General features: G+C 34.3%; 5 protein-coding genes across 5 annotated transcripts; 1 reads left to right on the top strand and 4 right to left on the bottom strand.

Moving 5' to 3' along the window:
• Positions 1-356: 356 nt before the first annotated feature.
• LOC123549479 (cilia- and flagella-associated protein 77-like) lies at positions 357-22,837 on the bottom strand. The gene is made up of 8 exons (XM_053524141.1): positions 22,709-22,837; positions 19,665-19,761; positions 18,644-18,751; positions 16,240-16,243; positions 15,457-15,559; positions 13,991-14,032; positions 5,544-5,654; positions 357-3,588 (listed from the first exon to the last, which is right to left on the bottom strand). Exons 1-8 carry the CDS (start codon positions 22,811-22,813, stop codon positions 3,460-3,462), a joined length of 699 nt encoding a protein of 232 aa, XP_053380116.1. The 5' UTR covers positions 22,814-22,837; the 3' UTR covers positions 357-3,459.
• Positions 22,838-22,897: 60 nt separating this feature from the next.
• LOC128548984 (uncharacterized) lies at positions 22,898-26,451 on the bottom strand. Its single transcript, XM_053524850.1, has 2 exons — positions 25,813-26,451; positions 22,898-23,105 (listed from the first exon to the last, which is right to left on the bottom strand). The coding sequence occupies exons 1-2, from the start codon at positions 26,118-26,120 to the stop codon at positions 23,027-23,029; spliced, it is 387 nt and encodes a 128-aa protein (XP_053380825.1). The 5' UTR covers positions 26,121-26,451; the 3' UTR covers positions 22,898-23,026.
• Positions 26,452-30,725: 4,274 nt separating this feature from the next.
• Positions 30,726-34,863, bottom strand: LOC123551023 (senecionine N-oxygenase-like). Its single transcript, XM_045339672.2, has 5 exons — positions 34,713-34,863; positions 33,825-33,989; positions 32,588-33,290; positions 31,913-32,120; positions 30,726-30,779 (listed from the first exon to the last, which is right to left on the bottom strand). The coding sequence occupies exons 1-5, from the start codon at positions 34,861-34,863 to the stop codon at positions 30,726-30,728; spliced, it is 1,281 nt and encodes a 426-aa protein (XP_045195607.2).
• A 4,909-nt stretch (positions 34,864-39,772) lies between these two features.
• Positions 39,773-42,159, bottom strand: LOC128548743 (prostatic spermine-binding protein-like). The gene is made up of 2 exons (XM_053524143.1): positions 42,013-42,159; positions 39,773-40,162 (listed from the first exon to the last, which is right to left on the bottom strand). The coding sequence occupies exons 1-2, from the start codon at positions 42,157-42,159 to the stop codon at positions 39,773-39,775; spliced, it is 537 nt and encodes a 178-aa protein (XP_053380118.1).
• Positions 42,160-45,319: 3,160 nt separating this feature from the next.
• Positions 45,320-49,859, top strand: LOC123560667 (senecionine N-oxygenase-like). Its single transcript, XM_045352836.2, has 4 exons — positions 45,320-45,571; positions 46,549-46,716; positions 46,996-47,698; positions 48,207-49,859. Exons 1-4 carry the CDS (start codon positions 45,418-45,420, stop codon positions 48,460-48,462), a joined length of 1,281 nt encoding a protein of 426 aa, XP_045208771.2. The 5' UTR covers positions 45,320-45,417; the 3' UTR covers positions 48,463-49,859.
• Positions 49,860-70,532: the final 20,673 nt, after the last annotated feature.

The following is a 70,532-nucleotide window of genomic DNA, read 5'->3' on the forward strand; positions in this document are numbered from 1 at the left end:
TGGTCGCAAAGCCACTATGTTGGTTTTCTCATGGCACGGCTCAGCTCATGATCATACTGCATATTCAAAAGTAAAATTTGAAGTATCGCTTCAATGCATGCAAAACTACATTATGTGCTTCTTTATTTATATACAGTTATAACAAGTTTTGCACTGAGGGGAGAATTCGGAATACAGGTTATTAAGTATTTTTGATTACAGGTTACATGTGAGTACCAAGTTCTATATTCCGTAATTCATATGTACACAGTGAGAAATGGTATAATAATACTAAGTAAACAGAGAATATTTTAGAAGCAAGTAGGTGATGACAAACACAACACACTTCAGGGAAAAAGGAAGTTACAAACAGTTAGTATTCAACAATATTTTATTTTGTTTCAACGCAATGAAACTGAATGTATCACAAAGTTGCAGTTTTATACAGAATATCACAGTCCCAAATATGCCACTATTCTACCTACGTTTTGTACATCCAGTGATATAAATCTAGCATTAACTTTACAAAAAAGGCAACAAGCAAAGAGTAACAACAGATTTGGTGTTATTAGCCAAAATTTCTGCGAGCAACGAAATTAAGTCCTATGAAATTCAATGTTAATCACATTGTTGTATTCACTAATACAAAGTCAAAAATGGGTAAAATCCAGACTACATTCTTTAAATTTTTTTATTCATTTCCATAACCTAATGGTTATTTCTGACTATCTTCTGAATTTTTATAAGGTTATTTCTTCAGTTCTCCATTTGTTTCTCTTTCTTGATTGCTGTAGTCTTTTATTTGTTAAGTACATGTGCACTTTTCTTTTCAGCTATGCTAAACCTTTTGTATTTACAACTATTATCAACATATTAAACAGGCTATAGATTCTGGTCTATCAAACTGATAAACAATTTCTACAATCTGAGTAAACATTTCATTTTTTTTCCCCGAAAGTTCATTGATACATGTATCAAAAGCGTGCATTTCAACATCAAATTCAATCATGACAGTTGTTAAGATAACAATGTAGAAAACATTTAAGACAAATGAAATATTTAGAGGTAGACAACTCATATGAAACTTTATGTATTTGTTCTTTATGGAATGTTCTTTCTCTAATCATTACCTCTTGACTACCTAGATATACAACAGACTAGAATGAAACTTCTAGAAACTAGAGCACTTAATAATACTTTCAACCTCGCGCTTTATATGATTAATTTTGTCATCAAGTATATTAAATAGTATCATTTTAACATAAAAATCTTAAAACCCCCAAACATTTAGACCTAAAATCAGCAGTTGCCAGGTGCAAGCAAACTGTACTATTATGTAGAACATATAAAAGTTTGTAAACAGTTTAATAAAATAAACTCATTCAACGTTTTCAGACATATTTAGACTATTACAATACTTATGTCACTTTCAAGGAAGCAATGTTCTAAAGACAACAAAATTAACCTGCCTATATATTATATAGTAAATAAATTAAATGAAACAAAAATTAATAAACTTATAATAAATATTGATTTAAAAAAAAAAGTTTTTTTTATAAATATTGGTTAAAACGGATCACAGTTAAAATGGGAAGGAAATATACATGTGTAAACATGTATGTTGAATGTGAAAAGACATAATATTGCTTAACACAGTAATGAAAACACACTACAATACACACACAGAGTGATGCGGATAATGTACATATATGGCAATTGTCCAGAACAGTGAAATATGAAATAATGTTGCTAGGTAACATTAACACAAGGTGAGCCACAAAAGCTCTAATCAGTATTTCCTGTAAAATGACAGCAGCAGTTTACAAAATGGTATATTAATCTCCTCTCAACAGCAGTACTTAACATTACTTATATTTCTAATATGCTTGTTTCTGTTAAAACACGCTTACGCTAAAATGACCTCACATTAACATGCAATGATGTCAATGTTTTGTTGCGACCAAGAAAGAGCGCTATTATATTTTATCTACTGTTTTAGATTAAGGGCATATTAGAATCGAAATAATGTATAGCAAAATCGTGTTTTACCTAAATATATTACACTCAAAATCGGTTATATGTCGCCAGAATAATTCACTCGGGCTATGCCCTTGTGAAATTATTCCGCTGATGAATATCCTCTTTCCGTGTATTGATAATGTTAAAACACGTTTTTTCTATACATTATTTCTTAAAGGAAATCACTAGTAAAAATATATAAATAAATGTACCTTATGGACAAAACTTTTTGTTAATAACCAAGATAACACCCAATATTTTAAGCTGTACTTTTGGGCACCACATTAAATCAGCTGTTTCTGATATAATTAAAATTTGTCATCTTGAACAGAAATGAAGCTGCTATCATATTAAAATATGAGCCGCGCCATGAGAAAACATAGTGGCTTTGCTACCAGCATGGATCCAGACCAGCCCGCGCATCTGCGCAGTCTGGTCAGGATCCATGCTGTTCGCTAGTGGTTTCTCTATAGGCTTTGAAAGCGAACAGCATGGGTCCTGACCAGACTACGCAGATGCGCAGGCTAGTCTGGATTCATGCTGGTCGCAAAGCCACTATGTTGGTTTTCTCATAGCATGGCTCATATGTTAAACATTTAATACTGACAAATCAATGCCTTATGGTAATACCTGAATTTGAACCGAGGAAAGTTTTCAGATTTTTTTTTAGAAATATTTAATGAAGAAATCTTACCCTACACACTATCTAAACATGCATTGTTAGTAACACTTCTTTTTTCTGGAATAGTAAATGGGGTAAATTCCTAGTGTAATACTGAGTTTGTAATTCTGGGCTGTAAAGTCAGTTACAATACTGACAATATGTGAAACGCGTTTCATAACAAATAAGTTCAAATGAGACGTTTAAATATATGTCACTGAGGACAGTGTAAAAACAATACTGTATAATTAGAAAATGTCCTTGTTTAAAGATCAGTACTGAAGCAGTTGAGGGCTTTCACAGAAGTTACATTTCTTTCTTCTAGAAGTGTAAAGAGCGAGTTCCTAGTTGTAATTTTCACATCTTGAAATGAGAGCAATACCACCAATTCTGCCCTAAACAGTGAACAATCAATGAATGACTATCACATTGCAAGTCAAGTTTAAATAATCCAACATGTGTCAATACTGTCTCAATAAATATGCATATGTATTAGATAGGCATGAATTTATTATCTCATAAATTAATCTTACAAAATTCACCTTCTAGATAACCATTTATATGGAAAAACAATAACGGATGCCACAGTTAAGAAATACAACCCATGGATATCGCTTGTCTGTAATTATTTGATGTAGGGAGACCTACCACTTATACAGTAATGTATTCTTCTGAAGTAAAAGAATTATGTTTTTACACAAAATGTTCACTACACTGAATAATAAAATCAATGTAAAGGACTGATTTAATAATATTTATATCACAATTTTGATTTACACTAAAAATTTCTAATCATAATGTTAATTCTTTGCTGATTCATATGTTCCGTGTCCGAAATTGCCTTTTCTTGAGATTTTGTCAGAGTCAAAGTTGTCATAAGCTGATCTTCTTGCTTGAGCTGATCTGAATGTCTGGAGAGATGGTTTTGCCTGAAATACACAAGTTGAACAAGTATTCAATTATTGTATGAAACACTGACATTTATTTAAGATTATTGGTCAGTAAATAAAATTAATGTATTTGGGGCCATATACTATATCTCAAATATGGAGACTTTTTTCATTGTTAATTGGGATGAATTCATGCCCACAATGAATTTCATCTATGCAGCCTGATCAAGATCTGTACTGTTTGCCATTTAGTCAGCACCTTTTTGGTAAGCACCCCTTTAAACAGTTCATGGTATACTGTCCAAATTGAAAGATGGACAAGTTCATTATAGAAATTTAGCAGGGTATGGGTTAATACTCAGACATTTTTCTGTTTTATCAATAAATAAGAATGTGTGCTCATAAAGACACCAACATAACTGATGCAATAACTTAAAATTCTCAAGTTTGACAAAAAAGTGACATAAACTTGATGGCAAAACTTACAAAAGTTACAGTAAATATCTATTTAGTTTGAAGAAAAACAGGGGTGACAATCTTGACTAACATCAGTGATAGGGTTTTAAAGTTAAACTCTTTGACAGGATTGTTTCAATTAAGCCTGTCTATACATATTTGAAGTAAAATTTCTGTTTCTGGACATCGGTTTAAACAAAATTTTATTCATATATATTTACAACATGAAATGTTACATAATTACAGCATGAAGGATTGAGCAGAATGCCAAGCTTATTTGAAACTCTCTCGCTTTTGGACATTAGGGGACTTCCTTTTGAGAAAACACTGTATTTAACTGTAAGAAAGGTAATATTACCATTTTACATTTCAGGCAGAAAAGCCAGACACTTTAATTTCAAGAGACTGAATTTGATTTGGTCTCATTAAAAAGGAATCAAAATATTCAAATCTTTCCTTTCATAGCATACATATCAAAGTGGTTTGACATAAATAAATGAATATATCCAACAATGAAAACTTTCAAAAGTAAATAAGATCAGCATGTGGTATTGAGAACTTGAAATGTAATACAACCCCAGTTATGTTTAATAATTTATGCCCTTTTTTTGTAACATAAACAGATTTAATTCCCTATTAAAAAAGAAGTTTGAATACATCATTTGCAAAATTCTGATTTTATGCTCCTTTATAACACTGAAAAGATTTTTTTTCAGTGATAAATTCACCATTAATACCCATTCACACTTTACAGTTTAACCAAGTTCATTTGGAATTTATATTCATACTTATTCATAAGTAGAAAAGAACATTTAGCATTTCAATCTCAAATCAATATATAATATCAGATTTCATGTTCAGTATAATACACAAACTCTATTGATTGACCAATCATTTCTAGTCCACATGTATGTTGTTTTATTATTCATGAATGAAAGTTTTTCAATGAAATGAATTAAAAGAGTTCTGGTTGGTGTATAAATTATGAAATTCATTTGATTTAATCATTATCAATATCATGTAAATGTTACTGTAATATGTACAGCTTTTGTTTTATAAAACAGCAGATGAGATAAGGGAGGACAAACAGTCTCATAGATGTAAGAGTTCAACAGAATGGTAATATTTTATCATACACTTAATGACTCCTGAGCTATTGGATATAATAGGGTTATATTAAAAATAGTAGCTCGATCTGGGATGCTGTACTACTATTCGGCTTGAGTGGATTTTGCCAGATCGGATCTTAGGTGGCGCACAAGATTTAGGTGGTGTTGAACAGTCCTGTTTACAGACTTTATACTACATGACAAAGCCTAAACCAACAAATATGGGAAAGTAGAAGTCTTGACCAATAGCAATGTGCCTACAGTAAATAATAATAAAACATAACATGCTACAAAACATTTCAATTCTTTTGGCAACACCATTGTTACAAAATATTTCTGAACTCCACGCAGTCTTTCATATTGCATGCTGTTAAAATATTTCATTATGTTTGGTCTTCAAATGTTTGCAAAAAAAAAAGCACAACATACCTCTTTAGTAAATCTTGGCATTTGCCAGAGTGGGTCAGCATCAACTGGGTTTTGGTAAGTCCTCAACAATGACGCTCTGGTTTCATACACCTGACCAGGAGATCTTTTTTGCTGAAAAATGAAAAAAAAATACGTCTAAATAAAACTATAGACTTTAAGTTGACATTCAGCATAGCAAACTTTAATCAACTGGATAATAATAGATAATACTGGTATGTAATAATATTTTAATTTCTGCTATTACATTAAAAACATTTTTTCAAAAGAATTAAAGAACTAGCAATATATACTAGCAAATAACATTTCATTTTTAATTCATATAGCATTGCCAAGGCCTTCCTGTCATTTATTTCTGTTTTACCATGGATCAGAACTCATGTGCAAAGGATTGAAATACTAAGACATTAACCAGTGTGGTTAAATACCCAAGCATCTGAAGGAGGAACTATGGTAAATCAGAAGATAAACAACAAAAAGACATTGTTTATTTTTATTCTAACATGCTCACTGCTGATTTTCACTCATCTGTGTTAATGAGTCAGAGGTAAAGTGACTATTTGATGTCATAATTGACATCATAATGTTCTATCATCAGTCAACCATTATTTATTGAAGAATATACAATGCTTCACTTCCTTTGGAAAATTCAAGCCATGTTAGAATAGTAATCATTCTTTACAGCATTACAATACTATACTATGTAAAACAATATTTAAACACGGAAAAGTTCAATAAAATGGAGAACACACTTATTTAATGGCTTTCTGGCAAATAGTTTTGACTAATGACTGGCAAGCCATTCAACAAGTGTAGTATATTACATGAGCTCAGGAACAACTTTTAACAAATTTTACTGCCAACCAATTATACTCAGCCCCATCATAATTAGCATGAATTATTACGTAGCTTCTTAACATACTAGTATCAATTATTACTGATCCATAGTTTTAACCACTGACAGGTCTATTTTGAAGTTCAGCCCAATATAACTCTAATGAAGTCATGTAACAAGTTGAATTATTTGCATGTCATAAAAGGTTTAAATTGGGACAAAAACAATATTTTAAGTCTGAAAACTATAATACTGAATAGGAAACATTAGAACATTACGAAATGCATTTATTAATGACTGCATGGTATCACATTTTTAAGTATTGCCAGAATTTTCTACAATATCTAATTTTAAGTTACTTTCTTTAATGTAAAATTACTCATGCAAGGGAAGACAGTATACAATGGTTTTACATTCTACTATAATAAATTACTAACAAACATGATATATTTTGCTACAAATATTGTCGATGTTTAACCTCATTCAAGCTATCATTTAAGCATGTTTTGTATTACAAAAGATCACAGAAAAAACTAAGTTTAACAAGAGATCACAGAGTGATCTTGGCGCCCACCAATGTGCCATTTTGGAGTGTTCCAAATTTCAAGACTTACTGACTAGCTCAAGGTCAAATTTCATTTCCGTACACAACACTGTGCATGTGGTCCAAATTTGAAAGCTGTAGCTTGAGAAATGTGAAAGTAGGTCACTAGATCAATCTTAAGGTCAAAGTTTAATTTGGTACACAAAACTATGCAAGTGGTCCAAATTTGAAGGCTTAGCTTGAGAAATGTGTAAGTAGGTCACTAGGTCAAAATCAAGGGTCAAATTTCACTTCAGAACACAAATCTATGCATGTGGTCCAAATCTGAAGCCTGTACCTTCAAAAATGTGAAAGTAGGTCACTAGGTCAATGTCAAGGTCAAAGTTTGTTTCGGTACACAATCCTATGCATGTGGTCTAAATTTGAAGCCTGTAGCTACAGAAATGTGAAAGTAGGTCACTAGGTCAATCTTAAGGTCAAAGTTCATTTCGGTACACAAAACTATGCATGTGGTCCGAATTTGAAGGCTGTAGGTTGAGAAATGTGAAAGTAGGTCACTAGGTCAAAATCAAGGTCAAATTTTATTTCAGAATACGGAACTATGCATGTGGTCCAAATTTGAAGCTTGTACCTTCAAAAATGTGAAATAGGTCACTAGGTCAATGTAAAGGTCAAAGTTTGTTTCGGTACATAAAACCATGTATGTGGTCCAAATTTGAAGGCTGTAGCTTGAGAAATGAGAAAGTAGGTCACTGGGTCAAATCAAGGTCAAATTTCATTTCGGAACACAAAACTATGCATGTGGTCCAAATTTGAAGACTGTACCTTCAAAAATGTGAAAGTAGGTCACTAGGTCAAAATCAATGTCAAATTTCATTTTGAAACACGGAACTATGCATATGGTCCAAATTTGATACCTGTACCTTCAAAAATGTGGAAGTAGGTCACTAGGTCAAATCAAGGTCAAAGTTTTTTCAAGTGCACAAAACTATGCATGTGGTCCAAATTTGAAGGCTGTAGCTACAGAAATGTGAAAGTAGGTCACTAGGTCAAAATCAAGGTCAACTCATGTCAAGGTTCATCTTGCCACTCAAAAATATTCATGTCCAAATTTGAATGTTGTAGTTATTGACAAGAAGATTTTAAAAGCTTTTCCCTATATAAGTCTATATGAACCATGTGACCCCGGGGCGGGGCCATATTTGACCCTAGGGGGATAATTCGAACAAACTTGGTAGAGAACCACTAGATGATGCTACATTACAAGTATCAAAGCCCTAGGCTTTGTGGTTTGACAAGAAGATTTTCAAAGTTTTTCCCTATATAAGTCTATGTAAACCATATGACCCCCAGGGTGGGGCCATATTTGACCCTAGGGGTATAATTTGAATAATCTTAGTTGAAGACCACTAGATGATGTCACATACAAAATATCAAAGCCCTAGGCCCTGTAGTTTTGGACAAGAGGTTTTTCAAAGTTTTTCCCTATACAAGTCTATATAAACCATGTGACCCCCAGGGCGGGGCCATATTTGACCCCAGAGAAATAATTTGAATCATCTTGGTAGAGGACCACTAGATAATGCTTCATACCAAATATCAAAGCCCTAGGCTCTGTGGTTTTGGACAAGGAGGTTTTCAAAGTTTTTTCCTATATAAATCTATGTAAATTATAGAAATAAACAAAGGGCCATAACTCACTCATGAATTGTTGAACCAGTCTGATTTTCAGGGGGACACAACTAGGGTACCAATACATCATTCTGACAAAGTTTGGTCAAAATCCCCCCAGTAGTTTCTGAGGAGATGCGATAACGAGAAATTGTTAACGGACGGACGGACGGACGGACGGACGGACGGAATGACGGACGGACGGACCACGGACGCAGAGTGATTTTAATAGCCCACCATCTGATGATGGTGGGCTAAAAATCAAATATTACATGCAAGGATTGAGTAATGCTAATTGCTATATTTGAACCATAATTTCTTCTATATGCAGTATAACGTTACCGATACTACAGTTTTACAGTCATAGATCAAAATGTTTTATAATTTAATATTGCATTCCTAAATATAATTTAAGGACATGGTATTGAAAACTGTGACATTATGACAGTATGCATATTAAGACATTATTATTATGCATATGCAATAGATCAGTTCTGATAGATTGCAGTTTTTAATTGCTTAAAATTTTGGATGTGTCTATTAATTAATTACTTACAGTTCAAGGGCCTAATAGCGGCTTTGGTTACAATGTGGCTGCCATTATCTTTTTGTTATGAAGAAAAAATACACAAATTTCTTATTTCCAATTTTTGGTAGATGTTATTTCAGATTTTTGTTAAAATTTGGAAGTTAGATTAATGTAGAAAAATGTATTATTATCCCTTTAAGCTCTAGACAGAATAAGTTTAATATTGCACAATCCTAAAAGTAGTGCTTTTCTGACCATGTCAATATGCATACATGTATTCTCAATTCAGACTGCTGCTTCACCTGTTGTTAACATAAACTTAGAAGCACTATGGGACTTTAAATATGTCACTATTTTCAATGTAGGCCCTAAATTATTTTTCGGAAGATATAATAAATAAGTACAGAGAATGCAAGAGTTTTATTATACTCTTAAAGGCTTTGCAAGAATTAAAAAATTTTAAACTTTATAGAGCATGCAACATTTACCCGCAGTTCAAGAAGTTTTTTTCTTTGCTGAAAATATTATTGGTATGTTAATATTACATGAAAACATGCAGTGTTCATTCCAGGATTTTTTTAAGTGGGGTCAAAGGGCCCCATGATGGCAAAAAATTGGGGACATTTGAAAAAAATAGGGGCCATGAAAGAAAAACTGATTTACATGAAAGGAAAGGCTGTATTTTTAACACTTTTCTTACATGGAGTTCAAGGTATTATTTTCGCGGTTCGTGAAACATAATTACAAAGAGAAAAGTGGACACTTCACAGGTCGCTCAACACGACAAAAACGAAACAAGTCATAATATTTTGACCGTTACCGAAACTTAACCACGGAAAGTCCGACAGCTATGAATGCGGATTTACTACGGAATTAATGTTTGTCGCCTGATTTTGGCTAAGCGGTTACGCTATTGAGTGGTCTAGCGGTCTCGAACATGTCATCTTTCTTTGGAAATTTGTTCTCCATCGTCTGCTTTTTTTCAACGGTTAGAGAAAAACGTAAAATTGGATTTCTTTTTTCTCCGAATCGCGACTGTTTTTTTTTTTGTCCGCCATTGCATAGCAACATTGAAAGCTTTATGTTGTTAGGCGACCGGAGACTGGCTACTATTTTAACATCGACCAATGAAAATGCGCGTTACGTCATCGGAAGAGTCGTATTCGATTCACAACTTCTGGAAGTCGGCTCATTGTAAACGGACTGTTTTCTGAAAAAGTGTGCGCCCGACGGGCGCTATAGGGCAAACTTTTATGCGCCAATACGGTAAAATACGCGCCTATGGCCCCATGGCGCGGCCTGGAATGAACACTGAACATGATATAAATAGGATTAATACTTAGTAAAACAAAAACAAACAAAAAAGAAAAGAAAAGAAAGAAACGACAAAAAACATCACCAAAAAGCATTGGTTTCTTAAATTAAGTGCCGACGTTTTTGTCTCTCAGAAATTTTTTGACTGGTTTCCTTTTTGGCATGTGAATAAGAAGAAATGCACAAAACCCAAAACATTAAGAAATCAGTTTTATTAACCTTCTGAAACACAAGAATGCTACTGTTATTATAAATAACTTTAATATTAGCAAATCGCAAAGAAATAAAATCTGGGGCAGCTGGTTAACTTAAATTTAAAAGCATATTTAACACAAAGAAAGAAAGTTTTTCATTGATAGTCAATAATACAACAGTCTAAAAGTGCCGTCATGTTCCTTTAATGTAAAAGGGCTAATTTGGTTAAGAATTTTGTTCAATCAGGATATCGAAATAAATTTGAAGTTTAAGTGGAAAATTGTAAAATATCCATATTTCCCTATTTTTCACAAAAATTATTTTAGAGTTTTAATGCCAATAATAAAGACATATAACTCAATACAAATATTTAGTGCACTGACATGTGTTCTTCACAAGGAATGGTGTTCCTCCATAAACTGTACATTTGAGTTATAACCCTTTTCAATTTTAAAATGTAAATTTAAACCTTTTCACATAGACTATTTATGTTTAACACTTTTCCTAAGTGACCAAAGAGAGACCTTAAAACTTTATTACCTTATGTTTACATAGTTTACAACTTTATAAAGATCTTTAAAATATTGATAATGGAGAACAAATATTACCGAGAGTCTTTGTATAGCTCTTTACAGCAAAAGTTGTATATAGACAAGATGTGAAATCATGAAAACTGGTATACAAACAAGACTCTAAATGACTCTGAAGAGCACTTAGATATCTGCTTAAACATGCTTTATCTGTTCTCAAATTTATATGAGCCGCGCCATAAGAAAACCAACATAGTGGCTTTGCGACCAGCATAGATCCAGACCAGCCTGCGCATCCGCGCAGTCTGGTCAGGATCCATGCTGTTTGCTAACAGTTTCTCTAATTGTAATAGACTTTGACAGCGAACAGGATGGATCCTGACCAGACTGCGCAGATGTGCCGCAAAGCCACTATGCTGGTTTTCTCATGGCACAGCTCATACCCATTTGAGCAGACTAAGAGAGAAAGAAAGAAATTCAAAATAAAATAGAAGAAAACAGTCATGTTCTTACTGTACTCTGTGAATAAGTAAAATATGTGTTAAAATATGTCTTATCTGTATTATGCAGTGAGGGGACAACAAAATCTGGCTGCTTAAGACAAGTTGAAATTAGAACTAAAGTTCAACTTTGGAAGTTAGTTGACTGGCTGCTTAACTCAGGTGGCTGGTTAATACAGGTGGCTGCTAAAGAAGGTTAACCAGTATGACTTTATCCTTTAAACAAATTTTAGGATCCAATATGAAAGTCGAACATCTGTTTCCTGCTAAAGGAGCTTTATAATTCAACCTCCACAGAGGAACAACCTCTATACAGCAAGCAAATTTAAATCTCCAGTTAAGGTTAAACTATGTCCTTTCCTTAAAGTTGATTTTTAATAAACAAAGTAAAAAAACACGCAGACTACATATAACTATATTCCATCTCCATTTTCTAAAATGAAAAAAAAGCTTAAATAAAACAAAAGGAACCAGAATACCCACAGAATTCTCACTACATACATTTTAGGATACTACAAAAATGAAAACAAATATGAGTCTGGAAAAAAAAACAATAAAGCGAGTCACTAACCTGATCCTGCTAATAACCAGAACATGCATAGAAAACATTAAACTGTGAAATTAGCATGCCATTAAGACAAAAAGTATATGACAAAAATGTTAAATTGCAAAATCATAAATTTTAATCATGAAAAAAAGTGCAAAATCGTATATATATAGCATATGAAAATAACAAACTAATTAAAAACTGGTGATACCATATTCATTTTAATAAACACCCATTTCTGTCCAGGTTTAATATCGAAAGACTCTTTTTTACATAACACACTGTCTTCAGTGGCAAGACAATAACAAAATGAATATTAAATTTATTGTCTGCAGAAGCACCAAATATGTAGGTCTTTAATTTCAATATATTCAAAGAAATATGGCATATATTCCAGTCATATAACCAGAGTTTATGATATCATAATTTATGATATTATATTCAAACCTGAATTAAAGTCACAAAACATAATTTCAAAGCCTCACCATCTGGTAAAATGGGAACAAAATGGTGTGTTCCCCTCAGAAGAAAACAAAAAAAAATTGAACATCTAATAACTTTAAATTCACTCTGTTTATGCAAGCCAATTTTAGCAACAACATCTTGGCAAATTAGCAAGCAAATCTGCTAGAAAGCCTAAACTTATTTACCAACAAAATTTATGCAATACATTTAAAATGCCTCTCTGCCTATTTTAGGTAAAAAGTTTTCAAAATCAGCCAACAAAAAAAAAAAATGCAAAGATCTAAATGACCTAGGACTCTATGTTTCTTATTTATACTTATGTGTACTAGATAATATTCAGTGTTTTATGTTGTGTGTGGCATATACTAATCATACATGTGGATAATACTATTTTGAAGTGCAGCTGGTGTCTCTACATGTTATTTTCACTGAAAGACTAAAGGGAATTTTATGTCTATCTACTTTTCCAAGTTATAATAATGTGCCCAAATCCACCAACCCCTCCTGCACCCCAAAGAAAAGCACAAACTCTAGAAACTCCAATATTTCTTAACTCTCATGTTGTTGTAAGAATTCAAAGCAGTAAAATTATTCTCTTCAATTCCTGATTGTTTTTTTTTTTTTCAAATTTTGTGCCAAGTTTGGTAACTTATCAATATTTGCATCTGTATTCTAAATTTGAGGGTCCAGATTATAACAGGCCATATATCTCACATAATGCCTGATTTCAAATAAAAAGAGAAAACTGTTATATTGCAATAAAATGTTTAAACATTTCAAAAATAAATCCCATATCTTTCACAGGAAAAAAATCAAACAAAATAATTTGTCATAAAAAAACAAGCGTTCAGAACACCCTTTCCTTTAATCATATTGTAAAAGCAACAGCAATATAACAAATAAGAAAGACTGGACTTTCCTCTGGAGGCCAAGACTAGCAATTTTCTTTTGTAGAAATCTCTTCAACTAAAGAAAAGGGAGACTAACTTTAGATACATGTATGTAGTCTTCGATCCCTCTCTTTTGCACCATGAGAAACTGTGATCAATTTAAAAGTATGGAGAATTAAAATATGTTTGGCACTCAATATTCCTTTTACATGATATACGTATCAAGAACATGATTCTAATCGTGAATAAAACATAATATGTATATTCAGTTTCAGACAAGTCTAGTTATTTCTGCTGTTTAAGCTCAATATCAGTTATTTATATTCTCCATACTTCCAAACCATAGACAAGCAAACATCACCACAAAGTACCACAGATTTCACTACAGTGTTCGGTTTTGTTAAAGTAATATATCCACAGTGTAACTCACTAGGGAACCGAGTATTCCTGCCGAGTGTGTACTTCTACCCATCTAAATATCAAACAAGTGTGCAAACATGATATAATACACTGTCTAAGACATAATGTGCTCATTATGCAATGTTTCACTGTAAACACACATAAACGGAAGTACATTATTCCAGTTCTGTATGAACAGAGATACATGAAAAAAATCACTATGAAATGTTATACGGCATTCATGTTAACAGTGAAATATTGCTTAAAATGCAAATTCTCTATATCATATCTGTCTATTTTATTATTGAAGTACTGCAGATTGGATATTTTTTCGTGTCTTTTAAAAGCGGCACTATTTCTTGTTGCTGAAAATGTGGTTTGTTAATGGCTACCCCTGTATAATTGTTATCATGGACACTATGCTTTTCATGCCTGCATAAAATTCATGGGTCATACTATTTAAGAATATTAACAAAAATAAGGCCATTACAATTCTACCCAATCTACAGTTATTATAAAGTTAAGTTCAAATTTCATTTCAGTGTGGGGAACCAGCTTGCTTTTCCGTGAAATAAGAAATTTTCTTTAAAGTGCAATACCTAAAACAAGTGAATAAAACTTCAAAAAATAAAAAAATAATTCTTGAAACTTTCTTAATTAAAGTCTGTTGGTGTATAGTTCATCACTTGTGAAAACTTACTTCTCTATTTGAAAAAAAAATACATCAGGTATTCATTTAATAGACATGTTTTTGGGCCAATTAAAAGATACATATTCAAGGTGAAGCAATTCTGCCTCCATTTCAAAGGTCATTTGACACTTGGCTGCTTCAGATAGTGCACTGTGAAAAACCTAGGGACATTTGACATCAGGCAGCTTTGGTTAGTGCATGTGGAGAAACCAAAGGGCATTTGACACTGGGCAGCTTTGGTTAGTGCATGGGGAAACCAAAGGCATGTTATTGAGCCATAGGTTAATTTGGTAAGTTCATCAAAATTTAGTAAAGAAACGCACAATATCAAGAAAGTTTCGAGACATTAAAATACATTGCAATGCAGCATTCAGTTATCTTGCTTAAAATGACGTAAAACATGTGATTTGTAACAACAGGAGGCTATGGCATATATTAAACCAAAAAATAAATTCCAGTATAGCATGCTCTTCTATACGTTTGCATGATCCTAAATAATAAAATCATCTCATCAGATTTGAAAATCATTGGTTTAACTCATAAGTAATAACTCCATATAGGTCCATTTGTTTTTTTTTCTTTTGGGGTCAATTTTTATTTATTCTTTTAAAATTTTAATGCCAGAAAAATAAATTGAACATTTTAGGATGAATATAAGCTGTTGCTTACACACATCATTTTGTTTTATAGATTATCTAATATATACCAAAGCCATTTTAAAAAAAACAGTGCATGCATTTATGTAAAAAAGTCAACATTCAGAATGCATTTAAAATGCAACAAGAAAACCTTTGCTTTTTAATTACCTTGCTCTCTTCCTGTCTCTTTGCCAGTTCCAGTTTTCGTCTTTCTTGTAGCCATTTATCCTGGTATTTGTGTTCTAAGAGGTCAAAGATTGGAGTAGATGGTCTAAAAAACATAACTTGCATATTAACCTAGTCCTACTGTACAAATATTAAAGTAGTTCCACTTTAAACATTTTCTCAAATCTAGCAATATTTTTTTTAGAATTATTCTTGTCACCATATATTTACATGGCTTTTGAATTTCTTGACATTATAGTACACACTCCATAAAGGGTGCTGTGATAACAGAATTTGTCTTTGTTTTGTGAAGAGGCTGTTGCTCTAGTGAAGTTCATTTACAAAGAATTCTACAAAACGAGGAAGGAACGGATCTTTTTTTTTTGTAAAAGTTGTTTGCTCCTTGAAGGTGACATTAAAAAAGGATATAAAACATTGATATAGTGGGTAGTATAAAAGTGTACAATATACTAAAATGACAAAACTGTACACATGTAAAGAGTTTCTTAAGACATAGTTGCCCTTACTCAAAATACTGAAATTGTTTTAATTTGGCATTCTTTTCCTGTCAAAAAGCTGACAACTGTACCAATGCTTTATCTCACTGTCACAGGATAAACATTCTTCAGACCAAGAAACAGAATCACTTAACCCTTACCCTGCTAAATTTATACAATGAAACTGTCCATCTTTCAATTTAGACAGTACCATTAATTAACAATTTAACAGTTAAAAGGGATGCTTACCAAAAATAAATCTGTTGTGATGCATCATTGTGCAGATTACTTGTCTATGCAAAAAAATACATCATGATCATTAAATTAACAGGTTTTGGGCATAAAATCTATAAGGAACAATTTCTCATTTAAAGCATTATGACCTTGTGCTTAGATAGCATTTAAAATACTGAGGACATTTCTAGCAGTTCGTTTCATGTGGAACCAATCTTCACTGCGCTGGTTTCTGGAACCAAATCATGTTTTGGCCAATATTATGGTAGTCATAACATTAGTAGAACGCAATAATCAAAAGTAACATTTAAAACTACTTTGCAAGCACATATTTCTTGTTGAACTGCAAACAGTATTTAAACAACAGAGTTTGCATAAACAAGCCAAGCGATATTCATAATATGTCACAATAGCGAATTGATACCAAATTAAATCATATCAATTAAAATATGTTTAATTAAAACATATCCATAGTATGTGTATTTTCTTGGGGCATTTTAATATTTTTATTAACCGAAAAAAACATTTAAGTATATAACTTTGCAATACACATTAGTTTTGGGTATAAATTGCATTAAACTTTAACCAAAATTTTCTAAAAAAAGTGTGCATATTTGTAAAAAAGTCAACATTATGAATGCTTAAATGAAAGGAAACTTGCTCTGAAAATTACATAGTTTCCAATCTCTTATGCCAGTTAGTATTGTTTTCTTGTAGCCAATTTACCGTAATTTTCTAAGATCAAAATGGGGATAATTGGTCAAAAATACAATGCCATATTACTAGTACTGTACCATGATAGGAAAATAGTCTTAAAAAAAATAATTTCAAATCTACAATATTTTTTTAGAATTATTACTTGCACCAAAATTTAACACAGAATTTTCTTATAGTCCCAAAAGGGGCATAAAATTTGTCTTAAATACATGCCAGAAGTTCATGTACATTACCAGGAGGATTTTTGTAAATTGTTCTCTGAAGAATAAAAAAGGATTTCAAACTTATATGTTTAGTAATAGTGTATTACAAAATGACACAAAACTGTAACCAGAAATTTTTCATAGTCCCAAAAACGAATGTTAATTTGGCCATTCTTACTGGTCAAAGTGTAATGGACCAGTGCTTATCCACTCAGTTTTAAACCGAAAGAACACACTTTGCAATTTAATCAATATACTGCATCTGTTTTTGAGACAGTACCATTCATTAAACTTTAACCAGTTTAAAGGGGTCCCAAAAAAAGTGGGCAAATGCTCTATAAGCACAAATGTTAGAGTTAGGGATCTACAGTGAGGGTAAATTAGACCTAAATAGAATACTAACTTGTTATCAAACTATTATGCATTTAAATTGATGAGCTTCATTACTTGTGCTAAAACTTAACACAGTGTGAGCTCAACTCGATACGTGCAAGGGTGACTAAGAATATAAAAGTACTATTTACTTACTCAAATTGTAACTGCCGAGTTTCATAAAAAACTTATTCTTTCCTAAATTCTGAAAACTGAGCAAATATGTCCAAAATGTTAGAAGAAGAGTCTCTTCCCCATTTCAAGAAAATACATGAGCTTTGTTTTAGAAATTTACAAGAACATTTACTCAATACTAATTGGATAGACCATTTTCATGCTGATGTGTTTTTTTTTTTACTGTAGGTTACATTGAAACTTAAGATTTGAAATATGTTTCCATAGTTACCTTATAAGGCATAAAAAAAAAATTGTTTGTTTCCAATATCCCAACCTACCCAAAATTTTTGGCACGACCCTAAATGTTTTTACGGCCATGGAGAATAATTTTTTCAACTTTTTAACAAGAAGTTGCAAAACTTCACTTTTTATGCTTTAAACATGGTCAGTGATCTTAGAAATCAACTTACTGATGCTCTAAAGGCATAACGGGGCCCTTATTTGTATTCATTTTTTGACATTAAAATAGTTTCTGAAAAGTCTCACATAATAAAAAAAAAAAATCCAAAAAAATTTGTTTTCCAACCTAGCTACCCTAAATTATTTTTAACATGTTACCGGAAACAAAGAATTTTTTTTGGCCTATTTTAAATAAAATTCTGATTATTATTTACATTAAATTATTGTTATTATTACCATTATTTTTATTATAATTATTATTATTAATATTGTTATTATCATGTTGAGCACTAAACTGAACTTCGATTACTTTAATGTTACACTTTCTCAATGCTCTTGCACAAGGTGGTGCATATTTGCCAAAATAAGTTAATTGTCAAACAGTTCAACTGCCTAGACTGCAACATGTAAACTTGATATAATCAATGGATGAATATAATAATGATAACAATTGTGCTTATTAAAATTCTGAAATAAACATGGCCGATGTGTGCAAACTTTATTCCATTAAAAATTAATTCATTGTTGTATGCAGAATAATAGAGTTCTTAATGTTAAACAACCTATATATATTTGTAAATCAAAACTTACCAGCTGAAACAGCAGCCCTGTTTAAGGCCATAAAATCTCTCTGTGCTGTTTTTTCTTTCTGTTTAAATGGCAAAGTTGTAGAGGAAAGGGTGGGCCAACCATGAAGTGCTAAAATAAACAGAATAAAATGTATAAACGGCGGCATTAAGTGATTTTGCCTTTGTGACCGGAGTTCAGACCAAGATCAGCCTGCGCATCAGTAATTTTTCAGTGATTATTGTCATCCCTTCAAATAATTAGTGATACTGCCCAAACTGAATGATGGACCAGTCCATTTTTGAAATTTAGCAGGGTAAGGGTTAAACAAACTGCAAGGGTGGCATTTAAGAATGTAAAAATGTTTAAATGTTCATAAACGTTTTCCTTCATATGTCATCAACAGTTAACATAGTTTAATCTGACGACTATACAATAAATGACAAAGAAAATTCTGATTTACCAGTAACAACGAGTCTACCACTTTGTTCTGTAAGTAACACAGACACAGTAAGATTTGTGACATTATCATTGTAAAATAAATAATTTTATATTTCAACACTCGTTCTTCTCGAGGACTGTTGTATCATATGGATCTAAGACTCCTGGAAACTGTCATAAATCTGGAAAGTCTGGATAATTTTAAAACAGCTGTGGTTGGGCAGGAGGATCTAGTAACATTGTATGGTGCAAATACATGTTGGATTATTTTATGATTGCATTGTGTAGAGACTTTTAATGGAGCATCTGATGACGTACAAGCACAGTACCACCCACTACCAGGCCTAATCACTGTGTCTGTCTGGCACATTTTTTGGACGAGTATGGAAAGTAGAGGAAGAAAACAACTATAATCCAAAAATACTGGCAGCTGCATGAATAATGATTGTCAAGTTATGATTACATTTGCGTCTACACATTTGATTTAATAGGCTACTTCCCACATGACCCTTTTCCAGACATGCAGAGTTAAAGCAATACTTGTCACACTACCAACCAAATCAGAAAACACCATGATGTAATTTTGCCAAAAGAGAATGACTACCTTCTGTGGATCCACCATCTCTGAGTGCATTTGGGCGACCATAGGTTAGTCCTGCTGGTACAATTACTCCTCTTCTTTTTGGTTTTCCAAGCTCAGTCTAAAAAATTGGATGTTTTCATTTAAAAAAGGCACTTTATTTCATGCATTAATTCTTACAGTTAATTTTATGATTTAAAAAACTAGATGTCCAGTAAGGTAGACAACATTGATCAATGCAGATATTATTGCAGTAACAAAAGTGATAATGATATCAAATGAATTCTTAGTGGAACAGAAAGAAACAAAATAAAAAAGTTTAAGGAAATATTATTCCTGACAGCATTATTTGCATATTTAAAAATAGGAAATGTCTACAGATATGGATCCGTACCTCTAGAATCTGATTCTAAATGTACTCCGGATCTGTTCCTCTCGAAGAATTTAGTGGATTGTCAAAGTGTATGCACCTGATTTTACTAGTCAAACAACTTTTGCTTGATTGCAATTATAAAAGATCAGATCATAAAATAAGACAGAGAATGAGTTAAACCACATATTATTGGTTATATAACTTTCTTTCAAATATCAATATTCATCTAAAACTTGGTCCACCCTTTCAGCCAGGGTTGGCAAGTATTTCCCGGGGGTGGGAATTACCACAGGTATTTCCCGGTAATTCCCGTCCCGAAAAATGATCCAAATTTCACAAAAGTGGGAAATAGTGGGAAATACTCAATATTTGAAAATTTTTGGCATGAAAATTTACTTTTTAATATAAATTAATTAAATAAATTTGCAAACTTAGAAATCAGCAGAGCTGAAGCTAGATTAAGCATTGTATTACCAGTCAGACAAATACAGCTTCAGGCTAATTTAATAGATTACCTATACATTGTACAGGTAACTGATTATGACAATTGAGGGGCCAACATGTAGTGTGAAAAGAGTATTAGTCCCAGTTATTGCGAAAAGGTGTTAATAATGTATAATTAGGCATCACAATGTGATGCTCTGATTCTCTATAGTAATAGGCATTTTTAGTAAAAAAAAAAAAAAGAAAAAAAAAAACAATTGAAATAAAAATTTAGGACTTGATTTTAGTACATTTAGTGCTTAAAAAGAATATTTATATTATTTGTTTTTAATTGAGAGAAATATTTCATGTTAACTGAATAACATTTGTTTAAGTCTCTGCTCATACAATGAGATGTTGACTTTTCCCCACTATTTCCCACTTTTTTCCCGGGAAATACCTGTATTTCCCACTATTTTCCTGTATTTCCCGCTGTCCTGGTAAAAACTAGTATTTCCCGCTTTTAAGCCAACCCTGCTTTCAGCATTATGGCCAGTTACTATCGATTCATGCCTTAACATCAAGTTCGTGCCCAAACAAACGGAAGGAATGATGCCTCGCATGACCGCAACAGTCAAAATGCACAAGAAACAGGTTGTTTATTTATGTTTACTTGGGTTTGACAGCGCACCAACACAGTATAGGTTATATGGCGCCAAACAGGACTAACAAGAAACAGGTAAAAATACTACTATTACAACAATATCCTCATACCTCAACCCTTTAATCTGTTTAATTCTATAAAAGCTCATATTAAAATCTTTAATTTTGCGTAATTTACATTCTTCTGCATTCTAACAACATGGAAACACTTGACACACTCAAGTCACCTGATACAGATTGTGGAAAATTACCAGTATTTCATACTTTACCGAAAAGTTGGGCTACACATTATCATGCAAGATGCCAATTAAAATCCAATTATGGAAATTGTACATTTGGTCTTTTGCATTAATTTACAGTTGTTAGAAGCATAGTGTGTTCTTATGTCAAACTACATCAAGTATCAAAATTGTAAAATATATTTACAAAAGGCAGTGGCTAGAGAACCGGAATCAGTTCCTTAGACAGCGGACTTATTCGTCCGGAACCGGTTCTCTAGCCAAAGTACCGTGCAAAGGCTAGGGAACCGGAATTTTATTTCTATGCATAAAACTATCGAAATTCACTTTGTTTCTTTTGGTATTAAAAGTATCATGTGCATGTTCTTATCTTAATAAGTTAATTAATTTTACTATTTCAGCAAGCTATGCCCTTTTATCTGTGTTTACTGTGTCTCCAGAAGTGTACTCGCCACATACTGTCCGCCATATTGGAATGATAAAATAAACTAGTACGAATGAATGCGAAATCGTCGGCACTGGAGCCGAAATAAACTTGAAATTTAAACATAAAAGGTGTAAGACAATAATTAAAGAAACGATTAAAACAAATTAAGTAATTTCTGTTAATTAAGTATTGATTAAATATCTCTGAACATGAAATGCCGCGGTGTTACAAACCAGTATTAAAAGTGATCAAAGAATCTGTATGACGTTTTAAGGGCAATTAAATTAATTTGTTCGTCTATAAACATAAATACAAACCAATATTAATATTATTATCGTATATTTAAATAATTTAAACATAGTACAAGTTTAAAGCAAAATCTAATAACATTTAAAAACTGCAAAGTAGTTTTCACGCATTCATGAATTCGTACCAGTTTATATCATTCCAATACGGCAGACACGGTCTATATATGGCGAGTACATTTCTGGAAACAGTAAAGGCAGATAAATGCAAGGGCATGGTAAAGTTAATTAATATAATAATACGCATGACACTTACCAAGAAACAATGTGGATTTCAGCAGCACTATGCATAGAAATAAAATTCCGGTTCCCTAGCCTATGCACGGTATTTTGCTTAGAGAACCGGTTCCGGACAAATAAGTTCGCAGTCTAGGGAACCGATTCCGGTTCTCTAGCCACTGCCTTTACAAAAAAGTAAGAAACAAATAAAAATAGAGATCTACTAGAAGTTTTTTTTTCAATTCAAACTGTACTGTAGATGATTAAGGAACACCAAATTGACCAATTGGGCAAAATCCAACAGATAGAGGTTTGGACACACTTACTTTTTTAAACATAAGAAATGTAGGCTTAAAACCTATAAATCACAATCTTGTCATTGAACTATAGTCGCGAAATATGATGACGAATTTACTCACCCTAAGAAGAAGTTCATTTTGCAGCATGGTTTCCCGATTTATGCCTAATTCACCCGCTGCTGTGAAAGCATAAGGATTTTGGTAATTCATCGCGTCAGTCGCCATTTTGGTAAGGTCTGATTTACAAATTAAAAGCTATTGTTTATCCTAGCGATCAATAAACATAATCGGAAAAATCGAGTCCTATCTCCTTGGCGACAGTAATCAATATCTCACGTGATACAAGACTGGTATCCTATAGTGTTTATTTAAGCCGAGCTCTAGCACAATTATACTGGATACAGTCAAATTGTCAGGGGAAGCTACCGCGTGTATGTCTTACATCGTTATTTCGCAGTTATTTACCTTCTTATCTATGTACTTGTGTTCCAAAAGGGCAAAGACTGGTGTCCACGGTCTGAAATACAGAGCAATTAGTAAATATTGTGAATGCTGCGGTAGTAATTTTAAACCTATTACTATATATATACCTCATGTTTGTATCATGTATGATGCACTGAGTGAATAAATTTGATTTGATTTGATTTGATTTAATTTTACACGAGCATGCAAGATCTAACAAAAAGAGAGTTCATTCATTCATTTTAATTGCCTAGAGCTGCTGCGTAAATTTCGAGCATTTCTTCTTTAGTTTGTAACATTTAGATCAGCTAAGTGCATTTTTAAAGAATATCCTTTCAAAAATGACTTTGACGATTAATTAATAAATATTTGATATATCTTAAACAAAACAAAATCCAAATAACATTTAAGCTAGACTATGTGATCTCTGATTGCACGAATCATTTGCGCAGAAATGTAGGCCTATATATCATAGGCATTATTATAATGTTTCCCATTCGAGCACTCGAACATATGTTAAAAAGAGAGAATAAAAGCAACTGTTAAAAAGGAAAAAGGAAAAAAAAAATCACCAGCATTTAGAAATTTACAGGGAAACTACAATCTCATTTAACTGGACTGTACCACGAAGAAGTTAGTATAATGTCCTCGATTCTTTAATTTCAACAAATAGGCCTATTAATGCAGAAGTTCGAATAATAAAGATGAAGATAATTTGTGTTGTTTAAAACATTTTTTTCGGGAAAAGAGCGCAAATTATGCGAACTCAGTATTTCAGTCATAGAGAGGCACCATCAATGCCGAGTGATATTTTAACCTGTTACTTAATTTCAGCCATTAAGATCATTAAAAAGATGGAATGTATGTAATATAGTTTCCCGGTCAGTTAAATATAGGCCTATTCTTGACTACTCTTTTTATTACTTGTACTTCATTGATAAATATTTTTTTTTTTTGTATCAAGTTTTCCCAAAACCGTACAATATTAATCAAGAATGGGAAGGATATGTGCATTATAGTATCAAGTACAATACTGGCGGAAAATTATAATTTCCAGAAGTGCAAATTTTGCATTCATTTTCACTACACTACCTCCATGATGTCACTCACAAAAAAAAAAACTATAAAATATTTTACAGGAATGGTCTAGTTCCAGTGAGTTCCACAGAAGCCTTAAGAGTGTTGCGGGTTAGGCCATATCAATCGGACAGTAACGATATTTATTCATCAAAAAAAAAAATGGTTTCATTTTCCCGCCTTGTAGGTATGTTTCGAAAAATAATGGAGACGCTAAACATAGGCTCAGTATGGTAAGACCATGCAAACTACATTTTGAGAATATATGGCAAAAAAACTTGAGGTAGGATTTTTAAGTTTAAACCCGAAATCAAACCACCAGTCATTAATGCTACACATTAGAGTTTATCTGGATTGTTGGGTATGCACTAAGTCACCACCTAGCTTCAGTCAGCCAGTCTGCTACGATAAATGCAAGTTTGCAGCGCTATCGGCCAGTTTTAAATACACTTAAATGCATAAAACAGTTTTGGGCCGGTAAATGTCGCATTTGGCTTTTTTGCATCGCTGTCTACCAGTGGCGCTATCGTCAAGTAATTGAACTCTAAATTAAGACCTAGCCTATAAATAAAGGCCTTTTTTATCCAGAGAATTTGCGAGGTAATTTTGTGTATTTGATCCGCAGACTGGTCAAAAATGACTGCATATATGCAATTATTTTCTATTATGAAATGTGAAAAATATCAGATAATTACAAAACAAGGTGAGACACTTTCTGCCTTACTAATTTGTTGAAATAATATATATTTACAACTGCAGCCTATTTCTCCAAAATCCAAAGAAAAAGCACAAATAGCAAACAGTGATGACATTCAACCATAAAAAGATGACTCGATATCAATTTTATGTAAGTGACTGTGTAAGAGTTAGGAAAGTCATAGTGACTGAAAACAGTAAGTTTGCGATTATGGAAGTATGTAGCCTAATAAGACATAGCTATAGACCGGAAGTTGAGAGATTTTCTCTACATATTAAGAAGGATTAGCTAATACAAAACAGTCTTAACAATATGCAGATATACGTGTTCATGAATATAGCTTAAAGGTTGGAGATAAAAGCATATTGATTAAAATGGATTGAAAACGACATCGATGCTGCCGATATATATATTCAAACTATGGGCAGAAAGAGGTATGATGCAAATACAGATAGCAACATGTAAGATAATCAATATTAATTACCTAGGTATTTAATAAGCTGAATATCTTTATGATAAAAATATAGGGCTAAATTCGTTTTGAGACGAGCCTACTTTAAAAGACACCTCCATGTTTCATTGAAAGCAAAACCAAGTTTTAAAGCGAAAATATTTCATAACATAAGCATGCGTTGTAATCTATTCACTCCCTTCAAATTTAGTCTTTCTCAGATCTCTATGATTGTGTGGTGTAGTTCGCTGACTTCAAATTACTTGCCTTTCTGCGGTTCGAACCTAAATGGGTATATCAGCCGGAACCCACCAAGCTTGCTTATTGACGGTCGGTAGTACTACCCGGGTACCAATCTGTGCCGGAAACAATGTACAGAGAGGCATCTGGGGTCTTTCTCCGCCACTAAAAGCCGGAAAGTCGCTAATTGACCTGAACTGTGTCGTTCTATTTTAATATACACAAATAAAAAGAAGCAAACAAACACTCCCCAGATCTCTATTGTTTTTCATGAATGACCGTCGCCACGTTTCATACCTTGTAATCTCACCATAAACCTTTGTTGGATGTTGCATTCTTGGCCGCCCTCTACTTCTGTCAACTTTCTCAGAGAAGCCATAGTCGGTGAATTCATCATTTTCATCATAATGACCACTGCACCTGTTATTTTCTTTAAAATCATTGTCAATTTTCAGTATGTCAAACTTTCGCTTTCTAGCCTCATTAGTTATATCATAATCCATGTTGTCATCCATTCTAACTTTTATGTCTGCTACTTTCTCAGTAAAATATTTTTTATTGAATTCATTAAGTCCATGTTCCGAAACAACACACGCGTTGCTCATTGTTTTGATGTAAGTTTCCGCTGAATTACTGATTAGAAAACCGCGTTATCAATACTTTTAATTTGTTTCAATTAAACTCGGTCTGCATAAACTGAACTCCATCCACACGCACATTTCTAAATGTCAGTGGGAACGAATAATTAAGCGGAATCCATATTAGTTAGTAATTGAATCAATTTTATCTTTCGCTCATTTAAGATACTTGTATGGTTTTACATTCAGAATGATACCCTTCTAAATCTACTATAAAACATAATAAACATCCAAAATGCACACGATTTTAATTGCATGTAAAAAGGGAGACTTTTGTAATTATATCTCTCAAAGAAAGAAAGAGGAGAAAAGAACTCGCTTTCGAAACGCAGGTTTATTATTTATGTATTGATTAGGCCAAAAGTATTTTTAATATTTTTGTCACAGGATATTTTTCCCCACTTTATATATTATACTTAACATGATGTAAAACAGCCATTGACCCTGAATATGTGATATATCGGTCCGAATCAAAATCTTTCTGTCCGCGTTGACCAAATCAACACATCTATAATTTTCAGTCCGGTTTAGAATTATTTCAATCAAATTGATAGTGTTTCTGTGATCTGGATGCTTCAAAGAATTGCACAATTGCATTGATTTTCGATTACTTCAGTTGACAGCAAAACATAAACTTGACCAGTGGCCAGAGTGTTGATAAATAAGAAGCATTTATAAACTTGATCAGTAGCTCAAGTGTTAATAGAAAAACGCATCAAGTTCTCGTGGCCGACATATATGAAAAAGTAGTAAGTAAAGCAAAAGAGAATCAAAAGAGATCATGAAATCATATCGTATTTTGTATCTTTTTTTAAATGGACACCGATATTGTTAATCAACATGACTCTTATGATAATTATATAGTGTCTTTTATTTTCACAAATCAGAGTACTCTCACCAAACCGAGGCCTAAGAAACTAATATTTTTTTTTAGTAGCCTTATATTCGATTATAATCAATAGTTTGGAGAAATTGAACAAGAAAAGCGTAATATTACATGAAAAGACGTTTTGTTTGTTATTTAAATCTGTCAAATATTTCTCATTTTACATTTAAGATGAAATACAAAACTTAATTGTTTGCTGATCAAAGGGCTTATTGTCCAGGCTGATGACAAGGAGCGCATAAATAATTTATTAAATGGACCAAACAGTGATCGAACTTAATACCCGTTAAAATAATAAATAATGCTTTTGTTTTATATCAGATGTGATTTATTGAATAGAGCTAGTACAAAATAGTTTGAAATTAAGCAAATGGGAAGTATAGATTTAATTTTTGATATATAGATTATCAAATTATGAACTTATTTCCAAATGAACTACCCTGGATGACTTGCTGAAACGTACACTTGTCACCACTCTGCTTGGTTTCTTTTGCCAGGGACTGAGGGGTCTCAATTGTTTAGAATATCTTTAGAAATGCTTTAGATGCATAGAACGCAACCAAGGAAATTAATAACAGAACTGAGTCAGTTCATGAAAGGTTATGTGAGGCACAACACCCAAATGCCCCCTCTCCTCACCCACTTGCCCTAGCTTAATCGGAACGGTGTCAAGGTAAAAAGGATTCAGTGATCTAAAAGGACCAGAATAATTAGCAACATTGAGTCCGGGTAGATATGTTAAAGCCGCCACACGGAACTTCACTACTGCTGTTGTGATAATTGATTAAATATATAAAAAAGACACTTTGGAAGTTGGAAAGGCAATCAAGCAGATTTGGTTTGATTGAATCTGTCATGAGAGGTGATGAAATGTGCAGCACACCTCTCACGCCCTCTAGTACCGGCTTAATCAGAGCGCTGTCACAATAAAATTTAATGGGTCCATGATTCCAAAGGATCAGATAATAAATAAACCCTGAATCCATTAATTCTATCTAACTTTCAAAGCACTTATAGGCTTCCTGTATAGCTAATTCCTGGGTTTGTGGCTTATAAGCTATCAGTTGCTCGAATGGTCGACTATCAAACATTGTTTATTTATTTTTTGTTTTGAACGCGCGGTCCATGAACTTGCGTTTTGGTGGACCATCTGTCACCGGTTATAGTAGATCTGCGTTTTTGGGGGTATTGCAAGATAAAAAGATGCTCCAATTTTAGAAGCTTTCCGGCTTAGGTTGTTTAATGTGCAAGATGTAAAACACCCTACAATTTAAGTACCATACGAAAGACTATTGATATTTTGCCTTGGTGGAGTTTGAACTCATGAGAATTCTCGACAATAATAAACGGTATCTGTACACTGACTCTAATGACAGATATCTAATAACCGCTCTGCCGGGGATTTAGTCTCGAGAGTTTTCAATCTTACAAGAAGATCCTTTGGAAGTACAGAACGCAACAAAAAACATGATAGAAGACTTGTCTGATTGAGTCCCTGATCATGACAGGTAATGAAATGTGCGACATCTTACGCGCCAACTAATAGGGACTTTAAGCTGAATTGTATAAGAGTGCAATGAATGTACTCCATGATCCCAAAGAACAAGAAAATATATCAACACTAAGTCCAAGCTTTTTAAGTCACTGTTTATTGCCTATATTTTCATAGATATTCTTCGAAACAATTGATAATGATAAAAAAGAAGTGACTTTCCTACAGCGAAGTCGGTTGAATACCCTACAGATATTCAATATATTGTCCATAGCATTTAAAACTGTTTTAAAAACCTTCTTCAGTTAAGAGACCCACACTCATATTACACGTTAAGTAGTTGATGCCTACAAGGGTGTGAGAGTTTCCCCTTTTTAGGAACATACCATATGAACATATTACTATAAGTCTTAATCAGGCCGGCCAGTTTGATAATTACTTTGTATTTAAATGTATGACCAGAATCGCCAGCTACAGCTAACATATAACTGGTGGAGACCCTTTCTGTATGTATCATCACTCAGTCTTACAACTAATAGTGAATACAACGTCTTCGATTTAGTACCTTAGTTTCTCGCTAATAGTTAATACATGGAGGGGAGTGAGCCCTCGTCCTTTGTCGTGTTTGAACAATAACTTGCCTTGCTGAAACGTTATATCATATTAGGTATAACGGTATAATTACAAAATTCATAACTAGGACCCTTAGTCATCAGCGTTCTTTAATATGGATTTACTCTACTTAAAATACAAAACATTTTGCAAAAAAGGCTTATATTTCAATGAGGAATATTATTTTATGTATCAGAAAGTCAGTAATGAAATTGTAAGAAATCGAGGTAGCAAATACAAAACTGATGACAACGTGACCCATATTTTCTTGGAGTTGTAGTTACTTAGATCTGCAGCAATACCGGCGACAATTGTGTGGAACCAAACCCAAGAACTGAGCAAAATTTGCAGGCTATTATGTTATCAAACCTATCAGAAGATACTTTGGAATAAATGAATGAAACAAGCCAAATAATAGCAGAAACTGTTCATGGCAGGTATATCAAACGTGCAACAGCTCTCAAGTCCCTCACACCAGGGCCAAGTTGTTCGAAACTTTAACCAGCTGTTAAACTACTGTAAACCTAGAAATGTTCGCGGATACTATGTTTCGCGTTTTTCAGAACGTGGACATTTTCGCGGATAGAAATATTCGCGGAATCATATCCATCGCGAATCACGCGAAAGTGAAGTCGCAAATGAACGTATTTAGTATGCTAAGGTAATAGTTGCATACTTGCATTTATAATATTCTCGAAAACGTTCAGTATTTTGTACCCTTTAATTATAAATGTACCCCAATCCTTTTTATCCACATCAATGGTTATTCACACACCCGATTATTGACAGTCAGTAAATTGCTGTTATAACACTATAATTTGTTTGCCATTTATAGCAGTATCTTTTGTTAGTGAATTTAACAACACTTAGCAGAAATAGACACGATATTTTACTTACAAATAATACATGTGTATATTGCATTGGCTGTTGACTACAAATTGCATTATATGTCGTTCGATAGATGCATATTTTTATCCCCTGTTTGTCTGACAGATCGATATTGAAAAGGCTGTTACATCATAGAGAAATAACTTGTCAATCAATTGAGTTAATGTGGATTTGTGCACTCATTTTATACAATTATGGTACTAGAATTTGAGCTATTAATATCCATGTATATGCAAGTACAGAACCATTTTATAGCGATCTATTTAAACTGAAGCTAGAATCTTTCGCGTTTTTGTTAGATCAGAGTTTTTCGCGGCTATTTAATTTCACGGAAACATACTACCCGCGAAAGGCGCTAATTTAAAAAGCGCGAAAACATTTCTAGGTTTACAGTAACCGAGCTGGAGGACGAATGATTTCAGACACAACGTCTTTTATCAAATCGTCACGGAGAACATACGCTCCGCCCGGGGATCGAAATTACGACCCCGCGATTCGTAGACCAACGCTCTCCCTACTGAGCTAAGCAGGCGGGCTTCTAGTTATATATATGAATATATATAAATATATATGAAAATATAAAACTACAGAAAGTGGCGTACCATCTTATATTCAACATTTTTTTTCAGAATGAAATCTAGGACCGTAGATTAGTTGTACATACTTAAATATCGCGTTTATGAAAAAATATTTGCTATACCAGGGCTAAATATGGAATATATCTGAAAAGAATATCCGTTGTATGAATCTAAAATAAAAATACAGAATAGGAAAAATAGCTGTTAAGATCTGAGTAAGCTGCAAAATGACATTTCCTTTCAGATTTTTGTCAAGATAGAATGTTGTATTTGAATGTACATTACGTAAATTGATCTTCTTTCCTGTTTTCATTGTCAATGGATCAGCATATTTTACCCATTTTTGTGTTGATGCATTTCGTTTTATTCTTTTTTTTCCCACAGAGATATATATCCACGTTGAAACGTAAGATTTGTAATGTTTCAGAACTGTTACATGTTTTTATGTGTTACCTCCTTTCTTATAAATTATTATTACCTTAAGCAACGGACACGTGCAATTTGCTTTCCACATTGAAGATAGTAATTCTTTACTTTTGTGTCGTCATTTCAATACAGAAAAAAACTGACTTTACTATCATATATCCTAGAGTAATCTAGCTAATAAGGATCTACTCTGGAATGAAAAATGCAAAATAATTGAGTCTGTTGATGAGAGGTGATAAATGTGCCACAGCTATTCAGTCTCAATATAATATCATATTTTAAATAACACTGATATGACCAAGTCAAAGTACCAGGCGAATTTAAACGACAAATTCGCCCCAAAAGGTGTTTGTTGACAAGGCTTATCAGATCTACTAGATACAGTGTATACAATAAAGAGAACACAAACAAATGACGTTACAGAGCGAGTTCCGCAGAGATAAAAAAACGTTATATGAGCATACAAAAATACAATATGAAACAATCTCGTATTAAACTATAAGGTAAACGACATGTTTGTATGCAAATGAAGACATTGTAACTTCTCGACATTCTGTGGGATGCTTAGAAATATAGAGATAGAGATAGAGATAGCGTTAGATGTATAAGTTTTATATGTTCATGTTCACAATCCCGGTAAGGAATGTAGAAAATGTTTCTAAGAAGAATGTCTACTAAAGTCCAATTCATACTGTGAAAATTCTAAAAGTATTTGTATTCTTTTGTCTCGAATAGTTTATTTACATTTCAGATAGGCTTCAACGCTTTCGTCGTAGTTTTGCATAAACGGTGTTTGTTTGGGTGAGACCAAGCCTGTATACATGCTTTTGTAACAATTATTTCTGTAATTTGCAAGCCCCAAGCTTTCCTTTCTCACCCTGATCCATTCCATCATTCCTTCCTTGTTCTTTGCGACCGTTCTGTTATATCCACCAAGTACTGCTAGATGGTCAATCAAATCTGTCTGAAACAGAACTACATCCGTTTCCGAAGCGCATGCGCTGGCACGTTTATGCCATTCATTCGAATCCGCCTCCATCTGCTTTTGTTCTTTCGGTTCATCATCTAGCTCGCCAACGATAAACCTAGAAGATCAAGATATGTAAGTACACTAAACAAAATAAAAACCGTCTTTTGTTATCATGCCAATGTCGTAAATACTGCTGTAAGAACATTTTCGACATTTAGCACACGTTGAGAAACATATGTTGTTAATAATGTTTAAAAATATCAAGACAATCAAATCAAGCCACCATGCAAAGTCATTTTACGACCTAAACTAATTTTTTAAAAGCCACAAAAAATACTACTAAGAACATTTCAAGAATTTAACCATTTAGCCATTTTCCATTAAACATCAGAATTTATACCACTGTACCCTTATAAACAGTATTCACTCGTTTTCTAAATGCACTGCTTCTTATATGCCAACTTAGGTTTTACGCTCTAAAATTGTAATATTCCGGTTTTGTTGTTGCCAATGCCTTTCCTTACTTTGTCAGTATAATTATATAGATCTCAAAATTAAAAGCTTGTGAGACAGAAGGCTTACTTGCAAGTCCAGTTTGCAATCACTTCAAAGTAATTGAACGTGTTGAACTGTATTTGAACACCTACATAGAAAAGTCGGTTGTTTCCTGCTTGGTAAAACAAGGAAGCCTTGTACAAACCCTCTGGATAGACATGTGATTCTTCCGGTATCCTAAATCTGTCTTCAAGAAAGGGGAAATAATTCCTGTAGCCTGTAGCTAAAATTACTGCGTCAATTTCTGCAGATGACTTATCTTCGAAGTAGGCTTTATCAAAATCAAAGCGCTCAACCATTGGTCTCTCTTCTATACCGTTAGGCATTATGCATGTAACTCCTTTAGGTCTCGACCTGTAGGCGAGAATCACGTTTTTCGCGCCAAATTTAAGAAGCTGCAATACAAGATCTTCGCCGGAATAACCAGCGCCAATAATCAATACCCTTTGTCCAGTAAAGTCCCTAGCGTCGCGAAAGTCGTGCGAATGCAGAATGCGACCTTTGAACTCGTTCATACCAGGGAACTCTGGGAGATTTGGTGTGTTGAAAATACCATTTGCTACAATAACGTGTGAAAACGTTTCTTCTCGTGTCTGTCCGGTGTTATAATCATTAACTGTAACTGTAAATTCATCATTTTCGTGCAGGTACTTCACATATCGGACGGCTGTATTGAAATGTATATAGTCTTTAAAGTTTCGACCACGAGGTGCTCCTCTCGTATAACGGCCTGAAATAATAGACATTAGATAAAAATAATAATGTCATACTACCCCGCATGTTTTTGAATGGTATGCTTCTCAAACGAAAGAAAAAAATGTTCAACAGATCTACATCTGAATGTAATATCGTACAGGGCCTGTATTATATGATTATATAAATTTGAAGAAAATATATGGCTTACTGTATCTGAAGTCAAACCTGAAAGAGCTTACATGAATAAATCATTCTTAAAATTCCACTTAGACGTTGAACTGTTCATTAACGATTTTAAAAAAACGGGTTGTACCCGTTACCGGTACAATGTAAAAAGTAGTAATATTTTAGATAAATAAAATTTGAGCCGCACCATGAGAAAACCAACATAGTGGCTTTGCGACCAGCATGGATCGAGACCAGCCTGCGCATGCTGGTCTAGAGCCATGCTGGTCGCAAAGCCACTATGTTGGTTTTCTCATGATGCGGCTCATTTATTTGCTGGACCAGTAGAACACAGCGCTTACATACATACAGAGAAATCATTTTTGCAGTATATTATAACTACCTTCGAGATAATCTCTCATTACAATGCGTGAAGGGAAAGACGGAGTGGCCTGACCGAAGTGTTTCTCAAAAGTGTAGTCTGGATACTCGTATGTCTCTTTTGGTCCATTACACCACATATGCTTGTACATGCTGGAGTGAACTGGCTCCCCGTTTTCATCTAATCCTGTAGAAAAGCATTACTTACAGTGATGTTATGTTGTTTTGTATTTTGGGACTTTGGAGTATATTTAATGTAATTTTTAGAACAGAATTCCGCTAAAGCCGGTGGTGGGGGAGGTCGGTCGGACGGTAGCATGGTCCTATTACTGCATGGCAAAGGGTTCTAACCGGGTTGAAAGCAATTCAGACACAATAAATAGACATTTGTTTTCTACTACGAACACTGACCAGTTACCAGCTATGTCCTTGCCGGGATACCCTAAGTACCTATCTTGGCCATATACTATACTCTACGTCCAGATACCGAGGATTTTGCAGTACGAAATTCGGAGTAAAGTTAGTCAAATTCGGAGACAACACGTCGACATTGTTCAGGAAATGTACACGGCCTAACCCCTCCCCCCTACCCCAAAAAAAAAACAAAAAAAAAAAAACAAAAAAAAAACACGTGCAACTTTGTTTAGTTTCGCTATTATTTTTGCTTTTGTTTTTCTTTCTTTTTTGCAGATTTAAAAAATAAAAAAAAATAAAATCACATGTCGCCTTCATGCCACCGTATAGGCCTCACGCAAGAACTTTAAAATATCGCTTTTATCTAAAACGAAAAAGAAAAAACAACAACAACAACAAAAAACTGAATAAAATATAACAAACGATCAGTAGATATATCAATAGATATATTTGAGAACGTTTCATGACAATAAAATAAGCAATTTAAAATAGTTACCAGTTTTCCACGAGACATTCCATTGGCCTCCCCAGGTGCTCTGTTTCTCGTAACAAACAACTTCTGGCATTTGCTCCATTCTAGCAAAGTGATACAGTGTCGACATGCCTGAAGGTCCGGCACCGATGATGCAGATTTTTAGACGCGACATTGTTAATGAATCGTTTTATTTCCAAACTTTTAACTCATTCAACAACTATTGTTTTACTCCTCGTTTAAATGCGTCAACAATGTTGTTGTACTTATAAAATAAACTGACCCGGTTTATAGGTTGACCAGGACTACGGATATGCGATATGTCTAGTGTATTTTGTAATTATTTTATTTTGTCATTATTTTTTAGCATGGATCCCCTTTAGTTTGGAACCGTCCATATTTACAAACACGTTTGTTTATTTTATGAAGTGTAATATTCAGCTCTCCTTGCATGAGTAAATATTTAGAACAGCAAGCTTCTATATCTATAAGGTTAAATAAGGTCACGCAGTATGACTGATGATACCGATATACCAAAGTAAAATGACACAAAAGTACATTTCTGTCGCTGTCATATCTTTAATATTTTCTATGATATTCATATAAATTCGTTGGGTGCTGATAAACAAGGCAAACTGCTTTTGAAAACAATATCCAGTCAATACAATGATTACAAACCTTGCCCCAGTATCACGAAAAAATCTTAAGTAATTGCTTAGCTTAGTCTGTTATTTCAAAGGCATATTCTGCCCTTTATGTTGATTTTTTTATCTATATCAGAATCGTACATAACTATTTTATAGATTAAAACATAACAATTCTGATTTTTACAAAAAACAAAGTATAAAATAAGAAATATACTTAAGCAAATACTTAAGTTCGTTATATTGTGTTTAAATTGAAATATCATTTGCGCGACTGAAATAAGTACTGCAGACAAATACTACTAATCTTAGTATAATTTAGATATAAATACATTTTTTATTGAAAAAAAAATCAACGTCAAATAACAATAACTTAAACAATAGCATGATTTTGAAATAACATACTTAACTAATTAATTACTCAAGCTTTTTTTTCATGAAATTGGAGCCAGGACTTTAATTACCCTAATTAAGATAGACAGCTTAATGTAGTACATATACTCATAATTATTTCACAAATCAGCGGAGATGTAGCGTCTCCTGAGTATTTATTTAGCAAGACAAAGGGCTTCTTTTAGTTTCTCCTCAGTATGGATTCAGCAAGAGAAGTGTGCATTGAAGGCGTTGTTGAGACAGAAAGTTGTTGTAACATTAACTGTAACTTGTAGTTCCACTCCAGTAAACATGGACATAGACATAAAGTTGTCGTAACGGTAATTGTATTTTAAAGCTTCTCTCTGGTATCGATTTTCAAGAAAATTTAAAGGGGACATTAAAAGCGTTGTTGAGACAGAATGTTGGCGTAACAGTAACTGTACTTTGTATCTTACCTAGTATCGATTTATCAAAAAAAGAAAATTGTATCAGTAACTGTATTTTGTATCTTTTCCCTAGTATGGATTCTTCAAATAAAGGACATCGTTACAATAACTGTATTTTGTATCTTTTCCCCGGTATCGATTTATCAAATAAAGGACATCGTAACAATAACTGTATTTTGTATCTTTTCCCCAGTATCGATTTATCAAATAAAGGACATCGTTACAGTAACTGTATTTTGTTTAGTATGGATTCTTCAAATAAAGGACATCGTTACAATAACTGTATTTTGTATCTTTTCCCCAGTATCGATTTATCAAATAAAGGACATCGTTACAGTAACTGTATTTTGTATCTTTTCCCCAGTATCGATTTATCCAGAAAAAGAGACATTTAAAGGATTAGCCATGTGGGTTGCACCAAGTTAAATGTGAATTGGATTGTCTTTCATTAGTGAACCTGTAATCTCTAACCATGCTGGACACGATTGATTCTGCCTTTGCGACCAGTGTAGATCATGATCAGCCTGCACATCTGCACTGGTCGCTATTCAGTCACAGTATATTTTTGGTAAGCACCCCTTTATAATAGTTAATGGTACTGTCCAAACTGTTAATGGTACTGTCCAAAATGGAAGATGGAACAATTCATTATAGAAATTTAGCATGGTAAGGGTTAATGACCTATGGACTCGTGTATGTTTAGCATGTAATACATATGACATTGAATAATAATCAAAATAGTAGATAGCGGTATTATATAGCAGATGCATCTTATTTAAAATGTTTCGTTCATAACTTCTCAAGCATCTAAAACGTACGCTTAATTATACACTATCTTAATATGTTTATGACAATATGTTTATTTAGACAGGACATCGGTATTACCCCGAGTGACGTTAAAGTCAAAGGTAAACCAGATCAAATTTCTTTTGACACATTTTTCGGCGACGCCGTCTAAATCGTTTTCGTTACCTATGCCACGTGACTTCAGTTTGCAAATCAAACTGCTTGATAACGCATTATAAATAATTTATCAAAATGGAAGATTTATGCAACACTCTGCCTGATTGGACGAGAGTGTCAATTTTTTTCACTCTGTTGATTGTGCTACGCTGAGTGAAATGTAGACAAAGCGTTTATCCTAAACGACGCTGTTCACAGTTTTAAAGCTAACTTTGGCTCAGTATATTTAGCAAGAATATTGATATATCTCAAAATGATAAGTAAGTTTAATAAATATGATAAAAACCTGTTCAAATACCAACATATATCAAATTAAAGAAAGAGCTGAATACGGTCTGCGTATCACATAAATAAGGGTGTGATAAGAGTCTTTTATGTAGAGAAGTGTTTTTTAAAAGATTTTCTTTGTTACAATTGTCGTCTGTATATGAAAAGGTTTCTTGCTTTTGTGACTTATTCAGATTGCATATTAAAATGAGTACTTGTTTGCTTTGATATATTTGACTGTTATAAATTATTTAACTGATTTATTATATATGAATACTTTTCTTTAGTATGGTATGCAAATATTGAACTCAGTTGAAATCTGTTTCATTATATATATGCTATATAATGACTGAATCTCACTACACTGAAATGAAGGTACGCTGCATACAGTTTATCTATGTGATATGACTACGATCAAACTTTGCTTATGAAACAGAAATATTGAAATAATTACAACTGTATGTTTTGCTTGACCTTCACTTTTTTATAGGTGTGACGTCATTGTCCAAAGATTCATGAATAGCGAATATGCATTTGTTAAAGCGGGATCAGTTGGCCTATTTTAGAAATAAATAAAAATAAATAAAAAAATCCTTTAATTGATTTTTTCTCATGTATTCTAATCAAACTTGATTTGTAGCATCTTTATTAGGCCCGCCGCCAACTTTGTTCAGCTGGGACATTTGACCCATTTTAGGGGCTGCTAGAGCTAAAACTAGAAATGCCTTTGACTTCATCTCAGTGTTGTAATATTTTCTGGTTCTTCGGGATCATTGATTTCAATTCATTTAGATTTTAAGATTGAATACCGCTTAAGCCGGTGCTAGGGGGCGTGGGCAGTGTTGCATTTTCCATTACTGCTTATGAACAGACTCAATCAAACCGAGTCTGCAATTTCCACTGTTTGCCTTGTTTTCGGTGCTTCCGAGTGATCTACTTTCCAGATTTTATTTATACAGCGTCTCATGAACAGCTTGGTGAATCTTTGTCATTCTTGGTCTGGAGCATCATTATAAGGTCCTCTTCCAAATTTGTTTATATAGGAACTTGGGCCCTATTAGGGACCACTATAGCTAAAAGTAGATATGCCTTTCTTCGCATTAACCTCTAAAATGTAATGGATTTTTATCAAACTCGATGTGTAACAATATCGTAAGGCCTCCTGCTATTTTGTTACAAATGGGGATAGGGACCAATTTAGCTAAAAATATAAACACGTTTAATGACCTCTTCTCATGAACCGCTTCATGAATCTTCATCAAACTACTGCTATAATTATTCGTCTAAGGATAAACGAAACAAAATTGCAACCCTACGAAACCTTTGCGAAAAAATAAAAGAGAACCATTTAAATTGTTAAAGTGCGGTGTTTAGTTTTGCAATTTGAAAAATGTTAGATGAAAGATGAATGTTAGATGAAAAATTCATAAACTTCTTTCCTTATTACAATTCGCCGACTATCATTTTTAAAGATATTTCTTGTTTGTAAAGTGCACTGACCTCTTTTGATTCATTTTTAAGTATGGTAGCTACTTTCAGCCATTTTCATACCCACGTAGGTAAATTTGAATCCATTAGTAAAGTCTTATTAACACGTCTCACACCGCTGATTTTTTCTTATATTTGTTTCACATCTTAATATAAAAACATATTGCTGATGTAAGGACAAATTTTGTTACACAGGTAAAATACTTGTTTATACAACGTCTGTTGAGGTTATGAACTTTGAGTTAATTTATTACGCTTGTGATAAAATAAGTTTGCTGGCTTGTGCACCAAGGAAAATATGAGCCGTGCCATGGGAAAACCAACATAGTGGCCATGCGACCAGCATGGATCCATGTTGTTCGCTAACGGTTTCTCTAATTGCATCTTTGATCCTGACCAGACTGCGCGGATGCAGTATACTAAATAAGCATTAACTGTGTTAAGGTGGAATGCGCCTAATTTGAAGTTATTGGGTTTCGTTTCGAAATTTGATTAATATAAAATTCAGCATATTTCTCACAGACTGTGTATTTTACTTTTTTTTTTTTTTCTGAACATTTTTTTTTCTCTGCAAACCTTCAAAAACGACAATTGACGTCCATTTTTGATGAACCGCGTTTTCACGTCCATCAGACGATTTTTATAAATCGATCAATACAAGCCCTGCCATCATTTCTCTGCATCATACTGGGGTGCCTTTATTTTTTCTATCTAATTACCATGTCTTCTGATCAGTAAAAATTCTTGAACAATTAATAAAATTTGCTTTTGCTGTGGAAAGACGTTTTACCATAAGAAGGCTGTAATGTCAATTGTCATTTCTAACGTGTTTATACATTGTTACACCTGCAATTTGTTTCTTTAGTATGCACCTGATAATTTGCATACACTGTGTACTCCTTTATACTTCGTCATTATCATCATAAACACAGCTATCGCCACAACCATAAAACATATCATAATCTTCTTCAACTTCATCACTGCCACCACCACCACCACCATCATCACCATCGTTATCATTACCAATACCATAATCACCAGCAGCAGCATCATCGTCTACATCATCATCATCATCACCACAAACACTGTCATCAACAGCACAGACACCATCACAACATTTATCATCGTCATCACCAGCACCACCTTCGTCACGAAAATCAATATTACCACCTTCATCAACATCTAGATTACTTTCAACGCAATCATTATCATTATCATCACCACCAACATCGACACCACAATCATCATAGTTATCACTACCATCATAATCGTTATTAACAGTATCAAGATCCTCATCGTCATCACATACATTTTGCCATCATATTCATCTGTCATCGCATTATCATCGATATTTTTACTCATGTATCTGCTGATAACAAAGATTATAAACCTTGTTAAGTTAAAAGATAACGGTCTGCTGTGGTAATTATTGTTGATGATGGCTAATGAAGTTGCTTGCATTGCTGTTAATGATGATGATGATGATGATGATGATGACTGAAATTTAGACGATTTAGTTGTTTAAAAGTTTTGGTCTAATAAATATCATGATAAATTTGTTTTCAGGACAGCAATGGCGACGACAATGATGACGATAATATAGTTGCTGATATACATGTTCATTCTGAAAGACACAAACAGCAATTTTAAATTATTGTTGTTTATAAAGCAGATCATCGTTATTCCGATAAAAATTAGTATAATTACCAGCATTCTCCTTACTCCATTTTTATTATTGTTTTGCAACAGCAACATCAATAATCAATCATTATTATTCCGAAAAAGCTGCAAGGGTCGGTGTCGTTATTAAGGTATAGACTACAGGAATTCAAAGATTAATTCAGGAGACCAGGACAAACACATCTTTACCTAGAGGGATTGTACAATGCTACATTATTTCATAAGGAAGGAGACAATTGGTTGTTTATATGGACATTTAAAGCAGATACTAAAAGATCACGGCAAATTTGATTTAAATGTAGGTTATTCTTTATCACGCTTCCTTTTTAAACGTTTGATTTTAGCATATTGCCCAATTTCAACAGTAATTTCTTTCTTATATATTAACGTCACTTTCAGTAAGGTCTTCCTACAAAATGTCATTTAAATGAGCTACATCTTCTGTATCTATATCTAATGAACTGCTCTCATTTTAGATTGTTTACCGGTACTTGTACCGATGATACTTAGAGCACACTTTTTGGAACTGCTAATTTTGACCAAGTTCATGTTGATTACATGTGTTTTAACTATGACCGTGCACTATATCCTATACCTGCCCAGGAAACCTGATGGGCCGAGGGCCAGTTCGACGTATCCTTATCTGTCACTTTACTGAAATTTCTCAAACGCTGATGTACAAGTATCTACATCGACATAGTGTATGTATATGTGAGGAAATTGAACAAAAATGACTCAGATAACTCGTAAATTAAGCTTAGCTCATGTTGACATGGAGGTCCATAGAAAGTCATTTGCAAAAAGTTATATTCTTGTAAACAAACTTGAGCGAGCAAACATTCTTCGAAACAATCTCACACGCTATATTAAATAAAGATCTGTCAAACACCAGTCTATCATATCTGGCTTCTATTAATACGCAATCCATTCAGCAGCCTCGTTATGCACCAGTCTCAAATGAGGAACTGGCAATGGACGGCGAGTACTTGTGGGACAATATGGGCAAAATCGTCCGGCGGCAGGTGAAATAGAACGATGGAAGGTTAGTTTTGGCTCACCAGACGGCGCTCGGAAAGGTTTAGTGGAAAGTTTAAACTTAGCGGCGACCGGACAATTTTGTTTTGGCCTTCGGAGAATCCCGAAACACATCGCCAGAGCATTGTCCGACTGTCAGAAAGGAACCGGACGGCCATTGTTGAAGTACGATTTCTCTTCAAAATCACTCGGCGACCGCACTGGCATCGTCCGGGCATCTCAGCAAGAGCTCTTACAGACACCATCCTATGCACAATAATCGTCCTGATATCAGATGATGTCCACTAGAGCGCCTGGCGGCGTAGAACTTAGCTGCGAGGGATTAACTCTTTCCGGGCGGCGGCTGGACGGCACCCTTTAGTAACCGATGCACTAAATAGTTACCTCTTGCTTCATTCCGCATCAGATCAACAGAAAAGAAAGCACCTGTTCCACCGGAACATCTGAGCTGCGAGACTTAAATGATGTCCATCCGGTTTCTATATATTCATCACGGGTGCAGCCCGGTTTCTGTCCGCTTCCTGACAGATTTGAAAACCGCCCGCCAGGCATACCTTGCAGGAAAACCGTCATATGCCCGCCTGTTTTGTGGCTGCGTGAACAAAACGCTTCAGTTTCGTGTGGCGCTTGCAAGACTCTCCAAACCTTTAAATTGGGGCCGCAAGTTAAACAAAATTGGGCGGCGCTTGTTTTATTTGTGACTGAAGCATTTCATTTCGATAAAATTGTGTATTGACTGTAAAAATTTTGCGTGTAAACAATAATAACAGATATTATCCGCACCGCACTTTTTTTAAGTATAATCATAAAATAAAGCACCTATTGTATGATGGCATCGGTGGATATCCATGTCTATGTACCTGACCAAGGTGATATTCACCTCATCATCATAAACAAAATTGTCGTACATCACAGCCGGAACAGAGTAGACTCATTATGAGGTGCAATATATAACTCTACTAGGTTTCGGCAACGTTCTTCTATTTAAATGACTTAAACTACGATCAGCGCATACACTGTGTTATGTAATAGCTAAGTACAGTTGTAGGCAATGGAACTAAAATACAAACTTCAAGTAAGCACTAGCTGTTTCAAATATAATGTGTAGCTAACTGCATCAAAGTACAAAGTCGGAAAAATATCTAAAATATCATTCTCTGAAAATTATCCTTGGTAAAATATTTGAAAAAACTAGAAATGTGTCCATGGGACACAGATGCCCCCAATACATGACAAAGGACACCTGCACATGCTGACCAACATTCCTGTAAACTTTGGTGACTATATGTCAAATACTTTTGGAGTTACGCGCGACACAACATTAAAATGACCAATTTTTTACTAAGTCAGGGGCCATAACTCCTACACGACTGAATGAATCCGGACGCGAAACCCCAGGTGCACAACTACACATGCTGACCAATATTCCTGTAAAGTTTTGTGACTCTATGTCAAGTACTTTTGGAGCTAGGCGCGACACAACACTAAAATGACCAATTTTTACAAAGTCAGGGGCCATAACTTCTACACGACTGAATGAATCCGGACGACAAATCACCAATGGTCAGCTTAGCAATAAATGCAATAAGTAAACTAGTTCAGCAAACAAGACTTGATTATACCTGTGTTACAATCAAAAGAGAGCTCACATATTATGCTGTACAATTTCAGTCCGTCACTTTAATGTAAATGCTTGCTGAGAGACTGTCTTGAAGATACAGAAGATAATATTTTGTACAGCAAACGATCTACGCTATTAATTTATTCAAGACTAAATAAATGTGAATTTGACAGCCCCGCAGACCTAGGTTATGTATACTCTCGTTCAAAAATAAACAAAAATATTTGCTGATAACAATCCTGCTTTCGATTGAATCATATGTCAACATTTTAAAATCTTAGGTCATGAATAAATTAGATATGTTTTCTGTAAAGTATATGATCTAGTTAGAAGCTAACTGGGTTGGCTCATTATTTCATTATGTACATCGTATTACAACTGAAAGAATTTACAATAGTAAATTTTAGTTTAAAATACTAAAGATGACCTTACCAATATTTTCTATCATGCAGTCCTCCAATATAAGCATGAACCCATATGGAAACATCGAAAAACTATCAGTGAAATAAAACGTTTTGGATCTGCAGTTTGACTGATGGACTATTATATACGGGATCTATAGTATAATGCTGCTATCTGAAGCACATGTCCTCTAGTTGCATGTACGTTGCTCAAGTAATAACGAGTAAGTGACAATTATTTACTGACAATGGCTAACTGACAATGATTAACTGACATTCTAACACGACCAGCAAATAACCTACATACATGTAGAGCAAAAACTATCTCGGGTTATTCTGCAATAAACCACTCGCGTGCAATGACGTCATCCGATCGAAGTGCGTAGCACGGTCGTAAAAAGTAGTTACCATTTTTTCTAACACTGTTGATACTAGTATGTCGTGTTAGAATCGAAATTATCGTAGAATAACCCACGACTGGGAACTTATTATTTCTTAATTGAATTAGTGACAATGATTTAGTTTTTAGCTGATATGTTTCTCATTCATACTATCTCGCCTATGTACCTTCTTAGATAAAACCACCAGATAATACACCAAAAGCATAAGGGCTATATTTATGCCAGTGAAACGTTAAACCTAACAGAAAAAATGAAGAAAAGAAGGAGAAGACCTTTATAAGCTTAGCTTTCGGATTTAATCCTTTTTCAGCATGTATGATATCAATATTGTAAATCGTAGTATGCACATATGTTTGAAATAGAATATGTTTAAATTAAGAAAAAAGCACTTAAAAAGCCACCTCCACAATTAGTACTTCACAGCTATGTACGATTGCACACACCAAAAGACACACAATCAAAACAGACAAAACCAAACCAAAACAAAGCAAACCCAAAACAACCAGAAAGATCACAAGGATCCAAGGACTGAAGGAACACAATGAGACACCATCATCAGCAAAATACCACAAAGCAGCTAAGCTGAAAGTGGTTCATGGCGCACCCAACCTCATTCTGAATTCCCAGCATGAAGTTTTTTGACTGTATATCTTGTAGTTTACATAGAAATACGTTATGCGATGAAGCTATGTCCAGCTCATCACAATTTTAAAAAATGCTCGTTAGACAATTTGTTAAATGTTTTATTATCAATATCTAATTTAAATGCATGGCACTAGACTGTGTGTTCTGGGTCAAAGTCATTTCTATATCCACCCTGAATTCGAAGAGAAATAATCAAAATTAAGGACAATATTGTCATATTTGGAGGTTTCTGCTGATTTTTCATTTTTATTTTAAGCATGTACTTTAAAAAAAAACATTCTTTTACACATTTTAACAAAGGTGACTTAACACGCATTAGTCAATCACATTTCAGACATTAACTATCCGCTGTAGGATTTCTGCAAAAGATAATTAGCTTGTAGAGGTTGAGGATACAAGAGAGGAAATAATATATGTCAAGAATTATGTTAAGTAACGATTTTATTTATAGGACTTATACATAGATGAAGAATTAATATGACCTTCAAGCGAATTACTATTATAACTACCTGACCGGTAGTGTTTATGTCATATCCTACAGGCGTATCATTATAAGTAACATGTGGGTGACCTGAAATAAACTTTTGACCGGTTTGTACTTGTATCAGTGTTCCCAGCGAATGTAAAATAGGACGCTGACATACTTACTCTGACCGAGGGAGAATTAGTAATATAAACAAGCTATTTGACTTACTATCACATTTTCAATTCATTTGTTTTGAAGTTCCGTTATTGTATAACGAGGTAACTCATCAGGTGAAGCATGTCGCGGCCGCCAAGAATATGCATCATTGGTGCCGGACCATCCGGATTGTCGACACTGTATCACTTTGCTAAAATGGAGCAGATGCCGGAAATTGTTTGTTACGAGAAACAAAGCACGTGGTTAGGTCTCTGGAACGTTTCGTGGAAAACAGGTTAGTTCTTTATATACTGTTGATTTTACACAAGGCATTAAGGTATATGCCATTAGATGAATAGTCAAAATGATAAATCGTGTAAGTAAAGTAATATAGGATGGGAAAACTCAGTTACATTTTTGTTTAGTACCATGTGTAATACAGGCTGTATACATACAAAACAATTTTTTTCATAATAAACAGAACTTACTATTAGTAGCACTCATTCACTAACGTATACATGTAGTTATCAGGGTCTGGGCACTTTGCACCTTCAGGAGTGAGCTTAATAATACAACGTACCTTCCACTGTTTAAGGTGTACTGTTTATGAGATGTTATATTTGTTTAGAAATGGTATCTTTAGATACATGTAAGAGTAGCACATGTCAGTATTCTAAACAGTGTACGATTTTAACACAATAAGCCTAAGAAAAACCCAGTATAATTTGTTAGACAACTTTCGGCTGATGGGAAGACGGCTTTTCTGCACCTAGTCATAGAGTAACACGTTAAATTTGCCATTTTCCCAGTCTTTCTGATACGTCCTTTGTTTACATTTTAGCCGATGTGAGTACAAGAACTTGTATAAGAGTTCTCATTTATATATTTTAATTAAGCATATTAGACTTTCTGACTTTAAACTGTTCTGTTTTCTTTCTTCATTGCGTGTGAAGAATGATTTACACGTTAGTGTTTTAAAACAATATTTTAAATGTTCAGTACACTCTTTGATAACAAGATGAGCCGCGCCATGGGAAAACCAACATAGTGGCTTTGCGACCAGCATGGATCCAGACCAGCCTGCGCATCCGCTCAGTCTGGTCAGGATCCATGCTGTTCGCTAACAGTTTCTCTGATTGCAATAGGCTTTGAAAGCGAACAGCATGGATCCTGACCAGACTGCGCGGATGCGCAGGCTGGTCTGGATCCATGCTGGTCGCAAAGCCACTATGTTGGTTTTCTCATGGCATGGCTCAAATGTCTTTTCTGTAGGATTAGACGAAAACGGAGAACCTGTTCATACAAGTATGTACAAGCATATGTGGTGCAATGGACCATATCAAGCACATGAGTATTACGACTACACCGTAGAACAACACTTTGGTGGCCAGATAACTCCATCATTTCCTTCTCGTATTGTAATGAGAGATTATCTCGAAGGTATTAGAGTTATTCTGTTCTAATCTACAAAACCACATATAAACAGGTGGGAGGTGCCAGCGAAAGTAGTTTTCAGTTAAGGATAGCGCTTGAGACTGTATCGTTGTTATTTACCCATCGATATAAATATATATTAACAAAGACATTATATATCCTTTTAAGAACTGCGAAAACTGTCTTTATGATACATGTTTAAGTCGTTTGATAGAAAATACGTTATGTACTTTTGTTCACGTTTTTCCGAATGTTTAAAGTATAAAAGTCTAATACTCACTTCAGGCCGATTTACGAAAGGAGCACCTCGTGGACGCAATCTGAAAGACTTTATACATTTCAACACCGCTGTTCGGTATGTGAAATACCTGGACGAGAAAGATGAATTCACGGTTACAATTAATGATTATAACACCGGACAGACACGGGAGGAAACGTTTTCACACGTTATTGTAGCAGCTGGCATATTCAGCTTTCCAAATCTCCCAGAATTCCCTGGCATGAATGAATTCAAAGGCCGAATACTGCATTCGCACGACTTTCGCGACGCTAGGAATTTTACTGGACAAAGGGTATTGGTCGTTGGTGCGGGTTTTACTGGTGAAGATCTTGTATTGCAACTTCTCAAATTTGGCGCCAAACACACAATTCTCGCCTACAGAACAAGACCAAAAGGAGATACATGCATAATGCCAGACGGTGTTGAAGAGAGACCAATGGTGGAACGTTTTGACTATAATAAGGCTCACTTCAAAGATGGGTCATCTGCAGAAATCGACGCCGTTATTTTGACTACAGGCTACAGGAACTATTTCCCCTTCCTAGAAGACAGATTTAGGATTCCAGAGGAAACGCATCCTTACCCAGAAGGATTGTACAAGGCGTGTTTGTTTTACAAGGCAGGAAACAACCGACTGTTTTATATAGGGGTTCTAGAACAATTTAATTCCTTTTTGTATTTCGAAGTCATGGCAAACTGGACTTGCAAGTAAGTTCTTCCAAATCACTATTCAGAACTCAAGTTTCAATGTTAGAATATATCGCATTTTGTCATTTATCAGCTTTATCAATCTAGCTGGTTTACAGAAGAATGGTGTTTCTACCCAGATGCCCGCCTGTACCTGTACTAATGTAACGAGACGCATCTGGTGTATTCCCTTTTCAACAAAGCCTAGTTGGCCTAAAACCGTGTTGGCGCGACGTTAAACTCAACAAACAAATGAATAAATCTCGGTAAGCAAGTGATAATGCCCCCGTTTCGGATGCAGCTGGGATGGGTTTCGTTCCCTTGCCGCGTCATACAAACAAAAATTATACCCGTATTTTCCTCCCTTGGCGCTCACAATCAACTCTGGTGACGTTACTTTAAAGGTTAAAATCTCAAGGAATCGTTTCGATTGAGTCCGGTTGTTTGAAGACATGAAAAGTGCAACGAACAAGGGAAGTTCTCAAAAGATAGATAAAACACCATTTATAACATAGTTTTCTATTTACAGATACATTATGGGGCAACTACCAGATGAACCAAAAGAACAAAAAGAGATGGAAGCCGATTGTCATCGGTGGATTGATCGAGTGAACGCATGCGCATCGGAGTCGGATCTGCTTCATTTCCAAACAGTTTTGATAGCACATCTAGCAGAGTTAGCAGGTTATAATAACGATATTGCACGAAGAGAAGAACTCCTCCTTCAGCTGATAAAAGATAGGAAAGAAAGTTTAGGCCTTGCAAATTACAGAGACGGGTGTTAAACTAGCCTCTACACTGGAGCAGTCGCACCAAAACAGACCCCATTCATGCAAAATTTTGATGAGAGCATCGAAACGTATCTTCAGTTCAAATAGCGCGATAAAGATATCACATATGATAATTCCAACTTATTCTAACTTGGATGTTATCAAAACAATAAACATTGATTTTAAATTTAGGACAGATGCTATATTGCCGTGAAACACGTGTGTTTGTATTTAGGAAGTAGTTTCAATACTTTTTGATATACTATTTTTTGTAAATGAAACATAGCAACCAGAGACTTCCGTATAGGAAGTGCTACTCACCTGTGTGAGTTCATGCGTCTGTATGAACCGAATTATGTCATGCAAGAATGCCATCAAATTGATGGTCACATAGTGATTCTACAGAAGTCGTGCAAAACCATTGGGACAATTCGGCCATTAAATAAGGTGTGTTATGAAACTAAAATGGAAACAGAAACAAATGTTATTCAACCGGAAAATACATATTGTTGATTTCAGCTGAAGTACTAAGTATATGGGCAACAAAGATACGTGCGAAACAGAATACTGTCAATAAAATTGATAGGAATGAAATTACCTGCTCACTTTAAGTGCTCTCTGTACGATTACGTTCTGTACAGTGTACTTTAATGACAGTATAATCGGTTTTGTTATTTTGCATACGCAAAATTATAAAATTATAAATCAAAATACAGTTGAAGCTCACTATCTTGAACTGTGTCACATCTGTCAAAATGATCAATATATCTATTTCCAAGAGTAAAATATGGTATTTTATAGTCAGACGCATAAATGGATTCGTTCAGTAACATGATCTCCCTCGGTGGCGGTTTCACCTTTTTGCAGTTGTTTTGGCCTTCCAGTTATCCGGTTTTTCACCACGCTTTGGATGTAGCACTTTTTTATGCGAGGAGGCTAGGCGCCCGCAGTTAATGAAAACAAATAAGCAGAGGAAAGTCGCCATATGACCTATAACTGTGTCGATTCGACGTATAACCCAACAAGAAATATAAAAAAACCAAGAGAGTTTTAAATTGATTATTGGGTTACAATATGTTTGCAGAAGATCTTTGGAATAATACAATATTTTGTAATGAACGATGAATTTGTCAATTTCAATCAAGCTTAAAGGGCAATTGAAAATTATTCAAGCTAATTATTACAAAATATACTACAACGTTTTAGATATTGAAAAATCATCATTTGGAATAATTCAGGAGAGCAAAGACATTTTCTGGGTTACAATAATTATTTGTCAGCAGTAACATAACTGATTTATTCCTAAACACCATTCACTTTCCAAAAGAAACGTCATTTTCTAAGACAGTAACGTTTGATTTGTGTATATAATTTTAATCATATATGATTGTTTTATATCATCCAATCAGTTTTGAAATTTATATCGGATTCCTTATATACAGGCTAAATAATATTATTTAATCCGGAGTTTTGTACATTTGAAAACAGAAAATTATTGATAAGATCATTATGTTTTATCTTGCCAATTATATCTATTATTTAGACTTATAATGCTTCTTTAACATTACCAGAAGTCACGTACAAGCAAACTGGATCGAAACATCATATTCGATTGTCAAAACGTCTGTTTATCAAAAAAGTAAACTTTTTATCGATAGATGCTGAATTTGTACCCACTTACTGGATACTCTGCAGAAAAACGCGGTGCCGTTATTTAAGGACAGGCTACCTTTCCTGAAAATAGATTTAGGCTACAAATATATCTCTACCCGGAGGGATTGTACAATGCTTAATAATATCCTAGATAAATTTAACAATTACAAGGCGGCTAAAGTCAGTGCATATGATTTCTCTACTCTGTATACCTCATTACCACAACTAAATTATTGATAAACTAACTACCCTAATTCGAAATACTTTTGACGGGGAGAATGCTTCATTTCTCGCATGCAATTTCGATAAAGGTTTTTCCACTAGTTGCGTTACTAAAAGTTATATCATTCTGACCTATTACGAAGTTGGTAAAGCCCTCTCCTTTTTACTGAATAACATTTACGATAGCACTGGGAAATACTTTTTCCAGACAAGTAATTGGTATTCCCGTGGGAACCAAGGGAGCACTACTTGTGGCAAATCCTTTTTACGCAGGCATACAATATAACTGCATTTATTAATACGCCATGCACTGAACGATCTCCAACATTTACACGTTTAAACGACAAGTCCGTATCGTGTTTGACATTAAAACGTTTACAAAAATTGTATCCGGTCAAACGAAAGGATCATCCTTCTAGCCATCTAAGTCATTCCCTGCCCATTAATCTGAACAAAACAAGTGTTTTCTTGCCTATTAAAGATAGTAGTTGTATCTTTTTTTTTGGTAAACAATAAACAGCCATTTTTGCGCACTTGTTTGATAAAGGATAAATTCCGTTATCTGGACGGAACTATACCTTGTAAGAAGGGATGTATATTTCTCAATTAATTATATTTGTCAGAGCGTGTTGTCAAGCCGAGGATTTCATTGAACGTAATCAATATACTACTAACAGGCTAACGTTGTTATAAATAACATCAATATTTTGCTAAATATTACTGTCGTAATTATAGTAATTTAAGTACATTTCTGCGAAAGGGTATACCAAAGCCCATTTTTATAGAGATGTTGTTTAGAAACTTCGTAAGACTTTGGATCATGACAATTTCCCTATGCATTTGTTAGTTTTTGCTTTGCTTTGGGTTTAGCGTCGTTTTTTAACAATATTGCAGTTATGTAACGACGGGCAGTTCCAGTGTTCCTGGATTTTGCACCTGTACAGACTTGTTCTTCGCAAGTAACTGCAAACTTCCCCAAATGTATGAATCAAAAGTTATAAAATGTTTTATTAAAAGAGGTTATGACCCATCTTTTCTGAGACACACGTCATGTTTAGTGTTCATGTAAACAGTTAATGCTGGACGCTACTACGCTTTCGTCCTTGACTGCGTCTGTCGGAACAGGCAGAGGACTATAACAGGTAGTTTTTAATACCCAGTTGGTCTTGCCAGTTTTGATATCTGTGATCTGATTCGTGGGGTCTTTATGGTAGATCTGCACGTTTGATAAACCGGAAGTAATGGCGTAACGTCATTTATCCGGATAATTAAGAACTGAATGGTGTTTTTCTGCGGTTCATTGATGTATGAACTGTCAGGAAGTTTACACCTGATTTGCATAAACACCGATAAAGTATAAAGATGGAATTTTTACTTAATATATTGCTGTATTACGGCATTAACCTTGAAATAGATTTATTCCCCACTTGGTCAGTATTTTGTTTTGTCTTGAGTAGGGGTATAACGATACATTGAAATATCGATGCATTGCGATCGTGAGTGTCCTGATATCATAGTATGCATCGATAGAATAGTCACGATCCAATAACAATCGCCGATAGTTCCTTCAACAGCCGATAGTTTTGAAATTTTAGTAAATACAAAAATGTTTAAATAACCTGTTAATCTTAAATGAGAAAAAGTACTATGGACATGGAGAAAGTAGGCTACTCGTATGATATAGCCAACTTTTCGGTAGGCCACTTCATTCAGTGCTGGTACACCTTATTGAAGTTAGTCTGATCCGTCAGTTTTCGTCTTTTTCGATGCGTTGGGTTATTAAACACGTTGACATTCGCAACAAAGTGGCCAGTTCGATGAGTATACCTTGCATAGGTTTTTTGTTTTACTTATTGTTTCAAAGCCAAGGAAGGCAAGAAATAGAAAAAAAATGTTAAAAATATTTAATATTTGATTTATTTCTGTGCGTTTCAGTTATACAAATATTTCAATGTGTATTAACAGCAAACAGTGTTGTGTCTAACACTGTGTAATAATGCCAGTTGTTAGTTATACTGCATAAAACATGGTGGCCGATAACTATTGCAATAGTATCGCAATAGTAACCTCTTGCTTTACTAAGTGAGTGTTCATGTTTGAATGTTTAGACTTTGCTTTTTCCCCACAGCAAACATTTTTGAGTAGAGATTTTTCTATAAAAATTCTGTATCTCTGTAATAATAATGACGAGAGGATAAGTGCAATACTCTTTATTTCCGTCACGAAGGTTGTTGTGTAACAAATATATATTACATACCGATATCATATGTAGCATATAATAAACATATGTTAACAATAAAATATTCTAGATCATGGCATTACTTAAAATATTCTAATAAGGATTTATACTAAACAATATTCTACTTAATTTTACAGAATTTTTATAGAAAAATCTCTACTCAAAAATGTTTGCTGTGGGGCAAAAGCAAAGTCTAAACATTCAAACATGAACACTCACTTAGTAAAGCAAGAGGTACTAGGAATATAATTCCAAGATTTACCAATGCAATTATTTAATCTCACGGATGTAAAACTAAAATATAGTAATGCCAAAATCTATTTTACTAAAATTCATGAAATGAAAATAAAGTTGAACTTAAATCAATATGAAAGAAAGCTGTAATATAAAGAATTAAACACTCATGAACATACACACATCAGAATGTACAAGTATAACAATATAGCATGCTACTATTCTTTCTTATGCCAAGAGAAGAGTTTTTAACATTATTTTATGACAAGGAATTTTACTTCTTAAAATATAAATAAACAACAGTATAGAATTAAAGTTTCTCTTAAGGTATCCATAAAAAAAATGCCAAAGTAGTAAAATATAAGCAATGTGTTTAAGGCTGAAGTCCTTAGCAAGAAAAATGTGAAAACTTGTAAAAAATAGAGAATAACATATAATGCACATACCTGTAATAATAATGACGAGATGATAAGTGCAATACTCTTTATTTCCGTCACGAAGGTTGTTGTGACTTCCACTTACCATCTCGCATTTTGTAGTTTCCGAGGTGCCAATCAAGGTGTAGGCGGACTTATTTCATTTGCCAATTAAATTTATTAAGACAATTTTGGACTTAAGTTTTTAGCCAATGAAAAACTGTTTTACAGAGTGGACTTAGGTCCTAAAAGAACTGTTTTGACAATTTTATGACATAATTTTATGTGTCACATTTTACAAATGATTTCATCAATATTACCTAACAAAGTCCAGTTTAAGCTAGCCTGCTTTGCCCAATTATCATAAAAATACATAGAAAACATATAAAATGACAATGTATCTGAAAAGTAATTTGAGTGTAGGTGACAATTTAAAGTGTCTGATATGACAAAAGTGTTTTGTCCAGTTAATACACAGAGTTGACAGATGGTACAAGTCAAAATTAGTTTATTTTATCCAGACTATGTTGGTTGTATTAAATGTTACATCAAATATTAAATTGTCTCAATTAAGGGATAGTAGTATCAATTAGTTATGTCACAAAGTATAAAGATCGTACAAGCCAAGTTAAGACTTGATTTAAATATAGTAGAATTGGCATGGAAATGAAAATAAACATAGCAATGAAAAATATATTAAGTAACTATGTACTACAAGAAATATAACATTTGAAATATAAGGTGCATTTAAACATCAGATACAAAATGTATGATATCGTATAGTCACTATATATGTCTTATTTCCCAAGTATTGTTTTATAATATATAATGTTAATTAATATTTATTGCATAACATTATGCTACATTTGGGGCTTCCTTATACATGTATTACGTAGGAAAATAATTCCGTACTATACTGTCAATGGCTTAGTCGCACAGAAATCGCAGTAACATTGATTCTTGAGTTTTGTATCAGCATGATATCTTACTGCCGCCATCTAGTTACTAATTTTTGTCCAAAGTGCCAAACCTAGGGATGTGCGCTTTGTGACTTTATCGTAATAACGAAATCATTCATCAATAACTAATAACTGTACAGTATTTCTGTTCTTTAGATATTTGATTGCGCGACGTTAATCCCAACAAAATAAATAAATAAATTTGATATTTGAATTATTTTTATTTAGATGCTTGTGTATGCAGCTTCTACATGCTCTTGTCATAAGCGTTGCACTGTTGATATATGTTATTATACCGGAGCCAAGGGAGAAGCACTGTTGATTCAAACAGTACACTAGGAATAGCAGGAAATGAGAGCACTGTCAAACCAATTGGCGGATGGCATGAGAAACATTATCAAATCTAACAATACACTGGGAGTGGCAGAGTGGCATGACCTCGGTAGAGCTGTTTCACCTTAAACTGGTGAAAAGAAGGTGAAGTTTTGCTGGAAAGGTCAGCAAAAACTATTAAGTAAAACTACGAGTTGATCTATTCAAGTATACTTAATTACATACTTGAATAATGGCTGGATTATAAAGTACGTGACTTATCAAAATTACTGCCTGATCTACCTCGGGTCAGATCCAACAAAGTTATTAGTTTGTTTGTTTGTTTGTTTTGGGTTTATCGCCGTTTTACAACAGTATTTCAGTTATGTAACGGCAGGCAGTTAACCTAACTAGTGTTCCTGGATTCTGTACCAGTACAAATCTGTTCTCCGCAAGTAACTGCCAACTTCCCCACATGAAACAGAGGTGGAGGACGAATGACTTCAGAAACGATGTCTTTTACCAAATCGTCACGGAGAACGTACGCCTCGCCCAGGGCTCGAACTCACGACCCCGCGATCCGTAGATCTACGCTCTCCCTATTGAACTAAGCGGGCGGGATAACAAAGTTATTAGGGAAAAAGTAACTGCTGCATAGTGTTGGAAGCGTTTGCTTTCGGTTGATTAGGTAAAATCAAGAGAAATAATCGCAAAATACAGCTGAATATAGCTTATATTGTCAATATTTAAAGAAATGAATGTTTGCATGTGACTATTATATAATTAGATATGATATTCAATGTACCATTTTATGGGCAAATTTTATTTCATAAAATATTTGGTGGCCCTCAACACACTTCGTGCATTTCGGTATGGCATATTATATACATAATCATTAGCATACTTTAGGCAATCGGAGATAAAACCATTATGTTGAGAATTCGTTGAGCATCTGACCTCGGGATTTCGGTAGCTGGACTTGCCTAGCACAATGCATTCTCCTTGCATTGTCTAGGCATGTGTGCTTATCATATTTAGAGCTTAAGCATCATAGCGTTGTCTATTTTGTTTTCTGTGCATTTTTGCTTCATGAAAATGATATTATAATAATAAAAGTCACGGCCTTATCTCATTCAATCAGCAATTGTTATTTATTTTGTCAATAGTCAGAAGCGACAGGCCACTCTTACTGATATATGGTTTAAATCTAGGCCACTTCTCTTCATGGTTAAAACAACATGCCTTTCAGAGTGCGGGCGAGTCTGTCGCTTCTTATATTCATGTCCTATTGATAAAATAAACTTCCATTATGAAAACTTGTGTGAGGTCCAACTTTTTCAAATCGGTTTAGCAAAACATCGAGCACAATATCTTTATTGTGTTATCTGTTAACATTATCATTATTTGTTAGTATTTATAAATGAGGCTAACTAGGTTGACGCATTATTTTATTTCTTTATTTATTTATGGAAATAATTTGACCCATTAAATTATAATAGTCAGAAAATTACAGAAATCTAACGTGTCGTTCCATTTTCAAGATGATTTGAACAATATTTTCTTACCCGATTATTTAAAGTCAAAAACGATTTCGTATAGATAAGCGTGTACTTAAAGTTCAAGCAATCATCGATTTAGAAACGTATATATACTGCTACTTCGATAAAAGTGCGCGAGGAATGATATGTGATGTGCTATGATATACAGAAAAACGGAAACACGATAATCCATTATATGCCACTGACACCAAATGGTTTGATTTCAAAATTTGGCTGATTTACTGTTACATTCGGTTTTTATTTGCAGTGTTATATTTTACGCACAAGGCCTCTAGTCTTATGCACTTTGCTGAAATGTCAATGATTTACTGACAATGATTTAGTTCTGAATGGTTATTTCTGACTTTTATATTGGCCTTATACATAAAGCAAACACAAAATGCGCGAAACTACGTAAAAATAATGTGGCCGGATAGAGTATAAACGAACAGAAAGAGAAATAAAAGGCATTAAAATACAATAATGCATACACCTTAAAATTATGATCACAGGAGTGTACACGTGCCGAGCGCGCGCGCACACATACATACGCACGCACACACGTACGCATGCGCACACAGTGATAGTCTAAACACAAAACACACAGATCACAAGGACAAAACGAGCAAGTAGAGGAACAAAACCAGGCACCATCGAGGTCGAAAGAGCCACTGAAAAGCTTAAAATGGTTTATGGTGCACAGTCAACCTCACTTCTTAACTTCCACCATGAAGTTTGACCGCATCTTGAAGTTAACATAGACCGTCATTTTGCGACACATAATGTTCGTTTGGCAATTTTGTTTTACTATCAGGTCTAACGTGCAGGAAATTAGATATTTAGTTATGTATAAAAGCCATTTTTATTTCCAGTCATAGACACCCACCCTTCATTTACAAGTAAAGAAATAGTCAATATTTCCTGAAAAATATATCAGTGATTCTGGAGCTTTTTGCCGTTTTCAAATAACTGACTTTGCAAAGATTAATAAACATGCATCTGTCAATCACATTTCTCCATGATCGCCTTATTTAGCTAGACCATATATCAATAGCGAAGAACTAAGATCAATGTGAATGTCTCTCTGTAAAGTAGAATTTCTGCAAAGCATTGTTAACATATAACGGAAGAGATGTTTTGTAAGAGAAAAAATGTACTTCAAGTATTAAGTTTATGTTAACTTGAAATGGCGATTCGCTTCAAAGGACTTATGAACAGATGACAAATTAGATGTGACCTTCCAGCGAATTTATATAACTACTGCGCAGGTGAGAAAGTATAACTGTGATTTTTATGATGAAAATGTATGTCATTACATAAAGGTCATTTTAACTAGTACCAGGTCAGTGACCTTACATAAACTTTACATTAATATTTGCCGGTGAGGTTGTTATCAGTGAATGAATCAAAGGACTGAAAGTACAGGAGGATTGATTGTCTCTGAACAATACAGATTGTACACATATATGTGTAAATATCAGGAGAACTTTTACAAGATTAAAGTTATAAACTGGAGACACAAGTGTACACACATTTTGACTTCTAACCATATGTGTGAACTTTACTTTTGATATAGGAACGCATGTGCTTGCCTTATGCATTCAGTTACTATGTTCAACTATCTTATGAAGCATCATAGCAGTATCTTTGAGACAGATCTCAATTCGAGATAAGAATTCATGTTGGTAGGAAACATTGTTTGGCTTAAACGACTAGTATAGTTGTCAGTCATCAGCATAAAAGTGATGATCCAGTCCATGGCTTCTGCAGATTGAACCAACAGGTTTTGTGTACATTATATAGCCTTTTCGGTCCTAAGACAGATCCGTGTGGTACATTGTATTTCATGTGGACTGGAGTAGACAGTTCGCCAATTAATGAGACTGTTTTGGTAGCGGTCATTCAGATAAGAAGTTATCAACTCTAGTTGTTTTCCAATGATCCCGAAGTCCTTTTCCAAGCATTTTAGCAACGTTTCATGGTTGATAGTATTAAACGCAGCTGATAAGTCAAGCATTACTAACATTGTGATTTCATTTTGATCCAGGGATTGAAGAATGTCATTTTTAACTTTGAGAAGTGCAGTTTCTGTCGAGTGATGCTTTCTGTATGCAAACATGTGCTGTTCATGTAGGTTTTTCGAAGTCAAGTGGCACTCAGTGCGTTTATCTACCACTTTTCCCAGCACATTGGAGACAAGAAGTAGGTTTGATACAGGCCTGTAGTTCTTTAGTTCATTGGAATCAAGGTCTGTTTTTTTCAAATGAGGTCTAACACGAGACTTTTTGAATTCTTTTGGAACATAAGCAGTTTCAAGTGACGTGTTGATATTTTTGTCAAAGCTGGAAGGAATTTATCAAGGCATGTCTATAAGAGCCAGGTTGGTATTGGGTCTAATTCATACGACTTATATGGGGATGCCTGAATAATATTCTTCATTTCTTTTGGTGTAGCTGGAGTAAAACTGTTTACCACTCCATTGGTGGTTGTGTTTCAGTGTCATCTGCAATGTCAGAAACAGAACAGGATGCTATGTCTGACCGTATTTTGTCTATTTGTTTATGAAAAAGTCACTGAAGTCTTGTGCGAGTTGTTTTGGAAGATGCTTTTGGCAAAGTGATGTCATTGGTAGCATCTAATAAATGTTTTGTGATTTTGAAAAGACCTTTTGAATCTTTTTTGCATGATTCTACCTTATATGAGTAGAAATGTATTTTTGCCTTTTTTAGTAACCTATTCACTGTTCCCTGTACAGCTGGTGGTCCATTGTCTGTCTTGATTTGCGCCATTTCTGTTCCAGCTTGCGCCTTAAATGTTTAGCATCATGAAATTCTTATGTATACCAGGGACAAGTTGGTCTCTGAATGATGGTTTTTGTGCGCAGTGGTGCATATTTATCAATAACTGATGCAAGTTCTTGTATGTATATGTTCACTCATCAACATCTGTCATTAACATGATTGTCTGTCTGTCCGTCCGTTTGTCCGTCAACACACACACCCACCCATCCATAAAAAGATATATTACTACAATTTGCATGTATATGTACATGTTAATGATTATAAGTCATGCATTTAAATTCTAATTATTTGAAACAGCTGTCGTCTTGATATCATATCATAATATCACTTCACAATACATCAGATATTGATGCTACAGAATTAACAGTATTGATATCAACACAGAACGATAAAAATATATGTAATACTTTAAGAATCTACTCCCACAAGTTGTTATGATAACGTATAGATTATTACATCAAACCTGTTGTATTCTGCGAGCTTTGTTAGGATAAATAATTTTCAATGATTACTTGTCAGATGTAACTCTATATACTGATATCCTGCAAGGTCCCTACTGTGAATCAAGCACTCCCATCCCCCTTCAAATGTTTATTGACTGATGCATCTCCAAAAGTTACAAATTACATATTTTAAAGGAGTAAACTGGCCTGGATGCCTTTTTAATGATAAAAAAAATCAACACGCCGCTATTGGATTTTTGCAAATATTTACTGATATTTGCAGACATACAATTATTTCCATCCACACAACAAGCTAATAAAAAAAAGCAATTACCCAAACATAACCGAGAAGACTCATAGTTAATTTGTAGTGTAGTAATATCTTATAATTATTTAAAGCTTTAGGACTACCAGGTTCCGGCAACGTTCGCTGAATCATACATGACTTATAATAGAATGTAGCTCAGAAGAAATATTAACTTTTTTTTCAAGTACAAATGACTTTGTATAAGGCCTACGATTGTTTACCTTCCACTGTATCATTTGTCAGCTCTGTTGCCAATATTACATGTATAACTGTTATTATGCTTTGAAATATATTATTAACGATCAGGTTAGTAATATATGCACAAAGCAAAACTGATTTGCATGTTCAATTAAAAACGTGACTTGATTATACGTGTGTAACAGTTACAAGAAAGGTCACGGATATTGTAACTTTCAGTCCGTTGTTATAATGTCAGTGTATGCTGAGAGACTGTATTGAAGCTACAGAAGATATTATTTTGTCAGCAAACGATCTACCCATTTAATTTGTTCAACACCTAATAAATGTGAATATGATACCCCTGCTGACTACGTTTTATATACTCTCGTTGAAAAATAAACATGTTTAAGTATTTGCTGATAAAGCAATCCAGTTTCAGATTAACTCATATTTGTATGTCCACATTTTATGAACTTTAAACGTTTTATATCGGAAATAGAAAAATATTGTTAACTAATCATGAATCAGTAAAAACTTGGTTTACATATATTACTTGTGAAATGAAATAGACTTGTTATCTGTCAAGATTATAATCATTTTGTAACATTGTATGTTTCAGAGATGAACTGTGTTGGTGCATTTTATTTTCCCCATTTTACAATAGAAATAATTGCCAAACGTTTTTGATTTGATGTACTATGATTATATTTGGGCTTTATTGTACAATGTTATATCTTAAGCAAATGACCTCTCGTGAACTTGACATTAATAATTATTTATTTACAAACATTTGCTGAAAATCACTTACTAAAATGATTATTTGATGTCAACAATGATTTATCTCTGACTAGTTATTTCTGGTATTTATATATTGGCTCCATAAAATTACCAGATAATGCGCGTAATATTACGTAACAAGTCGCTAATTGGCCTGTAATGATGCCGGTATGACGTCAAAAAATACACAGAAACAAAACATGCAGACCACAGGGAGGAACAAAACCAACAATTAGGGGAACACAATTGAGCACCATAAGTGGCAAGAAAACCATTGAATAATGGTGAGCATCCAACCCACTATGAAGATTTTATCATGAAGGTTACACAGGCATTCGTTGCGCGATAAAGCTAATCACAATGTTCGTTTGGCAATTTGTTTTGTTTCATAATCAATATCTAACTTAAATATATAAAAATTTATGCCATCCTATACCATTTCATTTCCAGTCGAAGAAATCCACCATTCATTTGCAGGCAAAAAACTGTCAAACTTTCGGAAAAGTATATAAGTGTTCTTTGTGTCATATTTGGAAAATTATGTTTGTTTTCAGTTTTGTTCGGGAACTTGGATACCACAGTAAAAACGAGTATGCGCTGATTCACTTTACAATTTATTCTCTAGCGTAGCGATTCTCTGAAATTACATACAATTATACATATAATAAAAAGTATATTTAAATCACAGGTAAAAACATATATTCAACAATATATTCAAAGCGACAGTGACCTGAAATAAACTTGTTATTGTTATAAGACGGTTATGTAGTTATCAGTAAATGAGATATAGGGCGTAAAACAGCCCATTCAATGAAATTTTTACTGTGAGTGCACAGGGACTTAGTTAATAAAAAGGTGGTTGTTTTTTTTTAATCCAACTAATTTCCTTCCAGGTTCTGTTTTTATAAAACACAATTATTCAACACATTAAGTATGTCGCGGCCATCATCCAGCTGGCTTACTATGTTGGTTTTCTTATGGCACGGCTCAATTAGTAATACTTAATCATGTTTTGGGACATCTGAAAAGGGTATCTGAGTATGTTTCAGCTGCAGCAGACAAGGTAGTCTGGCTACCGACTAGATAATCTTTTTTTTTTTAGAAAAAAATTCTGTAAAAATTTCTGACTTCATCCGTCCTAGCACTGAGTATGTTTTGAAAAGACAAGGGACATAATTATACAAAATTTGAATAGCCTCAGGAGTTATCTCCTTTGAAAAAAACATATGGTCTGAACACAGACTACAGATAAGGCGGCCAACAATATAATCATCATTTGACAAATACATTATAGTAATGTTTTACGAAAAGAACTAAATAGTACTTATGGCAATAACATAATATACGAAAATGCACATTTTTGGACGGTTAAAAATCTGCCGAAATCCTAGATAAATTTAACAATTACAAGGTGTCCAAAGTCAGTTATTTCTCTTGTCTGTGTACAACATATTTACGACTTAATTAATGATAAACAAACTGTTCTAATTTGAAAGGCTTTTGACGGAGAGAATGCTACATTTCTCGCATGCAATTTCAATAAAGTCTTTTCTACTAGTTGCGTTATTAAAAGTTATATCATGTTGATCTATTTTGGAGGGCTTCCGTGGCCGCTGGCTTTAAATCACTTGCCCCTCATCGATTTGAGTTCGAGCCTCACTCGGGGCGTTGAATGCTTCATGTGAGGAAGCCATCAAGCTGGCTTACGGACAGTCGGTGGTTCTACCTAGGTGCCCGCTTGTGATGAAATGATGCACGGAGGTGCACCTGGGGTCTTCATCCACCATCAAACCCCACAAAATAAATAAAATAAACTGATATATTTCGAAGAGTTTGCTAAGCACTTTCCTTTTTACTGAATAACATTTACGATAGTTCTAGGAAATCTCTTGAGTAAATGGTATTCCCATGGAAACAAATGTTAAGTCCATGTAAACAGTTAATGCTGGACGCTACTACGCTTTCATCCTTGACTGTGTTTGACGGAACAGTGAACGATTTTTCCATGAAAAATGCCAGACGAGGGGTACTGCTGTAAATATTCTAAGCTGTGAAATGTGTTTGAATAAATGCAAATAACATGAAAATATAACTTACGTTAGAAATAAAATCTTTTAAAGCTATATTAACTAGAAAGATAATCTTATTCAATATTTTTTATAAGAAATTACGACAAAAAGCAAGATATGAGCTATTTTAAACAACTCTGTTGCCATGGTTACTTAAACTTAAAGAAAAATAGGGTACCATGTAAAGTGCTTGGTATTTTGCTAATAATATTACCCAAATATTCCATGTTGGTCATTAACAGAATGGCACTGAAGCCGTCGAAAACCCCTATTTTATACATAGTTGTTAAAAAAATGAGAGAAAATGCGTTACCATGGAAACACGAGCCCCGCGACATATACATTTTAAGCTTATATTAGAAAGCTAACGGGCATACTAGTAAAATTATCAATTATGCAGACTTATACAGATATCAATGAAACTAAAATACACTGAAAAGTGTTAAATATCCGTATTTTCCTTCTTCTTTCAATATGAAATACCTTTGAAGGGTAATGTTCTTCAAACCTGGATAAAAATTATGTGCGTGAAATTAGCCAGAGCAGCCAGAGTAGCCAGAGTAGCCAGAGTTCGGCCAGAGTTCAGCCAGAGTAGCCAGAGTTCAGCCAGAGTTCGGCCAGAGTTCAGCCAGAGTAGCCAGAGTTCAGCCAGAGTTTAGCCAGAGTAGCCAGAGAAGTCAAACTCTGGTTACTCTGGCAAAGCCAGAGTAGCCAGAATTCGCCAGAGAAGTCATAACTGTGGTTACTCTGGCTGGCCAGATTTAGCCAGAGTTCAGCCAGAGTAGCCAGAGTTCAGCCAGAGTAGCCAGAACTCTAGTTACTCTGGCTGGCCCAGAGTAGCCAGAGTTCAGCCAGAGTAGCCAGAACTCTATTTTACCCTGGCTGGCAAGTAGCCAGAGTTCAGCCAGAGTAGCCAGAACTCTAGTTACCCTGGCTGGCCAGGTAGCCAGAGTTCAGCAAGAAAAGCCAGAGTTTGTAGGATTTTAAAAATGTTTGGCTACTCTGGTCAGCCATAGTATCCAGAATAGCCCGAGTCACCTGGATTTTATTTGCTTTGGTTAGTCTGGCCAGAGTAGCCAGAGTTTCTATGATTTAAAGAGCAGGCAGAGTAACCCTGGTTCACAAAACATTTTCCGTCTTAGCTGAATTTGATTATGAAACTTATTATGTAATTTCTATTTAAATAGCATGTTTAAAACTGAATTTCAAGTTAATTACTATTTTTAAGTGGCTATTTAGAGTAGCCAAGTAGCTAAAAATCGGGTTTAAATTTCTAGAGTAGCCAGATTTAGCTAGAACCCTTGTTACTCAGGCTGGCCAGAGAAAGCCAGAGTTCAGCCAGAGTAGCCAGAGTTCAGCCAAAGTTCAGCCTTATTTAGGAAGAGTTCTAGATTTTAACATGTTTTGACTACTCTGGTCAGCCAGAGTATCCAGAGTAGCCCGAGTCCCCAGGATTCCTTTTGCTCTGGTTACTTTGGCTGGCCAGAGAAGCCAGAGTTTGTAAGATTTTAACATGTTTTGGCAAATTTGGTCAGCCAGAGTAGCCAGAGTAACCAGGTCCCATGTTAAACAAAAGTTTTTCAGTCTTAGCTGGATTTGATTATGAATTTAATAATTGAGCCGTGCCATAAGAAAACAAACATAGTGGCTTTGGGACCAGCATGGTCCAGACCAGGCTGCGCATACGTGCAGTTTTGTCAGCTTCCATGTTTTTTTGCTTTTAAAGCGTATTGGACTTTGAGAACAGTATGGATCCTAACGCTCAGGCTGGTCTGGATCCATTATGGTCTCAAACCCACTATGTTGTTTTTCTCATGGCACGACTCATATGTCATTTCTATCAAAATAGCATGTTCAGAACTGAATTTTAAAGGGTTAATAACTATCTTAAAGTGGCTATTTAGAGTAGCCAGAGTAGCCAGGACTCTGGTCACTATAGCTGGCCAGATTTTCAGCCAGAGTTTAGCCAGAGTTCAGCCAGAGTAGCCAGTCCTGGTTACTCTGGCTGGCCAGAATATCCAGAGTTCAGCCAGAGTAGCCAGAAACCTGGTTGCTCTGGCTGGCCAGGGTGGCCGAGTAACCAGGATGTCAATTGCTCTGGCTATTTTGGGTTTTGGGCAGAACAGCCAGAATTTCCGAAAATGTCCTTTGGTTCTAGCAAACCTAGGCTAGCCCGAATAGCCAGAGAAAATACTGTAATACCTTTTGCGAAATGCCCCTTTTTGGTTTCCTAGGTTTGATTTTTGAGTGTTTTATATATTTTCAAGTGATTCATAAAACGGATTTCCCAAAGAATTGTCTTATCTTTTGGGACTGCAGCCAGAGTAGCCAGACTTTTCTAGGTTTTTAATATGTTCTAGCTAGTCGGGGTCAGCCAGAGTAGTCAGAGTGACCATTTTTGCTGACCAGGACAGTCGGTTTAATAATTTTCCACTAGTCTGGCTACTCTGGCTGGCCAGAGTAACTAGGAATAACTGAAATGCGCACGGGTTCTGGTTACTCTAGCTGGCCAGAAAGCCAGAGAAAATACAGACAAACATGTAAACTAGAGAAATTTTTAAAATGTATCCCCTTTTTCATAAAAATCTATTATACATGATTAGGCTGCCACTAACTGTTGCATAAAATTTAAATAATGTAAATAAAAGTTAGACCTGTTGCGTTTTGTGTGTGTGGTATATGAAGGCTGAAATTCAAAAAAGATTAAAGCGGACAGGTCTATATATTTATGGTAGTTTGGGAAATTCTTTAAAACACGCCTAAAAATATAAAAAACAACAACAACAACAAAGAAACTGTAAGACGGCATGATTTTCGAACAAAGTTAAGAGTAAAACGAAACAGAAAATGACACTTTCCAAAAAAAAAAAAAGTAACAGGGTATATGCAAAGGCTGTTTGTTTATAATACTCAGCGTCACTGAAAAAGGTACCACCATAATGACCCTTATATTTTAAAAATCGCACTGGACTGTGTTAAAGGTATACCCGACACATTTTTGACGCAGCTGAGACGTCACGGGTGTAAAGATTGTCAAATTCGATTAACTCCATTTGAGGAAACGGGCTGCACTTGCAAAATGACTTTTTCCAGCAATGTTGACATGTACGAATCTTCTATCGCAAATCATTCATCGCACTTAAAAGTTAGTCGATAGACTAAAAGGAAACGTCAAAAAACCCAGAATATCCTTGCTAAGAATGCCACGTTTAAGGCACGATCAACGCCATCAGGCCCATTGGCATGGTTGACGCCGAACTTTTATGTCACGAAATTGCAACGTCGTATATGCTGTTCTCACCTGACAGTCATGAAATGGGTTAGGAGACATGATCAGACGGGTCTTTGAGTAATAAACCGCGCACAGGCCATGAAAAAGTGACGTCGATATTGTAAAAAATAGTAAAGAGGTATATATTTAGGGGGTTAACTTTTCAGTGACGTGAGTATACATTGTAAATAATGCTTAGGTATGTTTTCTTTTTCTATAATTGTAATTTATACAAAGTAGCCTGCAAAGTCTGTGGCAGAATATATCAGCATTGATATTTGATATTACAGCCCACATCTAATTTATTTGAATGGTAGGCGTCCAGGTTTTGGGACGTTTTCAATCCACTACTTTTGAAATATTTTAACAAAATATTAAATTGACTACTAAGATACAAAAACAAATTTGATATTCCTTCAAATTTCTTCAAAAAGGGACTTTAGTTTCAACGTACCTCAATCGGGTTGTACAGTTTTCTATAAGCTTATACAATGCATTTCAAATTCATTGTTCTCAGACTCTTAATGTAAAATAAGAAGTCGTAAAAACTTTGCGATCCAGATTTTCAAGGCTAAAACTATACTAGTAATATACCTGTTATCATGTCAAAGGTATTTTTCGATACAAGTTCTTAGAATACCCTTTTAAAACAGTTTATAAGGGTTTCCTGGCAACTTATCTATTACACACGATGTAAACCCAAATCCACACGATAGCTACTTTCGGTTGCCCATGGCTAAAACCAAGTTACTAATTGATATATTGCAAATACATTTTTATATGTTGTTGCACGTTTTTGAGAAACCTTGTTTAAAAAATTCCGCCTCCATAGCTCAGTGACTAGAGCGTCTGTCATCTAATCCGACCGTCGCGAGTTTGAGCCCTGGCGGAAACGGACATATATTTGCCTGCCATGTTGGGGTCAAAATTACATCATGGCGAATAAAGGCTAAGCCCGGCACGGCACGACGATTAATGGAGCACAATTTTTTAAAATTTTTGTAAATGTCCAGTTTTGAGCTTTCCCTTTGAAAATAGCGTTGTCATACAAACAGTACAGATATTCCCCATAAGTACGATGTTCCGTTTGGACAGTCATGATTTTTATGTAATACTAAATCGTGATGCACAATGGTACAATGACGAAAACGCGATGGCACGATGATGAAACAACGGTTGTATGAGGTGAAAACACTGGCGCGTTTGGTGAAATGTCGATATAATATCGCGTTTTCACCGGTCGTTTTTTCCCGTCATCGTACCATCGTGTTTTCATCATCGTACCATCGCCTTGTCACCATCCGGAGGTCATGCGCAGTGGTACAATACATGTTTCAGTAAAATACAGGCTTGATACAATCTCATTTTCATATTGAAATTTTTACAGTTTTATTGAACAGGCACGGAACTTTTGGAAAACACAGAATCTAAATGGTAAATTCTTCTCTCAAAATACATTTAATACATTCATCTATTGTTGACAAAAAAAATGTTTTACGGGACTACACATTTCTAACTGGAAGGTATGGTACGATGGGAAACCACAATGGTACGATGATGATAACGCGATGGCACAATGGTGAAACCACGATGTTACGGTGATCATAACGCGATGGCACGATGGTGAAAACGAAATGATATGATGGTGAAAACACGATGGTACGATGTTTGAAAACGCATCGTACCATCGCGTTTTTACAATCGTCCCAAACGTTGTTTCATCAATCGTGTCATCGCGCCACCCGCGTTTCGTCATCGTACCATCGTGAAATTGCGGTTTAGTATTTAATAAAATGTCCGATTGTCCTAACGGAACGCCGTACGTAACAGTATGAAAATGGTGAAAAGTCAATTTACGTTACTGAACAAAATTAATAGGTAAGACTAAGTCAGATTAAATGATATTTAATAGTTACCATTATATATTGAGTGACCCTCATACACTATACTTAAATTTTTTACCTCTTGTCACTGTGTGAGGTTTTAAGATAAACTTTTGTCTTGTCTATCAGATTGAGTCAGGCTCTTTGACTGAACTCGGTACTTATTCCAATTTGTATTGTGAAACCTTAAAAATCTTCTCAAGTATCGCAAGACCCCGACTTAAAGGGATTTTGCAAGAAGCATTGGCAAGTACATAATTTCAAAATTGTTCAATCATGGACTTCGGGGTCATATTGGATCTGCCCTTTGGGGGTATAAGTTTCATATAGAGTAATATATTAAATCCCATAAAAATAGTCTTATTTTCCTTTAGGCCCAGACTAATATATTTTGTATGTAGCATGGCCTAGTGAATGCCTCTCTTAAAATTGAGCAAATCATGTCCCTGATATCAAAATTGCCCCCGCTTGGCTAATGAGCTTGCAAAGTCTTTCAGGAAAATCTTTTAAATCTTCTCATAAGAATTGCAATGACAAGGTAAAGATATTTTACATGTTCAACCAATACCCCAGAGTCAAAATGGATCCTACATAAGTTTTACATAGAAAAAACATGATATACTTTCATAGCAAACATCTTTCAGAGCCACAAGGGTACTAGTAAGAGCTGAAATAGTTTGATGTAAATTAGCAAAATTTATAATGGAGTTCTTTTAACTTGATTGAATCACCAACCCCCCGGGGGAATATTAGTCTCTCTCTGTGGATTATCAAATATACTTTTAATCTTATACAATATAAGTTTAAAATTTCCAGAATAACCAGAATTTAGAGTTGACAAAATTTCAAATTGTGAATTTTTACTAGACTGTCATAAACCCACAAAGTCCAGGTAGCGATTCAGGACCACAAATGTCCTGTAGTTTTATACTGATATCAAAAAACAATTTCGTGAATTCCATATTAACTTTGGTGTAAAATAAAGAATATTTATTTGAAGGCTTCTTGTTTTGTATTTATTTAACTTCATGTTTGCCTTTTAATTTGTACCAAATAAATTAACTTGAAGACATAACGATAATAAAAAAGAAATTGGAGAAAAATTTTTCATACATGTTGACAACAAAACCCAAATTTCCGAAATTTGGATATTTAAAATTGTGGAAGTTGACGAAATGTTGACATGTGAACACATACACTTAAAGCGGCTTAATAACGGTAAATTTTATCTAAACCCTTGGAAAAAGGTAGGTACCTGTGGCATGAAATCAAAACGCAAAATGCCATTCAAAATTGATTGTGGTCACCTTATGCCATCAGACAATCAACATTCCATGTTGTATTAAAATCGGGATCACTTGTGTATGTGTATGAAACAATACTCACTGTGTTCGGATTAAACAGTTATAGGACTGCAAATGATAAGACTATTCTTTGAAAATCCGTTTGATGAAACACTTGATACATGAAACACTAAAAAACCCTGAGGGACAAAAAAGGGTCATTTCGCAACATTGTTAAAGCCTTAGAAACTCTGGCTACTCTGGCAGAAAATCCGTTTTATGAATCACTTGATACATAAAACACAAAAAAAACCCAACCCTGAGAGAACCCAAATAGTCAACAATCTTCTCACACCTTTCCAATATAGCTTCCGTTCCAAACATAGCTGTGGGGGTCACCTATTATCCTTTAAAGAAGAACTTTGACAATTCCATCTGGAAACAAACAGGTCTCATTGTAATGGATTTCTAGAAAACTTTCGAAAGATTCTCTATAAAATCGTGAAACTTTGTGTCGATAGAATCTCTCTATCCTGGATTCAGTATCCTTATAACCGTTCCAATCTGTAGTAATTTAAGGCTCACACACTTACCAGTTCTTTCAGGGATTCCTCAAGGTTCAGTGTTGGGTCCTTGTCTCTTTCTTTATTTTATCAATGACCTTCCTGACTCTGTTAAAGGCAGAAAACGCTTCTTTGCTGATAACACTATCGTATACCTCCACATAGACTCGTTAATAACTCTTACAAAAGGGTTTAAGTGATTTGACAAAATTAGAATAATGGGAACGTAACGTCTATGGAATTCAATATTCAATCCTGATAAAGCGGGAAATAATAGGAATCTCAAAAAAATATATCTTCTTACCATATTATTTCTTAATCAAGACCTAAAAAACTACAGAAAATGCTTCATATCTAGTGATGTCTTAACTTTGAAACACTTCTGAAATATTAAATCTTCAAAAGCTAGTAACACTCTAGATTTATACAAAAATGTTACAATTTTATAACAATAATATTTTAAAAAAACTGCCTAAAACATACGTTCGCCCACAGTTAGAATACTGTTAACACCATATTGCACCCATTGCAGAAAAAACTTAGTATATGAGATTATTATCATTATTATAATTATTATATTTTTATTATTATTACTAATCCAAATTTGTTGAGCGCCCATTTAATATAAAATATACGTTCAAGGGAGCTTAAACATTAAACATGTGACATATCGCAGATATGTAGGTAAATCATAAAAACATGGCATATGCAATATTAAAACTGAAAGGAATGATTTGATTAATGGTTATTTGTATAACATTAATCAGGATGCATGTATTCTTCTATGTTTCTAAATGTTGCCATTAAGTTTTTAAAACATTGATGTTACGCTGCTTTGGTATGAGTAGCCAGAACATGTTAAAATCCTAATAAAGTCGTGTTACTCTGGCTGAACTCTGGTTACTCTTGCCAGCCAGAGTAACCAGAGTTCTGGC

The sequence above is a fragment of the Mercenaria mercenaria genome, chromosome 15, assembly GCF_021730395.1.
Source record: "Mercenaria mercenaria strain notata chromosome 15, MADL_Memer_1, whole genome shotgun sequence".
NCBI classification, from domain to species: domain Eukaryota; kingdom Metazoa; phylum Mollusca; class Bivalvia; order Venerida; family Veneridae; genus Mercenaria; species Mercenaria mercenaria.

Excerpts from the sequence above, each read along its gene's own strand:
- LOC123551023 (XM_045339672.2), bottom strand. The coding sequence starts at position 34,863 with ATGTCGCGTCTAAAAATCTGCATCATCGGTGCCGGACCTTCAGGCATG. Across the intron at positions 33,990-34,712 it reads GAATGTCTCGTGGAAAACTG|GATTAGATGAAAACGGGGAG; the intron begins GTAACTATTTTA and ends GCTTTTCTACAG. Across the intron at positions 32,121-32,587 it reads ATTGCAAACTGGACTTGCAA|GTTTATCGTTGGCGAGCTAG; the intron begins GTAAGCCTTCTG and ends TTGATCTTCTAG.
- LOC123560667 (XM_045352836.2), top strand. The coding sequence starts at position 45,418 with ATGTCGCGGCCGCCAAGAATATGCATCATTGGTGCCGGACCATCCGGA. Across the intron at positions 45,572-46,548 it reads GAACGTTTCGTGGAAAACAG|GATTAGACGAAAACGGAGAA; the intron begins GTTAGTTCTTTA and ends TCTTTTCTGTAG. Across the intron at positions 46,717-46,995 it reads AATGAGAGATTATCTCGAAG|GCCGATTTACGAAAGGAGCA; the intron begins GTATTAGAGTTA and ends TACTCACTTCAG.
- LOC128548984 (XM_053524850.1), bottom strand. The coding sequence starts at position 26,120 with ATGAGCAACGCGTGTGTTGTTTCGGAACATGGACTTAATGAATTCAAT. Across the intron at positions 23,106-25,812 it reads GTTTATGGTGAGATTACAAG|ACCGTGGACACCAGTCTTTG; the intron begins GTATGAAACGTG and ends TCTGTATTTCAG.
- LOC128548743 (XM_053524143.1), bottom strand. The coding sequence starts at position 42,159 with ATGACGGTTTTCCTGCAAGGTATGCCTGGCGGGCGGTTTTCAAATCTG. Across the intron at positions 40,163-42,012 it reads CAGATGTTCCGGTGGAACAG|GATCTTGATACTGTTAATAA; the intron begins GTGCTTTCTTTT and ends GATGACGATGAG.
- LOC123549479 (XM_053524141.1), bottom strand. The coding sequence starts at position 22,813 with ATGGCGACTGACGCGATGAATTACCAAAATCCTTATGCTTTCACAGCA. Across the intron at positions 5,655-13,990 it reads CAGGAATACTCGGTTCCCTA|CAAAAAAGATCTCCTGGTCA; the intron begins GTGAGTTACACT and ends TTCATTTTTCAG. Across the intron at positions 3,589-5,543 it reads TGCCAAGATTTACTAAAGAG|GCAAAACCATCTCTCCAGAC; the intron begins GTATGTTGTGCT and ends TGTGTATTTCAG.